Here is a 72,089-nt window from a genome sequence, read left to right as displayed (position 1 = left end):
TGCAACATCTTCTAGAACATTCACTTATGTTACACAATCCATGAGCATCAACAACACACATGATGAAGCATCATGATCCATAATGGTGTATCATGATGCATAGGTGGTGCATCTTGAACACTAGTGGCGCTTTATCCATCATGGTGACACAACAAGATGTATTCCTTAAGCATCTTCAAATTCATGGCATCCCTGTATAATCTTGAGCATCATAGAGGACTTCATAGCATACAGCTCATCAAGGAACACAAGTGACGCATCCTTGGAACAAGATGGCGCATCAACATGAGAATGGCGCTTCTTGTACAAGGATTGACGCTTCTTCTCCAGGGATGGTGTTTCCCCCTTATGTTTGGTGCTTCTAGAATCATAATGGCACTTATTCCACTAGAATTTCACTTCTACCTCCAAACCGGTGCTTCTAGAACCATAATGGTGATTCTTTCTACAAAGTGGCATACCTTGACAATGAGCGGCCCATCCACATTATGGATGGCACTTCTTCATCCATAATGACAAGTATAGAATGGAGATTCAAGCATAGGATAGTGCTTCATTATCATAGATGGCACATCCATGCACCATGATGCTCTATTCAACATCCAGGTGCTTCATACCCCTTTTTCAAAAGATCTTCATATCCCCTTTTTTAAAAGATCCATTCCTTTATCAGGAGATATATTCCTTTCTCAAATGATCTATTCTTTTGTCATATACTCCATGAACCCCAAGTGCTCCATTGAGTTCCAAGTGCTCCGTTGAACTGAAGTGTTCCATTCAAACTCCAAATGCTCGAGTCATATTTAAAAATTATTAAATACCAAGTCAAAGCATCCTTTATACGGTATATATCAGCTCTTTACATACCATTCTAACTGCATACTATATCACAAAGATAGATAAAGTTTCAGCCTAATGAGTCTAAAAAGACTATCGGACCTTCCTTTTGTCTTTCTCGAATTATCTGAATTCTTCATAGTATCTCATATAACTCCAAATTCGATATTGTTGAATTATTTATCACCATCTTCAATAATTCTAAATCCATAAGTCATTACTGCTTTAATCTAGTTGGCAGTAGAATCGCCATTTTTTAATGTACTTTAATTGTATGATACCTTTTCGAAGGTATTATCACTTCACCATACACGCTCTAAAGGTATGATACCACTCTATTGGTATTTATATACTATTTACAAAGTTATCGATGTCAACTATCATAAGTCTTCTTATCTCCTCGAAAAATTATAGGCCAGTTCTAATAGGATAATTAAATGTTTAGAAACCCGAACACATAAAATTTTATCCTTTGAATCAAGGTTGGAATTAGATCGCAAATCCTTTCAATTATTAGCATTCTAGGTTGGAAACCTAAAGCATCCTATAACACATAACATTTAGCACATATTAGCGTATAAGACATTTCTCCTAAAGTATAACTTTATTTGCACATAATATTAACTAAAGTTTATACCCTAAAATACTCTACTACTTGTGTCTTAATTTTTAATTTAGGTATACAACCAAAAACATTCTAGACACATCACTCACCATCATCGCTTAATCTCTAAGTTTAACTCTATAAATCCGCATAATTCCTAGTTCACTTAAACTAATACCCTGATACCAACTGTGACATCCCCTCTTTTTCAGAACCGAAAAAACTTTTTCTTTATGTTTTCAAAACTATAACATCGTTGTTTGCAAAAAATCACTGTATAACATAACATTTTGCGGAACTATTTCGTTTTAAAAATATTTTTGAATAAAGATGTTATTTCAAAATACAAAATTCTAAGGATGTTATAATCAAGACACAACATAGTTACAACGTAAAGAAAATCTATATGCAAAGTGATCCAAATGCAATTTTTGGATCCGAGAGGCGCAATTATTGGGTCATGTGGTTAACCAAGAATGCATAAAGGTTGACCCAGCAATAATTGAAGCAGTAATAAAATGGGAAAGGCCAAAATATCTTAATCAGATTCGTACTTTTCTAGGATTATTTGGATATTACCAAAGATTGATCCAAGGATTTTCTTCAATAGTTCTCCCATTGACATCCTTGACCTACAAAGGGACTACCTGTGAATGGAGTGAGAAACATGAAGAAGCTTATAATAAACTAAAGGAAACGATATGTGAAGCACTGATCCTTGCTTTACCCGATGGGGTTGAAGACTTTATAGTTTACAGTGATGCATCTAGAGTTTGTTTAGAGCGTGTTTTGGCCCAAAGGGATAAAGTAATAGCATATGCATCACGAGAATTCAAAATTCACGAATGCAACTACCCCACTCATGATTTAGAGTTGTCAACGTTAGTTTTCGTGTTGAAGATGCGAAGACATTATCTCTATGGAATGAAGTGTAAAATTTTTAATGATCATAAGATCCTTCGATATGTATTTGATCAAAAAGAGTTGAACATGAGACAAAGGCACTGACTAGAATTACTCAAGGACTATGACTGCAAAATACTTTACCACCCTGGTAAAGCAAATGTCGTAGTACATGGTATGAGTAGTAAAATAAACCTAGAGAGGAAAAGACCAAGAGTGTTAATAATTGAAATCGTATCAATAATTGTGGAAAGTATTAAAAAGGATCAAATCGATGCCTTGCAAGGAGATAACCGGAATGAAGAACGCTTGAGAAAGAAATTAGCATTTGAACGAAAAAACAAGGATTGAATGTATTCTAGAATAAAATTTGGGTACCAAAGATGGGTGGTATAACGGATCTTCTCATGGAAGAGTCTCACGAAACCATATACTCTATCCATCTATACAACACCAAGATGTTCATAGATCTGAAACCATACTACTGGTGGCTGATGATGAAACTTGATGTCGTCATGTATGTGGCCGAGTGTGTGGCATGCACAAGAGTTAAGACTCAACATCAGAAACCGTATGGAAGTTTGAAACGATTACTGGTACCCATCGGTAAATGTGAGGATATTAGCATGAACTTCATAAACAAACTGCCCAGAACAAAGGGAAGTCACGATATTATTTGGGTGATAGTGGACCAATTAACAAAATGTGCATTTTCATAGCAACTAACGAGAGATGGTCTATGGAAAAGCTTGCTAAATTTTATGTGAAAACGATAGTAAAAGCTTATGATTTTCTCAGACCGATACAATCGATTCACTTCTAGATTTTAGAAGGGGTTACACGACGATATGGGTACAAAACTATGTTTGAGTACGGTTTACTATCCATAGAAAGATAGCCAAAGTGAAAACAACGGTTCAAGCACAAGACGATATGTAGCGAGAAAGTACTTTAGAACTTATGGATAACTGGGATCTATATCTACCATTGCTTGAGTTTTCTTACAACAACAATTACCATTTGAGCATTAAGATGGCACCTTATCACACGTTATACTAACATAAATTTTGTACGGAGAAAAACAATTTATGGAGCCTAAAATTTTCCATTGAGCCTTTAAAAAATTGATTATAATTAGAGAAAGAATGATATCAGCCCAGAGCCATCAAAAGAGATATGCAGATAAAAAGCGAAAAGTGATGACTTTTGATGTCGGAGACCTGGTGTTGCTCAAAACCTCTCCATGGAAGGAGCTTATTATGTTTTGGAAATGCGGAAAGTTGAGGCCTTCATTAGACCATTCAAGGTATTTCGAAAAATTGGGAATCAAGCTTACAAGTTGGAGTTGTCAGCTAAACTGGAAGGTATTGATAACACATTTCATGTTTGTTACTTAAGAAAGTTTTTGGGACAAGCAACTGACATAATTCCACTTTCGGAATTTAGATTTGATGGGAAAAAAAAAAGATTAGTTGAAGAACTAGAAGAAATTTTTGACCATAAAACAAAGAAGTTGCGACATAAGATGATCGAATTAGTGATTGTGTGATGAAAACATACAACAAGTTCAAACCTTACTTGGGAAACAGAGAGTGACATGAGGAGTCACTACCCACATCTGCTTGCTAAATCATAATTCCGGGACAGAATCCTCCTAAAGGGGAGATAATTGTAACACCCGTGTTTCTCCCTAGGCATTTATGTTCGTAATAATGTAAACTTCTTGTGAATATATGAGTAAGAATTATTCAAGCATAATATGTATTTATATAAAAGTGATATATATATATATATATATATATATATATATATATATATATATATATATGGAATTTGGACATATATATTATGTAAAAGCTTATTTTAAAACATAACAATTTGGGCTAAATAAACACTTATTATTAACAGTGCATTTAGGATAAATGATCTAAACAAAAGTCGTAGTAATCGTAATTACGAAGCCGTGAGTATAAAGAATACCAAAATCTGGTTTCGTATGAGAAAGTTCTGATTTTTCAAAATTTCGTGCTCAACATGAATCAACAACGCGTGTCATAAAATGTGAAACGGTAATTTTTGTGTTACACCTGTATTTTTTGACTAATAATAACCAGGTATATTTTATGATATTAGTTATCTATTAATCAAATTATGTAGGTCTTAAAATTATATATATATATATATATATATATATATATATATATATATATATATATATATATATATATATATGATACGACTCTATTATAATGGATATGTTGAGTTTATTAGAAAATAGTTAAGGGACCATTAGTATAACTTGAAGAATATATTGTGTTAATAGAAAACAACTGAGAGGCCATAAATTTAATCATAATTGATGGGTGAATTGCAATTGGTCCAACGAACATCCACGTGTAGGAAATTTAAGAAGTTCGTACTTAGTTTTCACTACGTGTTATCAAAATAGGAGGATTTGTACGATTTTGATGTACTGTCAATATTTTAAATGACTAAGCAAATTAGAATCGTACACGCGTGTCGAAATTAATGCTACATGTTAATTTTGACATATTGGTAACACGTTTCGCAATGGGTATAATATTAATGGTTTCTATACATTTTGCAACGTACAATTAAAATAAATATAGAAAGAAAGAATAGAAGATATTTTGGAAGAGGGAAACTTTGGTTAATAAGAGATGGAGAAGTTATTGTTAGAACTATCTACGATCAAAGATGCACACTCGTTTTATCAGGTGAGTGCATAGTTACTTTCATCTTACGCATAGATACAAATTATTTAACTGCTTAAAAATTATACGTCTATTTATTTGTATTTAGAAATAAATGTGTTAGATAAAGTATATTGACTGGATTTATGCTTAATTGAATTATATATTGTTGAAATAATGATCGGTTTTAATTATAATGGGCAGTGGAGGGTTGTAAAAGATGAAATAATGGTGTAAGGTCATGACCATTCTAGTATTATGGTACTACTATGACTGGTCATCTAGAAAAGTATAGATGACGATCACTGACCATTCTAGACAGTCTTGTGGAACACTAACATGCTTATTACATATAGATGTTAATGAACTATGTGTTTTATTTGATGTACTCTACCCCCCCCCCCCCATGGCTGCCTTTATTGACTTATATTGGTAAGGAATCCCCGAAGCAGTATTGTCTGCTCATTGCTTACAATGATCCTTTAGGATAGGTCCCTTGAGACCATCATTTTAGGATAAGAATGTGAGAATAATGGGAATGAGTAATCGGGCTAATTATTTGGTGCGAGATATATCTTTAATAGATTTAATTATATTATATTATTTTGGGTTGAAAACCATTTGTACTCACCTGGCTCCCAAGCCTTTCTCACTCAGTTTGTTTGTATCACAAGTAGTGGTACAAAGGCAGTGGAATAGTGATTATAAATATGTCGAATGATTAAGCAGATTTTCATTGTTAGTATAATAAAAAGTTGTAAGGCCTATAATAGCTAGTTTATGCTTATGTTTATGTATCAGTTTTGACATCCAAGGTTCTTATAATATTAATGAAAAATGTTTCTTCGGAAATGTTTTTGATTTCATTTTACATTAAATATATTTTGGGAAAATTCTGCACTAAGATATTCTTTAAAAGAATACTTTGTTTTCAATTAAGCACGAAGAAAAAGTTTTATTTGGCCGCGAAAATTGGAGATGTCACATTTTCTTATAATCAATCCCTTGAGTTTGAGTATAACCCTTTCATGAGTAGTCTAGCCTTAAATGTGTTCACATTCCTATCGATTCCAATCACCTTCTTAAAGATCCACTTGCAAGATTGGGAATTTATAAAAGGTTTAGTTACTTTATATTTATATTATACTTTTAATGAGAATCATAGTCTTTGTCCTACCCGTTCGGCCAACGACCCTCCACCAGTCAAGGAAGCGGTGGGTGAGAGTGGACACCCATTAAGCTGCCATTTTATAGGCAACAACCTTATACCCCACTTATAGACCGGCTTCGTGAATGAGGCCTACTAACGGTAAGACTGACTTGACCTTATATATATATATATATATATATATATATATATATATATATATATATATATATATATATATATATATTATTAACTTATAATACTATAAAGTATAAGGGTTGAATTTTAAACTTTTAAAATTCTAGGGATTGAAATTAAAGTTTTCTAAAGTGACTTTACAAATTCCAAAACTTGAGGGAAAGTTTTGAAACTATTCAAAACCTTTCATTTCTATAACTTATGAGTTTTAATGATTTTAATGAAAAAAACTCTTGGAATTCCATAACTTGAGGACAAGTTATGGAGTCCATTAAAATACATTTAGATAAAAAAAAAATTAAACTAACAAGCATGTCAAATAATTTATGTGATCTAACAAAACTCATAAGTATGCATAATTCATATCAACAATTTTTCAAGAATCATATGAACTTAATATAAAACTTGAAACTTTGACAATTATATTTCAATTGGACAAGAAAGAACATTACCCTCTTGGAAAACATATTTTTAGGTTCAAAAAATAGTTTATGGTAATGATCCTCATCCAATAGCAAGCAAAAACTCGAAATTCTACACACAGGTGCATCACCACGTCGTGGTAAAGACTTCCACGTCGTGGTGAGCAGTCATATGCAAAAATGATAGAATTTCAACTTTGGAAAAACATGTAGCATCAAGTATAATTGAAAACAAACCTAGGATCTGATACCACTAATGGGTTTTAAGCATTCTAACACTCCTATGGTGTGCATGCAACCCAAGAAACCTTGGATCTATGTTTTCTCTATTATGCATCCAAACTTTCAATTTTCCAAGGTTTCATCTTAACTAGCATATGATTGGGGTATATGTAATATAAAAACTAGTAGAATAACATACCTTTCTTGTAGCTTGGATTCTTTAAGACTTTGTGAGCCTATCACCCCAAATGTTATGCCTCAAATGCTTTCACACAACACCACCAACAAATGGAATAACATGAGACAAGATTATTATGCACTAAAATCGGCTAGCCCTCACTAGTATCTCTTAAGTGTCGATTTTGCTTGGATGAGGCTCCTTTATATAGTGTGCACATTAGGGTTACACCATGTAACTCATGTCTTTCCATATTCTTCATGATCCATGAATTTTAACCTCCATGGAGTATCCATGGGTAACCACATGGGTTTAGCCCAACATGAAGAACTATAGATCATAAGCCCACTATATAAGAATGAATGATTTACCAAATCAATCCCCAATTATTTAATTAGTCACTTTTGATCACAAAAGTAATTCCATACTAATTCTTGATCAATACTAATTAAATAATTCATATTAAAATATTAGAACTTATAATATATTAATGAACCATAAATATCCTCTTCTCACAAAAGTCTATCCAAATTATTCTGATGTCATGCAACCCAAATGGACCATGCCAAATCGGTTCAAGTACATACCAAATATAGTTATGGACTTAGACACCTTATCCAACAGTTATTGGTATGTTTCTATTTATCATTATGTCCGTTATTTTATGTTATGCTTATGTTAATGACTCTACTAGGGACCTTCTTAATGAATTCCTTACCTGCTCTTGTGCTTTTCGACTCAAGTTTGAGTCGGTCCTTTGCATCTCAGTTTTTTAGTAGGGGTTTTGATATGACTCTTGGAGAGTTGGAGTGTCCATTTCGGGTTTCTATCGCCAACAAATATGGGTTTTCTGCATCGAGTGTCTATCAGGTTTGTGTTTTAGAGATTTTTGGGGAGCCTTATCTGATTGATATGATTCATATTCCCATGAGAGATGTGTGCATGATTGTAGGGATGGACTGGCTGAGTAGATTTGGAGTTATGATCGATTGTGTGGGTCAGCGGGTATTAGTTCGAACCCCAAATGGGGGAGAACTAGTTATTTATGGAGAGGGTACCAGAATGGGGTCAGCCTTTTGTTCTGCTGCCAGAGCTCGTCATATATTCAACATGGTTGTATGGGTTATCCAGCTTATGTGGTTGATACTCGAGTCGGAAAGTATAATTCAATCTCAAATATGCCTATGGTGAGAGAGTTTGCAGATGTATTTCCGGAGGAGTTGTCCGGTGTGCCTCCTAAGAGGCAGGTTAAGTTCAGGATCCATTTGGTTCCAGGTGCGGCTCTGATTGCTAAGGTTTCATACCGATTGACACCACCATAGATGTAGGAGTTGTCCTCTCATCTTTAGGAGTTATTAGGCAAGCATTTTATTGGATGGAGCAATCGTCGTGGCGAGCATCGATTTTGTTCGTCAAGAATAAGGATGGTTCACACCGGATGTGCACTAATTATCAGGATTTGAACAAGATGACGGTGAAGAACTGTTACCCACTTCCATGGATTGATGGCCTCTTCGATCAGTTGCAGGGTGCATATTGGTTCTCCAAGATCGATTTGAGGTCGGGGTATCATCAGATGAGGGTTAGAGAGGAGGACGTGGAGAAGACCAGTGTCGGACTCGTTATGGTCATTATGTGTTCGTGGTGATGCCATTTGGGCTCACCAATGTGCCTACAGAATTTATGTATTTGATGAATCCGGTTTCCCAGTTGATGCTCGATTCATTAATCATTGTTTTCATAAATGATATCTTGGTGTATTCCAAGACCATGGAGCAGCATGAGGAACACCTTCGAGAACTTCTGGGAGTTTTGAGGAGAGAACGGTTGTATGCCAAGTTCTCAAAGTGTGAGTTTTGGTTACGAGAGGTCAGGTTCTTGGGACATCATGCTAACTAAAACGGGATTTTGGTCAACCCGGACATGATTGTTGTCGTGATGCACTGGGAGGTCCCAAAGTCTCCTTCGGGGATCAGGAGTTTCTTAGGATTGGTAGGGTGCGTTTGAGACATCAAGACAGAAGTTGTGTGAGGCCCCAGTGTTTACCCTCCCAGAGGGTGTTGAATATTTTGTTGTATTTGGTGATGCATCCATTACTGGCCTAGGAGTCATTTTTATGCAGAGAGGGAGGGTTATTTCTTATGCTTCTTGGAAGTGGAAGACTACTAGTTCTGCCATTGGGGGCCTTTGCATGAGGATTTTGATTGATTCGCCATTGTTAGATGAGTCAAGAAGGAACATTGGAAATAGGAGAGAGTTAGGGGTGAGATTGATAGGTTTGTTACTGATAGTCATGGATTATTAACCCGGTATGCACGAGTTTGGGTGCCAGATTTTGGTGGGATCAGGTAGATTGTGCTGGAGGAGGCGTACAAATCCAGGTTTTCGATACACCCTGGGTCCACTAAGATGTATCGGTATTTGAGACTTAGTTGCTGGTGGTCATGCATAAAGAGGGAGATAGTGTGGTGTGTTGAGAGGTTCTTGACTTGTCGGATGTTCAAGGCTGAGCACAAAAGGCCGCATGGCAAGTTGCATCCATTGGAGGTTCCCATGTGGAAATGGGAACATATTACTATGTATTTCATCACTAATTTGCCTGAAACAACTAAGGGATTCGACATGATATGGGTTATAGTGGATCGTCTGTCCAAGAGCACCCACTTTATGGCCATTCGAGAGAGCTCTTCAGCCGAGAAATTGGTCGATTTATATGTATGCGAGATTATTGATCGGCATGGTATTCTAGTCTCCATTGTATCTAATCGAGATGTTCGGTTTACATCTCATTTTTGGTAGAAGTTCCATGAGGTATTGGGTATGAGGTTGGATCTTAGCACTGCTTATCATCCCCAAACCGATGGTTAGAGTGAGCGGACAATTCAGACACTTGATGATATGTTGCGGGCTTGTGTGATTGATTTTGGTGGGAGTTGGGATTGTTGCCTTCCTTTATTGGAGTTCTCATAATAGCTACCATGCCAGTATCGGTGTGTCGCCATTTGAGCTCCTCTATGGGTGAAAGTGTCACACCCCAATCTATTGGGGAGAGATTGGTTAGAGGGTCATGGAAATGAATGAAGTAGTCCTTCATATGATAAAGCTTATTCAGTAGATCAGGCAGAGATTGCAGAACGCTCAAAGTCAGTAGAAAAGTTTGTTGGAATAGTGTCTAAGGCTGCAACTATATTAGGCAAGTATTTGACCCGGTTGTGCATGGTCCTTTTGGGTTGCCTTCACCATAGCAACTTGATAGGATGATTTATTACGAGAGAGTAAATATTATTAATATATTATGAGAATAATATAATGAATAATATATTTTTTATTTGATTAATATAAGTCATAGAATTAATTAGAATTAATTTGGTGACTTAAAGAGATTAATTAAATAAAGGGGTATAAACTGTCAATTGTTTGATAGTTAAGCTTTAGACTGTAAATCCTTATGGATATGCTAGGGACGGATTCTAGAAGCTAGGATAGCTTCAAAATCATCCAAGGCTTATCTATGGAAAGGATTTGGATAGCCTTAAGAGAAGATTATCCAATTAGGGTTTAGGTTGTAACCCTTAAGGAGTCTACAAGTATAAATAAACCCCATGGCATAAGGAAATCGGCACCTCTCCTAAAGCAAGAGAACCCTGGCCGATTTCCTCCCCTCTCCTCTCTCCTAAATCATCTTCCTTGCTATTGGTGTTTGTAAGCCATTAGAGGAGTGACATTTGTGACTCTAGAAGCTCCAAGACCTCAAGATCAACAAGGAACACAAAGGTATGGTTCTAGATCTATTTCAATGTTGTTATTTAACTTAATTAGTCATTAGAAGTCTTGGATTCAAAGCATGTTTATTAGAAAGCCTAGATCCAAGCATTAGGGTTTTGCATGCACACATAGGAAAGTTCTTATGGCTAAAACCCATCAGTGGTATCAGAGCCTAGCTTGGTTTTCTTTAAATTGTTGCTTGATTAACTGAAACAAACCTGCAAAATTCGATTTTTAGGTTTCTGATTCATGGACTCGGAGAGTTCCAAGGTGGACTCGGCGAGTAGGCCTGACTCGGCGAGTCCCCTTGTGCACTCGGCGAGTCCAGGCGTCAGGAATGGCCAGATTCGGGATTTTTTCATAATTATCTTATGGAAACTTACCTTAATCATAATAGATGAATCTAAATCCGATTTTTTGATATATATGACTATTATCTTGATCTAGTTAAAGGTATTTATCAACTAATAAAATATTTAATTTCCTTATATGATAATTAATTAATTATTTTAATTATTTTGGTAATTATCTTTCAAAGAAATCTTGAATAAAATCAAATATAGATAATTAGGATATTAATTGTTAATTGGAATTATTTGTTATTTGATCTTCCATGTTTTAAATGTTTAAGATTTACCCACAAGTTTTGAAATTTATATTTGTGATTAAAAGTTTTAATTTAGACAACTTAAATTTCAAACCCTAGATTTTAAGAGTTTTAAAATACAACCCTATACTAATATGATATTACTAGAATAATATATATATATATATATATATATATATATATATATATATATATGTATGTATGTATGTATGTACACTCACACCCACCGCTTGCTTGATTGGTGGAGGGTCGTTATCCGAACGGGTAGGATAGGGCAACCTCATCCTCTCATTAAAAGTATAATAAGAAATATAAAGTAACTACACATATTTTAAAATTTCCCAATCTTAGTTACTTTAGGAAAAGTGAATTGATGCAATCCCATGAAATTACACTTTGCACCTTGCTAAGAAGTTAGTGGAGCGTGTGTGGTTTACCGGCACACTAATTGGTTCTAAGCGAAGGTGGCAAAGGGTGATTCATTGTTTATCATAGTTCGATGGAGCGTGTGTGGTTCACCGGCACATCGAATAGGTGATCGTTACAATGAAGGCACCATGTGAATTTGCATGGTAATTCACACCCGCTTTGTGATCCTCGGCATCCCAGTCACAAACAAGAGGGGCATATCGAGATTTAAACATGCCATTGAATAGTTTCAATGAATCTCATCCGAACCTAGGAATTCTCAAAAACACTTAGGACTAATAGTTTAAGTTTTGTGATGGAGAATTAGTGAATCGTCATTCACTTACCTTCAATTTATTTGCATGTTAGATTACGGCATCCCTTTTCTAGTATGTAAATGTTATTGTTGGATCCTAGCCCTAATTTTTCTTATTGGGTGATAATTAGGGATTCTTATTCTAATCTATCTTTGTCCTTTCTAATTGTAGATGTCGAACGCAAACAACGCTGCTGCTAGTTCTTTCACGTTGATGAGCCTTTGCCAAAAGGTCACCTTCGATGGAACGAACTTTAGCGAATGGATAAGATACATTCGCACCATTGCTCGCTATGAGGATAAGGAGTATGTCCTCGATGAGAAGCTCGAGAAAATCAACCCCGAAGTTGCTACTCCCGCCGAAATCACCGCTTTTGAGACTCATGAGCGAGATGCAACGAAGGTACATTGCATCATGATCGCTACCATGAACTCCGAATTCCAAAAGTCCTACGAGGACATGTACCCGTACGAGATGCACCAAGACTTATTGGAGAGATACCACCAAAATGCGAGACAAGAGCGTTATGAGATTTTCACCAACATGATTTCCGCTAAGATGGGTCATAGAGAATCTCTTACCGTGCACCTGCAAAAGATGCAAAGGTATGTCGACCGCCTTCGCAAGTTAAATGTTGACTTCGGTGAAGACTTGGCGATCGATATGGTGCTTCACTCTTTGCCTCCGATGTACAATCAATTTAGGATGACCTACCACATGAACAAAGAAGAGGTCACCCTAAGCAAACTCCAAGGTCTCTTGAGGGTCGCTGAGAGCAACTTCAAGGACAAGTCTGTTGCACCTACTCCCAATCCGTCCGCTGCTCCTATCTTGGCTATTGGTCAAGGAAAGGGAAAGAAGAGGAAAGCTTCATCGAAGAACTATTGCAAGGTGAAAGCCCGAGATGGTGCCTCTTCTAGTGGGACCAAAGTTGATCCCGCTAAGCCCTGCTCTAACCCAAAGGAGGCAGAGTGCCACCACTGCCACAAGATAGGACATTGGAAGAGAAGCTGCCCAGATTACCTGCAAGCAATCAAAGAGGGAAAGATCAAGCCATCTTTCGCAGGTATATACACAATCAAATCTAACGATTCTAATCATGCTATTTCTTGGGTTCTTGATACCGGTTGTGGTTATCACATTTGTTCTAATGTGCAGGGACTAAGAAGAAGTAGGGATGTGGAGCAAGGAAGCATCAATCTAATCATGGGGAACAGAAGATCGTCACCTGTGACCAAGATTGGAGTGTATTCTTTAGTGCTTAGGAATAGTTTGGTTTTAGATTTGAACAATTGTTGCTATTCGCCAGAAATGGCTAGAAACATCATTTCATTTCATGGTTTATATAGACAAGGATTTAGATTTTCTTTTAATAATGAGAATGGTTCTATTTTGGCTTATCTAAATGGTGTCTTTTACTTTGAAGCTATACCATGTAATGGAATATATGAAACCGTTATGATTGTTGATAACTTAGGAAATGATGTTTTAAATATTGATTCTTCCACTAGTATGGATAAAGCATCCTTGTGGCATTGTCGTCTTGGACATGTCAACAACAAAACGCATAGCCCAACTCCAAAAGGATGGAGTGTTGGAGTCATTCGACCTTAGGGAAGATGACACATGCGAGTCTTGTTTGCTTGGAAAGATGACTAAGTCACCCTTCACAAGTACATGTGAAAGGGGCGAGGGTCTATTGGACCTAATACATACCGATGTATGTGGACCGTTTAGATCAACCACGAAGGATGGGAACCGCTTCTATGTGACTTTTACCGATGACTATAGTAGATATGGGTATATCTACTTAATCAAGCAAAAGTCAGACACCTTTGAAAAGTTCAAAGAGTTCAAGAATGAAGTAGAGAATCAATTGGGCAGGAAAATCAAGATGCGTCGATCCGATCGAGGAGGAGAGTACCTAAGTCTTGAATTCCACGATTATCTCAAGGAGTGTGGAATAGTTTCACAATTGACGCTTCCTAGGACACCGCAGTTAAATGGTGTGGCAGAAAGGCGTAATCGAACCTTATTGGATATGGTTCGCTCTATGATGAGTCGTGCTTCACTACCTATCTCTTTTTGGGGGTATGCCTTAGAGACTGCCGCCCATATCCTTAACCGAGTCCCTACTAAGAAGGTTGCCAAAACACCTCACGAGATGTGGACAGGGAAAGCTCCCTCGTTGGCACATATCAAGGTTTGGGGTTGCGAGGCTTTCGTAAGACGAGATACTCACGACAAGCTCGAACCTCGAAGTGAGCGATGTATTTTCATCGGCTACCCGCAGACATCCTTTGGATATCTCTTCTATAGACCGAAGGACAATGTTGTCTTTGTTGCGAGGAGAGGAGTTTTCCGAGAGCGAGAACTCATAAGCCAAGGAGACAGTGGGAGGCAAATCGAACTTGAAGAGATTCAAGAGTCGATAGATGAAGGAACCTCTACCGCTGGCACTCAACCCGAGGAGGACACTCCGGTTGAACCGATTGACAAATCCTTACCTCTTAGACGTTCCGATAGAGTTAGAGTTCATCCCCAGTTTTATGGCTTTCATATTACTACCGAAGGGGACACGTATATTAGTGATGGTACACTAATAAATCTTGATGAACCTAATAGCTATAAGGAAGCCATGGCAGGCCCGGAGTCTGCAAAGTGGAAAGAGGCTATGGATAGCGAGATCCAATCCATGTATGATAACCAAGTTTGGAATTTGGTTGATTATGTGCCCGGACGTAAGACCGTTGGGTGCAAATGGATCTTCAAGAAGAAGACCGACGTGGATGGAAACGTACACACATATAAAGCGCGATTGGTTGCGAAGGGCTTTACTCAAACTCCCGGAGTTGACTATGATGAGACCTTCTCACCAGTTGCGAAAATTAAATCTATTAGAGTGATGCTAGCTATTGCCGCATTTCATGATTATGAGATTTGGCAAATGGATGTCAAGACCGCTTTCCTTAATGGAAAGTTGGGTGAGGATGTTTACATGGCTCAGTCAGAGGGGTTTGTGGATCCGAAGCATCCGAATAGAGTGTGTAAGCTTGAGAAGTCCATTTATGGACTTAAGCAAGCGTCTCGCAGATGGAATCTTTGCTTCGATGAGAAAGTCAAAGAGTTTGGTTTTGTACGAAGCGAAGACAAATCTTGTGTGTATGTCAAAGCCAGTGGGAGTATAGTAAGCTTCCTCGTTCTATATGTCGATGACATATTACTCATAGGAAACGACATCCCGACTCTGCAGGAGGTTAAGTCCTGGCTCGGGAAGTGCTTCGCTATGAAGGACCTCAGAGAGGCTTCTTACATTTTGGGAATAAGGATAGTAAGAGAAAGAAGTAAGAGACTAATTGGACTTAGTCAGAATACTTACTTAGAGAAGGTACTAAAACGTTTTAGTATGGAAAACTCGAAGAAGGGAGAATTACCGATACAAAGTAATGCCAAATTGAGTAAGACTCAAAGTCCGAGTACCGAAGATGAGATAGCAGAAATGAGCCGAGTACCATACGCTTCCGCAGTTGGCTCAATCATGTACGCTATGACTTGTACTCGCCCTGATGTAGCCTTCGCTTTGAGCATGGTTAGCAGATATCAAGGGAATCCTGGCAAAACACATTGGATTGCGGTGAAAAACATCCTTAAGTACCTTCGGAGGACGAAGGAATGGTTCTTAGTCCTCGGAGGGAGTGATGACTTGAAGGTGCGAGGGTATAGTGACGCCAGTTTTCAAACCGACAGGGACAACTACCGTTCGCAGTCGGGCTGGGTCTTTACCCTAAATGGAGGAGCAGTGACATGGAAGAGTTCCAAGCAGGAAACCGTAGCTGATTCAACGTGCGAATCAGAGTACATTGCAGCGAGCGAAGCGTCGAAGGAGGCAATATGGCTAAAGAACTTCATCGGTGATCTTGGAGTTGTACCTGCCATAAAGGAGCCAATGGAGATTTTCTGTGATAACGAAGGCGCGGTTGCCTTGACTAAGGAACCGAGGGATCATGGTAGATCAAGACATATCGACAGAAAGTATCACTTCATTAGACATTGTGTAGAAGAAGGACAACTCGTAGTAAAGAGGATATCATCAGAAGATAACCCAGCAGATCCGCTTACGAAGGGACTGAGTAGGGTTAAGCACTTGCAGCATGCTAGGAGTATTGGGCTAAAGGATGATATTAGCATAGATTAGATAGTATTAGAAACGTGTAATAGATAAATGTAATTGACATTTGATGATTAAATAAAGGAGTTTTATTTATGAGTAATGTTACTATCTTATGTTAAATTGTTTAGCTATTGTTTCATTTTGCATGTTTTGACTTCCAGAATAATTGAGATTATTAAGAATAATAGAAATTGTTCAAATGGTCCACAATCGTTCATATGTTGGGAGTAGATATGAATGAAGATTGTCATGAATTGGTGTGTAGAATATCTAAATGGTGTTAGACATAGCAAAGGATTGCTGCAACGTTCATTAGTGCTTATGAACTAGTTTTGAGCATTCGAATAAACCCGCGCTTGCTGGAATCACCTTATGGAATACGATATAAAAGGTGATCGCAAGACGATAATATCATATGGTCTTAAAACCTAGATATATGGTTTGTTATTTGTTAATTGATTGTACATTGATAATACGAAAACGCATCAGTAACTCGGTGTTATAAAACGTATTGTTGTGTATAGTTGGTTAATGAATAAGTAAATGCATATAAGTCGAAGTTTATCTGTAACTTTTATCTAAGAAGGTAAAAGCGATATCTCGGTCGCTCGATGATTTGATTTGACTTATGTGCTGGGCCCGGTCAGAACTGAATTGATGTGTTCGATTAAGTTCTATGTCAAATAAATCAGAGATCGAGAAACCTAAATGCTTGACTAACCATTCCATAGGATTGTCAGCATGATATCTAACAGAGGACTGTACGTTCCCTTATCTAAAGGACAAGATTGATTAGATCAGAGTTTGACAGCGTCTTTGAGAGCTACGATTGCAAACCAAATTGTACTTGTGAATATAGTTACTAGACTTATCCAAGTGGGAGACTGTTGGAATAGTGTCTAAGGCTGCAACTATATTAGGCAAGTATTTGACCCGGTTGTGCATGGTCCTTTTGGGTTGCCTTCACCATAGCAACTTGATAGGATGATTTATTACAAGAGAGTAAATATTATTAATATATTATGAGAATAATATAATGAATAATATATTTGTTATTTGATTAATATAAGTCATAGAATTAATTAGAATTAATTTGGTGACTTAAAGAGATTAATTAAATAAAGGGGTATAAACTGTCAATTGTTTGATAGTTAAGCTTTAGACTGTAAATCCTTATGGATATGCTAGGGACGGATTCTAGAAGCTAGGATAGCTTCAAAATCGTCCAAGGCTTATCTATGGAAAGGATTTGGATAGCCTTAAGAGAAGATTATCCAATTAGGGTTTAGGTTGTAACCCTTAAGGAGTTTACAAGTATAAATAAACCCCATGGCATAAGGAAATCGGCACCTCTCCTAAAGCAAGAGAACCCTGGCCGATTTCCTCCCCTCTCCTCTCTCCTAAATCATCTTCCTTGCTAATGGTGTTTGTAAGCCATTAGAGGAGTGACATTTGTGACTCTAGAAGCTCCAAGACCTCAAGATCAACAAGGAACACAAAGGTATGGTTCTAGATCTATTTCAATGTTGTTATTTAACTTAATTAGTCATTAGAAGTCTTGGATTCAAAGCATGTTTATTAGAAAGCCTAGATCCAAGCATTAGGGTTTTGCATGCGCACATAGGAAAGTTCTTATGGCTAAAACCCATCAAAGTTATGATGAGACGCACTGATTAGAGTTGGAGTTTCAGGTTGGCAGCATGGTGCTACTGAATGTATCACCCTAGAAGGGTATAACACACTTCATGAAGAGGGGAAAGTTGGGGAACCGGTATTTTGGGCCATTTCGGGTGATTGCCAAGGTTGGAAAGGTATCTTACAAGCTGGATTTACTTGAGGAGCTCAGTCAAATCCACAATACTTTCCACATTTCGCAGCTTCAGAAATTTGTGGTTGATGATTCAGAAGTTGTCCCTTTGGAGGATATTTAGGTGGATGATCACCTAAACTATGTTGAGAAACCAGTGGCAGTTTTAGATAGGAAGACGAAGACCCTATGCCACAAGGAAGTGCCTTTGGGGACTTCGAGTACGAAGTCTAATTCAAGTGGGTAGATTTGTAACACCCATTTCATGTACAAATTTAATTTTCAAATGGCAATATTGTTTTGGGTGGCCACGGCGTGGAAATATCTTTTAGGTTGTGGGTTTTCATGTACCTGTTGGATTAGTGTCTAAGCACATAACTATATTTGATATGTACTTGACCCGGTTGTACATGGTCCTTTTGGGTTGCCTTCACCAAAGCAACAACATAGGATGATTTATGAAGAGAGAGGTTATTATGGTTTATTAATATATTAAAGGAGAAATCATATAGTTTAATTAATATTAGACAAGAATTAATTATGTGGCTAAAAGACATTAATTAAATAACGGGGACTTAAACTGTCAAATGTGTGATAATTGAATATTGGGCTGAGAAGGCTTATGGACTAGGCATGGACGAAATTAGGGATGTGTCCATCCTAATTTCAGCCATAAGGGCCCTATTCCAAAAGCTTCCTTGGATTGCTTAAGGCCTAAGTTGTCCATTAGGGTTTTCATTGAAACCCTAGCAGCACAAGTATAAATAAGACCCCTAGCGCATTAGATTTCGGATACTGGAAACCCTAATAATCTTCATAGCCGAAATTGTGCCTCTCCCCTCTCTCTCAATTAGCATCCTCTTTCTTGTAGTGTTTGTAATCCATTAGAGGAGTGACATTTTTGACTCTAAGCTCCAAGACAAGAAGATTCAAGCCATTGTTGAAGAGGTAATCCTCAAGATATGTTTTCATATGTTAATTTCGAAATATGTATGCTAGATCTAGGGTTTATATGTCTTGAATGAATTGCATGTACAATAGAGAAACCTAGATCCAAGCATTATGGTTTGCATGAGCACATAGGATGTTCTTTTGGCTCAAACCCATCAGTAATATCAAAGCTTTGTGTTGGTTTCTATTGTATTGATGCCTTGTATGTTCATCCTTTTCTAAAAAACGTTTTTCTGCCCTCTGCCCGACCTGACTCGGTGAGTCACTAACTGAACTTGGCGAGTCAACCAAACTCGGCGAGTCCAGTTAGTGACTCGGCGAGTTGGGGTGTCAGATAGAGGGAAAACCGGGATTTCTTGCTGTTTTGCTGAAGGATAATTGCCAAAATTATTTTTTACTAATAAAATCCGAATTTTATTATTAGTTTATGATTATCTTTACTAAAACAAAAGATAATTACCATTTAATAGAATAATAAATTCCATATATGATAAAATTTAATTATTTGATTTATTTGTTGAATTATCTTGTGAACAAAATGGAATAGGTCAAATTTGGATAATCATTAAATTAAATGTTTAATTTTAAAATTATTTGATCCTATGTGTTTTGAAAAGTTCAAAACTAAATTTTAATTAAAAGTTTAATTTGAACTATTTAAATTTCAAACCCTAGAATTCTACAAGTTTAAAATTCAACTTTATACTTTATTTATTATAAGATTATATATATATATATATATATATATATATATATATATATATATATATATATATATATATATATATAACTTAAATGCTAGTCTTACCGTTAGTAGGCCTCATTCACGAAGCCGGACTATAAGGGAGTATAAGGTTATGGCCTATAAAATGGCTGTTTAACGGGTATCCACTCTCACCCACCGCTTCGTTGATCGGTGGAGGGTCGTTAGTCGAATGGGTAGGATAGGGCAACCCTTCCTCGTTAAAAGTATAATGAATTTATAAATGTAACTAAATGTTTTACAAAATTCCCAATCTTAGTTACTTTAGACAAAAGTGAATTGATGCAATTCCATGAAATTACACTTTGTACCCTTGCTAAGACATTAGTGGAGCGTGGGTGGTTAACCGGCACACTAATTGGCCTCTAAGCAAAGGTGGCAAAGGGTGACTCAATGTTTGTCATAGTTCGATGGAGTGTGTGTGGTTAACCGGCACATCGAATAGGTGACTGTAACAATGAGGGCACCATGAACATTTGCATGGTTATTCACACCCGCTTTGTGATCCTCGGCATCCCGATCACAAACTTGAGGGGCATATTGAGATTTAAACATGCCATTGAAAAGTTCAATGAATCTCAAAAGATCTAGGAGTTTTCAATACAATTAAAACTTAATCTCTTTTTCCATTTTTTATGGTGGAAAATAAGTGAATCGTCATTCACTTACCTTCAAATTATTTACTTGTTAGATTACGACATCCATCTTCTAATTTGTAAATAATGTTATTGGATCCTAGCCCTAATTTCTCATTTGGGTGTTTAATTGGGGATTCATTTCTAATCAAACTTTGCCTCTTTTCTATTTCAGATGTCGAACAATGCTTTCGGCTCAAATTCCTCCGGCTCATTCTCACTCATGAATTTGTGTGGGATAATGATCTTTGACGGGTCCAACTTCAATGATTGGATCCGCAACATCTGAATGGTCACTCGTTATGAGGACAAAGAGTATGTCCTCGATGATAAGATGAAGGAAATCAACATCAACACTACCTCTGCTGAAGAGATCACGGCCTTTGAGGCCCATGACCGTGATGCTACGAAAGTCCATCTCATCATGTTGGCGACTATGACTGCAGAACTCCAGAAGTCCTATGAGGACATGTATCCCTATAAGATGCATCAAGATCTGCTGGACTGGTACCACCAGAGTGCTAGGCAAGAAAGGTACGAGATCATCACTTCGATGATCACTGCCAAAATGGGTAATGGAGAGTCCCTTACCGCTCATCTGCAAAAGATGCAGAGATATGTCGATCGCCTGCTAAAGTTGAATGTGAACTTTGATGAAGAGCTAGCAATTGACATCATCCTTCACTCCTTGCCTCCCTGCTACAACCAGTTCCGCATGACCTACCACATGAACAAGGAGGAGGTCACCTTGAGCAAGCTTCAAGGATTGTTGAGGACTACTGAGAGCAACCTCAAAGATAAATTTGTTGCATCATCTCCAACTCCTACTGCTGCCCCAGTCTTGGCAATTGGGCAAGGGAAGGGTAAGAAGAGGAAGGCTCCCTCAAAGAGCCACCATAAGGGAAAGTCCCAAAATGGCTCCTCTTCTAGTGGAACCAAGGCTACTTCTGCTAAACCCAACTCCAACCCCAAGGAGGCAGAGTGCCACCACTGCCATGAAATAGGGCATTGGAAACGAACCTACCTGAAATATCTGCAAGATATTAAGGATGGAAAGATCAAGCCGTCCTACGCAGATATTTACACTATCAAATCTAATGGTTCATCACATGCTATTTCTTGGGTACTTGATATAGGATGTGGTTTTCACATTTGTTCTAATTTGCAGGGCCTAAGAAGAGATAGGGATGTGGAGCATGGGAATATAAACTTGATCATAGGGAACAGAAGATCGTCTCCTGTCACCAAGATCGGAATTTACTCTTTAGTGCTCAGTAGTGGATTCGGATTAGATTTAAATAATTGTTGCTATTCACCAGATATGGCAAGAAACGTCATTTCTTTTCATGGTTTATATAGAAAATGTTTTAGATATTCATTTGATAATGAAAAGGGTTCTATTAATGCTTATCTTAATGGTGTTTTCTATTTTAAAGCATTGCCTTGTAATGGAATATATGAAATTGTGATGGTTGTAGACAATTTAGGAAATGATGTGTTGTGTATTGGTTCTTCCAATGGTTTGGAAAAAGCATGCTTGTGGCATTGTCGTCTTGGACATGTCAACAAGAAACACATAGCCCAACTCCAAAAGGATGGAGTATTGGAGTCATTCGACCTTAGGGACGATGACGTGTGTGAGTCTTGTTTACTTGGGAAGCTAACCAATTCACCCTTCACTGGCACTTGTGCGGGGGGTGAAGGTTTATTGGATCTCATACACAACGATGTGTGTCAGCCCTTTAGATCCACCACAAGGAATGCGGGCCACTTCTATGTGACTTTTACTGATGATTATAGCAAATATCGGTATATCTACTTAATCAAGCACAAGTCAGAAACCTTTGAGAAGTTCAAAGAGTTTAAACAAGAAGTGGAGAATCAGTTGGGCAGGAAAATCAAGATGCTTCGATCCGATCGAGGTGGAGAGTACCTAAGTCTTGAATTCCACGACTACCTCAAGGAATGCGGAATCGTTTCGCAATTGAAGCCACCTAGGACACCATAGTTGAATGGTGTGGCTGAGAGGCGTAATTGAACCTTGCTAGACATGGTTCGTTCCATCATGAGTCATGCTTCACTACCTATCTCGTTGTGGGGGTATGCCTTACAGACTGTCGGCCATATCCTTAACTTAGTCCCTACGAAGAAGGTTGCTAAAACACCTCATGAGATGTGGACAGGGAAAGCTCCCTCGTTGGCACATATTAAGGTTTCGGGTTGCGAGGCTTTTGTAAGACGAGAGACTCACGACAAGCTCAAACCTTATAGTGAGCGGTGTATTTTCATCGGCTACCCGCAGAAGTACTTTGGATATCTCTTCTATAGACCGAGTAACAATGTTGTCTTCGTTGCGAGGAAAGGGTTTTTTCGAGAGCGAGAACACATAAGCCAAGGAGACAATGGGAGGCAAATCGATCTTGAAGAGCTTCAAGAGTTTAGCGATGAAGGAAATTCTAACACTGGCACTCAACCCAAGGAGAAAACTCCGGTTAAACCGATTGACGAATCCTTACCTCTTAGACGTTCCAGTAGAGTTAGTGTTCCGCCTGTGTTATATGGTTTTCATATAACAAGTGAGGGTGATACGTTTACTAGTGATAGTATTAGTTTGGATGAACCAAATAGCTATAAGGAAGCCATGCCAGGCCCGAAGTCTGCGAAATGGAAAGAGGCTATGGACAGTGAGATTCAGTCCACATATGACAACCAAGTTTGGAATTTGGTTGACAATGTACCAGGTCGTAATACGGTCGGGTGCAAGTGGATCTTCAAGAAGAAGACTGACATGGATGGAAATGTACACACCTATAAGACGTGATTGGTTGCGAAGGGTTTCACTCAAACTCCCAGAGTTAACTATGATGAAACCTTCTCACCAGTTGCGAAGATAAAGTCTATTAGGGTGATGCTAGCCATTGTTGCATTTCATGACTATGAGATATGGCAGATGGATGTCAAAACCGATTTCCTTAACGGGAAGTTGGTTGAGGATGTTTACATGGCTCAACCAGAGGGTTTTGTCGATGCAAGGCACCCTAATAGAGTGTGTAAGCTTGAGAAGTCCATTTATGGACAGAAACAAGCATCTCGCAGATGGAATCTTTGTTTCGATAAGAAAGTCAAAGATTTTGGTTTTCTGTGAAGCGAGGATGAATCATGTATATATGTCAAAGCCAGTGGGAGTATAGTTAGCTTCCTCGTATTGTATGTCGATGACATACTACTCATAGGAAACGACATCCCGATGTTGCAGGAAGTCAAGTCCTGGCTTGGGAAGTGTTTTGCTATGATGGACTTCGAAGAGGCTGTCAATATTTTGGGAATAAGGATAGTGAGAAACAGAAGTAAAAGAATAATAGGACTTAGTTAGAATACTTACTTGGACCTGGTACTAAAGCGTTTTAGTATGGAGAATTCCAAGAAGGGGGAGTTACTGATCCAAAGTAATGCCAAATTGAGTAAGACTCAAAGTCCGAGTACCAAAGTCGAGATAGCAAAAATGAGCCAAGTACCATATGCTTCCGCAATAGGCTCGATTATGTATGCTATGACTTGTACTCGCCCTGATGTAGCCTTCGCTTTGAGCATGGTCAGTAGATATCAAGGGAACCCTGGCAAAGCACATTGGACCGCAGTCAAGAATATACTTAAGTACCTTCAGAGGACCAAGGAATGGTTTCTAGTCCTCGGTGAGAGAGATGACTTAAGGGTGCAAGGGTATAGTGACGCCAGTTTTAAGACCGACAGGGACAACTACCAACATGGACAACTACCGTTCGCAGTTGAACAGGGACAACTACCGTTCTCAGTGACTTGGAAAAGTTCCAAGCAAGAGACCGTGGCTGATTCAACGTGCGAATCAGAGTATATAGCAGCGAGCGAAGCGTCAAAGGAGGTGGTATGGTTGAAGAACTTCATTGGAGACCATGGATTTGTGCCAGCCATAAAAGAGCCCATGGAAATTTTCGGTGATAATTAAGGAGCGGTTTCCTTGACCAAGGAACCGAGAGATCATGGCAGATCTCGACATATCGACAGAAAATATCACTTTATTCGACATTGGGTGGAAGAAGGACTCCTCGTAGTGAAGAGGCTATTGTCGGAGGATAACCCAGCAGATTCGCTTACGAAGGGACCGAGTAGGGTTAAACACTTGCAGCACGCTAGGAGCATCAGGCTGAAGGACGATATTAGTTTAGATTATATAGCTTCGAAACGTGTAATAGATAAATGTAATTGACATTTGATGATTAAATAAAACAGTATTATTTATAAGTAAAGTTATTGTCTTATGTTGATTATTTACCTATTGTTTCACTTTGCATGTTTAGACTTCCTGAGTAATAAGATTATTCGAACGTTCCACAGTCGCTCATACTTTGGGAGTAGGTATGAAAGAAGATTGTCATGAATTGGTTTATAGATTGGCTAAAGTGTATTAGACATAGCAAAGGTTTGTTGCTACATTCTTGAGTGCTTATGAATAAGATTTGAGCATTGGATTAAACTCGTGCTTGTTGGCATCACTTCATGGAATTTATCACGAGTGATCACAAGACAATAATATCATATGGTCTTAAAACCTAGATATATGGTTTATTGTTTGCTTGTTGATTGTGCATTGATAATGTGTAAACGCATCAGTAACTTGATGTTATAAAATGCATTGTTGTGTATGATTTGATGAGTGAATGGTAAAGGCATATAAGTCGAAGTTTATCTGTTCCTTTTATCCTAAGAGGGTAAAAGCGATATCTTGGCCCCTTGATGATTTGGTTTGACTTATGTACCGGGCCTGGTCAGGACTGAATTGATGTGTTCAATTAAGTTCTATGTCATATGATTAGAGATCGAGAAACAAAATGTTGGAAAATAAGTATGACTATGTTCTATGTAATTGTCTGCACGATATCTAGAACGAAGGACTATACGATCCCTTACCTAAAGGACAAGTTATTGATAAGATCAGAGTTCAACAGCATCTTTGAGAGCTATAATTTCTAATCGGATTGTACTTACATTTGTAGTTACTAGACTTATCCAAGTGGGAGACTGTTGGATTAGTGTCTAAGCCCGTAACAATATTTGGTGTGTACTTGACCCGGTTGTGCATGGTCCTTTTGGGTTGCCTTCACTAAAGCAACAACATAGGACGATTCATGAAGAGAGAGGTTACTATGGTTTATTAATATATTAAAGGAGAAATCATATAGTTTAATTAATATTAGACAAGAATTAATTATGTGGCTAAAAGACATTAATTAAATAACGGGGACTTAAACTATCAAATGTGTGATGGTTGAATATTGGGCTGAGAAGGCTTATGGACTAGGCATGGACGAAATTAGGGATGTTTCCATCCTAATTTCGGCCATAAGGGCCCTATTCTAGAAGCTTCCTTAGATTGCTTAAGGCCTATGTTGTCCATTAGGGTTTTGACTAAAACCCTAGCAGCACAAGTATAAATAAGACCCCTAGGGCATCATATTTCAAAGACTGGAAACCCTAATAGTCTTCATAGCCAAATTTATGCCTCTTCCCTCTCTCTCAATTAGCATCCTCTTTCTTGTGGTGTTTGTAAGCCATTAGAGGAGTGAAATTTGTGACTTTAAGCTCCAAGACAAGAAGATTCAATCCATTGTTGAAGAGGTAATCATCTAGATATGTTTTCATATGTTAATTTCGAAATATGTATGTTAGATCTAGGGTTTATAAGTCTTGGATGAATTGCATGTACAATAGAGAAACCTAGATCCAAGCATTAGGGTTTGCATGAGCACATAGGATGTTCTTTTGGCTCAAACCCATCAGTACCACCACGGCGTGGTCATGAGGTGCCACGGCGTGGTAGCCAGTTTTGGTGAAACCCTAATCCTTTAGGCTTTGAGCCCTATTTAAAGGACATTATGGCTAGGGTTTCGAGGTCATTTAGCTTCCATCACCCTCTCAAGCACTAAAACCCTAACCCTAGCCTGTACCATTCTTGAAACTTCATTCTTCATACTTTGTTGGCATCTTTGAAGGAGAAGGAATCCCTTGGTGAGGATTATCATCTTGTAAGCAGCATATTCATCTTTTAGATTCTCTTCTAGACTTAGGTAAGTGTTCAACACTGAATCTTTTCTTTGATAGATTATTAGATCTTGGATTTGGCCCCTTTTCTTCATGTTTGGAGGGTCTTAGAAGATGAGATCTCATAAAGCTTGCAACTTTATGAATCTCCAGGCCATTTGAAGCATTTAACTCTTTAGATCTAAAGCATACTTGAGTTTTAAGGCCATGCATGGAATCTTGGCCCCTTTTTCCCTTGTTTTGCCCTAAAAATGGAAAGGAAATAAATTGTACATGCATGTCCCTAAAGCTATGATTTTTATGGTCCAGAAGGTGCTGGAAATCCTTCTGGAAACTTTGGATAAATAACTATAAGGATTAAGTTCTTAAAGAATGAAATGTGCTTTATGCTTCCATTAAGAACTTAGGGATTTGGATCTTTACTTATTGGCGAGGTTTAAAGGATAAAGTTGGAAACTTTATCCATCTAGGTTATGGTTTGGATCTAGTTTGAGCTTGGAAAATCCTGGAATGGGCTGGAAATTAGCTTAAGGAATTAAATCTTGCTGACTGATCCCCACGGTGTGGTGGAGCCTCACCACAACATGGTGATTGGGCTGAGCACGCCTTTTTTTTCGAATTTCAACCACAGCGTGGCCATGGATGGCCATGACGTGGCGGTCAGCTGCAAGTTTACTTTGACCATTGACTTTGACCCAAGTTTGACTTAGGGGCATTTTAGGTATTTTGATTAGAAGTTGAGCTTAAATGATTGTGATTGTATAGATGGTCAATAGAGTCAATATTTGGAGCAATGATCTGTGTGGCTATTTTTTCAGACTGAGAGGTGATTTTTCCTCATTGTACTCGTGGGTCGAAGGCACCAATGTCGGCCCACTAGGTTACATATCCTGGTTATAGGATGGTGTTATGCTAGTATATGACTTATTAGTAGATCTGTATGATTATTAGTACTTGATGGATATGTGTTTATGTTTATTTGTTACATTTGTCAACATATTGTGGTGGGGTTGAGGCGGTCATGCTTTGTGCTGGAGGCCAAGACACCTAGGGCGGTCCGGATAGGCTGTAGGCCCTGCGAGGCGGTCCATTCATGTCGAAGTCCCGTAGAGCGGTCCAGATAGGTTGTAGGCCCTGCGAGGTGGTCCAATCAAGTTGAAGGCTCATATTTGCATGATATTGTTTATTATATTGTGTGATGGTACTTTGGGAGAATCCACTAAGCTTTGGCTTACGATTTTAGTTTATTGTTTCAGGTACTTCAGAGGATCGTGGGAAAACAAATACTTGATCATTCACATCTTCCTATTTTCATGATATTGGATTTTGGGACACTCTGATATGACTACCTTTTAAACAATGGCTTTTCTTGTAATAATTATGGATAATGAAGTGCTTTTAAAAAATTAAAATTTTATGATTTTTGGAGTGTTACATATAAGACCATTCCTGTTCCGGGTTTAAAAAAATGGCTTTATCCGGGTTCCCGGTAATCCGGGTTTGGGTCCATCGGGTCCGGGTAAACCGGGTCTAAGAACCAGAGCCAGAACCAGTGTTAGGAACCGAAACTAGGGGTGAGCAAAACCAAACCCGGAAACCGAAAAACCGATAAAAACCGACAAAACTGAAACCAAAGCATAAACCGACGGTTTGTGTTTAGAATTTTCAAAAACCAAAATTCTCGGTTTGGGTTCGGTTTTTGGGTTTGGTAAAACCGAAAGAAACCGAACCGAACCGAATTTCATATATTATATGTATTCTATGAGTTATATATGTATATATATGTAGTTCTTGGGTTATAAACACAAACTAAAGCATTGCCCCACTGATTAACGCGTTGGGAGATTGTTTGAAACGGCGCAGGTTCGAATCTTTCTAGTGTCGTTTTTCTCGATTTATTTTGGCAATGAGTTAACTTCATCCCACATCGCCCCCATTACTAAACTCAGCCAATATTCTCTTCTATATAAGCTCGCCACCCTCTTTCTTTCTATTATCTCTAACTTTGATTGAGTACACATAGTTGGGATATCTAAATATCACTTGACCTCTCCATTATATAGTTGATGGTTGAGGTAGGATTAAGAAATAAGTTTGAGATATGGTTTGAATTATAAAACCGAAACCGAACCGTGAAACCGAAGTTTAAAACCGAAAACCGATAAACCGAACCCATTGGTTTGGGTTTGAATTTTCAAAAACCGATCATTTTCGGTTTGGGTTCGGTTTTAGGTCAAAACCGACCCGTGCACAGCCCTGACCAAAACCACTTTTAGGGGTCGGAACCAGTTTCTATGAAACATTTAAAACATGCATATCACATTCGTTTCAAATCGGATTGACATACGGTTTTTTCCAACTTGTAGTTTAGAGTTTGTACATGATTTTAGAATAAATTTGTCACTTTTAGTTTTATATTCATTGACTTACAGACACCCAAAGTCGAGCTATCAAAGGTGAATGTCTTTAGTTTTTCAGCTTTTTGTATTTTGTGAAAGTTTTAAAACATGAATATCTAATTCGTTTGAAGTCGGATTGACATGCAGTTTTTTCTAACTTCTAGTTTAGAGTTTGTACATGATTTTAGACTATAATTTTGTCATTTTTGGTTTAATATTCAATGACTTAGAGTTCCCTGTAGTCGGGATATCAAAGCTGAAAATTTTCAACTTTTCAGTTATTCGTTTTTACACTTTGAATTCTGTGAAAATGTTAAGACATGCATATCTCATTCATTTAAAGTCGGATTGACATGCGGTTTTTTCCAGAGTATAGTTTAAAGTTTATACATGATTTTAGACTATAATTTTGTCAATTTTGATTTCATATTCAACGAATTACAGTCTCGCGAAGTCAAGATATCAATATGAAAATTTTTAAAGTTCAACCCACTAACTAGTAAATGATTACCAAAAAATTCCGATTTTTTTGGGTTTTCCGTTTCTATACCCACTTTATCCGGTTCCAACCTACCTACTTTGATGTTTTCAGATTTTCCGGTTCTAGACCCATTTTACCCGGAACCGAACCATAACCGATTCCTATACACCGGTTCGGTTTACTATTCTACAAAATCCCGTTAACCTGTTCTGGTTCCATCCAGTCCGAGTTTGAACCAATTTTCATCCCTAGATGTGAGCATACCTACCTTGCTATGCAATTGAGATTTTCTTCACTTTTCATTTCTGTTTTCATGTTACTATTTATGTGTTTTACTTCTTTAATAACTTTGAATTTTCAATTATTGTAAATATTTGTAAAAAAAAAATTAAAGCTCTTATTAATCTTTCATATAACTTTGGCACTTCAATCATTTCGTAACAAATTTTGTCCAGGCCAATCCAACCCCACCCCAACGGCGCGCGGGGTCTTCATCTGGTTTATTAGTAAAAGCACATGGAGAAAAACAATTTCCCGAATTTAGACTATTAAACGGTAAGCAAATGATTTATATATTAACAATATCTTGTGCCATTTTTCGTAGAGATTAAGGTTTCAACCAATGGCGTTTTTTCTTTGTTGATTTCTTGTGGAATTTTGGGGATTTTTGAGGACTTTTGTGGATCCATTTTACTCATGAGAGTTCGGGTTTAAGTTTTTGATCCTGGGAGTCCTGAGGTTTTTCTTGATTTTTGGGCTATGTTGTTGGGCCCCTATAAAAAAAATTTAGTGCGCTAAATCTCCACTGAATAGAGTCCATAACGAGCCGAGCCCGAGCATGGCCAGGCTCGGCTCGGGCTCGTTTAAGTTATATAAGGCTCGAGCTCGAGCTCGGATCGATTCGAGCTTCCTTATACTGAGCTCGGCTCGAGCTCGTAAAGAATTATACAAGCTCGACTCGGGCTCGGGCTCGACTCGTTTTTTATCTGACGTGTCTAAATAAGCTTAAGCTCAGTTCGAGCTCGTTAAGAAGCTTGTTTACTAATACCCTAAATCCATAATTCCCCTAATATGTTTTTATTTTAATATATATAAATAATATTAAATTATATTATATAAAGGCTCGTTTAGGCTCGCGAACCTAGTCAAGCTTAATGACATAGGCTCGAGCTCGAGCTCGTTTAATAAACGAGCTTAATATTAAGCTCGAGCTCGGCTCGGGCTCGTTTAAAATCGATTTCGAGTCGAGCTTTTAACGATCCGATCTCGAGTAGCTCGCGAGTAGCTTGGCTCGTTTGCACCCCTAGTCCATAGTATCTATCACAATTAAGTATGAATAGTCTTTCTCTTATTCAAAATATTATCAAACCTCTCAAGTTTTTACTCTTCATCAAGTAAATCTCTTCATTTGGGATTGGGTGTCTAGATGATGCGATATTCCCAAACTTCAATTCACAAAGGTAGGGGAAATCGTGGATTATGCAGCACATTGGAGACATTGTCCGAGGCAGAGGAAAACGATTATCAGTATTTGCTATGGAGTTTATGGTGGATTTTGAGAACTCGGAATGACCAACTGTTTAACAAGGTGACCATATCTCTTTCTGATGTGGCTGAAAATACAAGTTATGCTTTTTTACACATGATTGCCACTCAAAATCAGGGATAATTAAGTAATTTCACATTTGTCTGAGTATTAGTTTTCTTACCTGACCAGTTTCTTCAAATAATCAAATATGAATATACTGGCCTTAAATACTAGAAATCGATGTCTTAGGTGATGGTTGCAAGTTTTTGTGTCTATGGCAATAATTTCTTTAAATAAAAATGGTTTAATTTTTTATTGTATAAATTATGTTGGTCGAGTATGGGAGCATTATTAAGTCTCGTGACCCACGGCATGAAATCCATATGGATCGGCCATGCACGCATGAAAGGATGTGACAATCTAATGAAACTTTCATAAAAATGAAAATTAAGCTCTAAATGAAATGAAACCATGGTTTTAGAAAAGAAATTCAAGACCTCTAGCGTGTTTTGAGGACCCCCTTCACGAGCATATATGATAGTGGTTCGTCCAGATAGCATACCGAAACAACCTGAAAAAGAAAAACGTACAAGTGTTGAAATGGATTTAAACCAAAGCAAAAGAAGGAAATATGTTGAAGAGATAGAATTCGTGCTATTGTAACATAGTTTGGATTAGGTAACAGTTATCTAAATTTGTATTTATGTTACTGATTAAAAAGCTAATGAGAAGTATAATATGATCCAAGATTGAATGTCATGAGATTAATTAATTCTAAAGGAATCGTCTATATTAATTATATGTTTATTGCAGTGAATTAAGCAATAGATTCCATTTATAAACAAAAATCAGAATCATATCTTAAATAAAGGATCCATATGTTATAAGACAATCCCGTAACTTTTGTATGCACTAGTTTCTACCCCAACTACGGTTTCCTACATTGTTAGTACTTAGTATAGAAGAAAAGAAAATTTTTATTATTGTTGAATTGAATAAAAATATGTAGAACGAGAAGGATATAAAATACTAAGAATAGCTAGGGAAAAATAAATTTTTATTATTGTTGAATTGAATTAAAATATGTAGAACAAGATGGATATAAATACTAAGAATAGTTAGGGCTGGCTAACATATTTAATTCTAGTTGGGCTCTAATTCCTAATAGATAATGACATTTAAAATAAAACCCGATAAGAACAAAATTAAATAATGTGTAATATGCGAGAATTCTTCGCTCCCCTCACATTAGGTATGAATATCAATCATATTCATCTTGCCTTTCATGTTGTCGAATTTGTTCTTTGGAAGCGCCTTGATCAGAACATTTGTAGTTTGAAGGAACATGTGACATATTCAAAATAATAGCATCATGTTTTTCCTTGATAAAATGACGGTCAATTTCCATGTGTTTCTTCGATCATGATGAATTGGACTTTTAGTAATTTCAATTGTCTCATTATTGTCACAGAAAATAGTCATGTTTATGCTCTTCGAAATCTTAAGCTCTTGAAGCATCCTTCCTAGCCAAATTCCTTGACACATAGCCCAAAGTTCAGCCTTTACACTACTTCTAGCTACGACCGATTGATTCTTACTTCACCAAGGGACAAGATTACCCCACACAAAAGTACAATAATCGGTTATAAATCGACCATCTACACTAGATCCTCCCCAATATGCATCCGTGAAGACTTTGACTTCTCGATTACACATCTTTTTGAAAAACAATCTAGCTCTCGGGTTCCTTTTTATATAATGAAGTACTTAGAATACAACATCCGAGTGTTATATTTTTGGAGAATTTACGAACCTGCTCACCATGCCTACTATAACCTCAATATCAAGTCTTGTATGAGCATGAAATTACGAACAAAAGATGGGGATGTTGAGATTATTATTAGTTGTTATTTAGTTTCCTTATTTTTCTTGTTTTCTTGTTCTTCAAGGACTTGGATCCTTATCTTATTAGGTTATATTAATATAAATACCTTGATGTAATCTTGTTTTAATTAATAAGAAGATCAGAAACTTTTCTTAGTCTAAAATTATTATGGTATCAAAGCAAATATTGGAGAATCAATCCTAGTGCTCGTCCACAATGGTTGACGATAAACCAGATTCGTCCAAAGGAGAAAAATCCATCATCAACATAACTTCACCCTACTTCCTCACCAGTTCTGATCACCCTGGACAATACTTTGTATGAGAAAACCTTCTGCGCGATGGGAATTATGGAGACTGGGAAAATGAGATGATCAACGCCATTTTTGCCAAGAATAGAATAGTGTTCGTCTATGGAACCCTGTCTATGCCGCAAGAAGATTTAGAAGATCTACCCAATTGGAAGATATGCAATGCGATGGTGCGAGGATGGATGGTGAGTTCTATGGAGAAAGAGATAAAGAGAAGTGTGAAATACGCCACCATTGCCAGGGATATATTGTTGGATGTCAATGAAAGATTTGGAAAAGAGAATGCTCCTCAAGCGTATGAACTGTGGCGTGTGATTACCACTATACAACAAAACAATTTGACTGCATCATCATACTACACAAAGCTAAGGAGTGTGTGGGATGAAATTCAGTCCATCAGTCAAATCCCTACATGTTCATGTAATAGATGTCTATGTGAAATCAACAAGGAAATCACTAAACTTCGAGATAAAGAGCAACTATATGGTTTCCTTATGGGGTTAATCGAAGAATTTATTGTTGTAAGGACTCAGATACTCAGCAGTAGCCTGCTACCTACTCTAAACGATGCATACCATCTTGTTAGCCAAGATGAACATCAATGACAGATTGGCATGTCACACGTCCCCAATTCGGAATATTTGGTGTTCCAGACAACAGGAAAATTGTTTCCCATCAAACTAATCAGGTTGGATCGCAATCAAACTTTAAACAAGACAACCGAAAATTCATAAAATCAGAAGAAAATTGGTGCACGCATTGTCAAAAGCCTAGTCATATGGTTGAAGGTTGCTTCAAATTAATTGGGTATCCGGAGTGGTGGAACACGAAAGGCACAAATAGAAAGAATCATACCAGTAAACAAAGAATGCAAGGTAAAGATGCAACAGTCGTAGAAGAAACAAGCCCTCCCATGATCACAAAAGAAGAATATGCAGATCCCGTGTGCATGCTAAGGTCTTCCAAGAAAACCAATAACATCCTAAGGAGAATATGAGTGGTAAGAATATTCCTAAGGTCTATATGACTAGTAAGATTAAAAACCTAATTTCTTGGATTATTGAATCTGGAGCCCGTGAGCATATTACTCCACGTGCATAATGATTGAAAGACCTTACAACTAATCAACATAATAGTTTTGTCACTATACCTAATGCTAAATCTATACTTGTTAAACACATTGGCAACTTACATCTAACTAATGATTTTAGTTTGAAAGATATATTGAATGATCCAAATTTCAATTGCAACTTGCTTTCTGTAAGTCGTCTTTCAAATGATTTAAATTGTTCCATAATATTCCTTCCAAAAACATGTTATATATAGGACTTACGTTCAAGGAACCTGATTGGGACGAGTAAGGAAAGTGGTGGATTATACTACTTGGAGTCGTTCAAAGAGAGTATGGTGGCAATGACAGTTTTGAATAAGGAGATGGTTTGGCATAGAAGATTGGGCCACGCTTCAGAGGGAGTATTGAAGAAATTATAACAAGTAGATGTAGGTAATTGTAATCAGTTTTGTGATTCATGTCTTAGAGCAAAACAAACCAAACTTCCTTTTTCCTATTAGTTTTTCCAAAACAATAAAGATTCCTGAGTTGATACATGTTGACATTTGGGGTCCATATCAAAAAGCTACTATAAATGAAGAACATTTTTCTTATCAATTGTTGATGACTATAGTAGAGGAGTTTGGGTTTATTTAATGAAAACTAAGTCTGAAGTAGGTCATTTTCTTATCACATTTTGCAACATGACTAAAACCCAATTTGATACAAAAGTTAAAAGTATTCAAACAGATAATGGTTCGGAATTTAAGTCTAGATGCTTGATGGAATTCTAAAAAGAACAAGGAATTATTATAGAAACTACATGTCCTTATACGCCACAACAAAATGGTGTAGTTAAAAGAAAATACATACATCTCTTGGAAATGGGTCATGCATTACGTTTTCAGGCATCGTTACCAATAGAGTTTTGGGGAGATTGCATCTTGATTGTAGCCTAAACTATCAACAAACTCCCTACCAAGGTCCTTGAAAACAAAACTCTTCATGAGATGTTACTTGGAAAGATACCAACATACAATCACCTATAGATTTTTGGTTGTTTTGCCTATGTTCATGACAGCATTAGAAAACGTGATAAATTTAGTGAGAAAGGTAAACCATGTGTATTCCTAGGTTACCCGATGGGACAAAAGGGATACAAGTTTTTCACTTAAAGAAAGAGAAGCAATTAGGAAATAAATTGGCGGAGTACAAGAACAAAGAGTAAACCAAGACACTCGAGCGAGTTTTTCATGGATCTGCTACCATCTCTCGAACATTCCACCACCGTTCATGTCGTTGTTCCCAATTCAGATTCCCCCCTCATGGTACATACCATCTCTCCGACATCTCTTATGATAAATTTTCTATGTCTCATCAAGCTTACCTTGCAGCTATCGCTTCTCATGATGAGCCTACAGTTACCAATCCAAATTAGAAAGAAGCAATGCAAAGAAATGCAAGCACTTGAAGACAATGGAACTTGGGTCATTCTTTTACATCAAAATGATATCAATGTTTTGCAAATTTAGTTCCTCAAATTTATATTATTTATTTCTAATTTATTTTAATTGAATAACTATAATTTAAATATAATACTTATTAGTTGTAATATTATGTTATCTATTAGATGATATTAATTGATCATTAAAAATAAAAAATAATTTATATGGTTTTAATTTATTTAAAATTTTAAATATGTTTTAAAATATAAAAGACCGTGACATTTTTTTATAAAAACTTATAATTGACATATATATCTTACAATACACATAGCATATATATAACACATGCATTTCTCGTTTTTAGTATCGGCTTTCTAGAGGTGGTTCATCCTTTGATGAAGATACAGAACGTCTTGCTTTTCATCTTCAAGTGATGCTATATTATTCCGTCTAAGCCAAACCCTCGTTGAAACCTCAAGATTTGAACTTGAGACCCTCCATATGGAAGCCCAAACCTTATCTCATTATCCAATGAGTCATCAATGTGATGGTTATAATAACACATAAAATCAACGTATATCTAATGGAATCATTTTTATATTTTGTAATATTCTACCACCTAGCTAGTTGTTTTTAACATATTGCCGTTCAAAAAAAATCTAATAGAAGACGACCAATAAATATTTATTTTTTTCATATATCTTTTTAATATTTCTATAAATACATGGTGTTATATATATATATATATATATATATATATATATATATATATATATATATATATATATATATATATATATATATATCATAAAAAGTTGATTTAATAAAATTACAATTAATTAAAGCTAATCATATACGGAAAAATATTTTGTTATAATTTTATGGACATACAATTTGTAAAGTTAATATAACAAAAACATACATATTTTTAAAATATTTAATATAGATAATGATTTTAATAATCTGCATGAATTACAAAAGATATACTAGTTATATACTTTTTTTGGTATTATTCGATCCATTTTTTTGACCATTGCAAGTGTGCCGTTATGGTTTGGAGATACTCTAAACATAGCAAAAATTTAACGACACCAACGTCATAAAGAGTAAAATGTCAAACTCCTGCATTGATTTCATCAAACCTAAGTAAATATAAATTGAAGCACCCATCTACCCATTCAAGACATGCAGAAAAAAAATGCCTTCCTTAAGATTTATTCTCGTACTTCTTATATCACTAACTCCATTTTCATCTTCACAACAAATTCAAGAAACCTTCCATCAATGTCTTTCGAACATCCAAACCCCCAACTCTTTCTTCACCAAAAACGACACTAACTTCATCTCAATCCTCAATTCCCGGGCCATAAATCTCAGATTCACAACCCAATCAACCCCAAAACCCGAATCCATTTTCACCCCATCAAACGAATCCCACATCCAATCCGCGGTTATTTGTGCTAAAAAACTCGGGATTCATATTCGGATAAGAAGTGGTGGGCATGATTATGAAGGAGTGTCCTATACATCGGTTACGGGTCCCACGTTTGTTGTCATTGACTTGTCAAAGATGCGAGCAGTCAACGTTGACTTGGCGGATAATTCCGTTTGGGTTGAGGCGGGGGCCACAATCGGTGAGGTTTATTATCGGGTGGCGGAGAAGAGCAAAACGGTTGGGATTCCGGGGAGTATTTGCACGAGTTTGGGGGTGGGCGGACTTGTGTCGGGAGGCGGGTACGGGTCGTTGATGAGAAAATACGGGCTTTTGGGGGATAACGTGATAGACGTGAGAATTGTTAATGCAAATGGGAAGATTTTAGATCGAAAATCGATGGGGGAGGATGTTTTTTGGGCAATACGCGGTGGTGGTGGGGGTAGTTTTGGAATTATTGTTTCGTGGAAACTCAAACTTGTACCTGTACCTGCCACTGTCACTGTTTTCAACGTTCCAAGAACATTGGAACAAGGCGCTACCAAGATTCTTTACAAATGGCAACAAGTGGCACCAAATTTCGATGAGGATCTTTTTGTCAGAGCCTTTATTAGTCGTACAAGTGATAAAACACTAAGTACAACTTATCAAGCGTTGTTTCTCGGTAGGGGAGACAGACTGTTGGAGATTATGAATGCGGGTTTTCCGGAATTGGGAGTAAAAAAGGAGGATTTTATCGAAATGAGTTGGATCGAGTCGGTTATGTTTATCGGGGCGTACCCTTTAAACACCCCGCCATCTGTCCTCCTTGATGGAAAACCGAGGTCTTTGAATTATTTCAAAGCAAAATCGGATTTTGTGAAGGAAGTGATACCGGAATCGGGGTTAGAAGGATTATGGAAAATAATGTTGGAAGAAGGAAGTCCTTTTATCATTTGGAACCCGTACGGCGGAATCATGAGCAAGATTTCGGAATCATCTATTCCGTTTCCGCATAGGAACGGAATTCTTTTTAAGATTCAGTACTATAGCTCGTGGATGGATTCTGGAATGGAGGACAAGTATGTAAGTATGAATCGGAAGGTTTATGAGTATATGACAAAGTATGTTTCAAAGTCCCCAAGAGAAGCTTATGTGAATTATAGAGATCTTGATCTTGGAATAAATGGAGAAAGTAATGTTAATTGGGGAATTAACTACTTTAAAGATAACTTTTCTAAGTTGAGGAAAATTAAGAGCAAGTTTGACCCTTCAAACTTCTTCCGTCATGAACAGAGCATCCCTGTTCTTAAGTGACAAACTTGTGAAACCATATAGTTAGAATAAATAATGGGTTTAATGTCATGAATCTAAATAATGGTCAGTTTGTGAAACTATTATTGGTATTTTATTTAAACCATTTTGACATTCAATGCAGCAAAATTATACATATGGGGTGTGTTATACATGCATTTTTTAGGAGCTTTTAGCTTTTAGATTTTAAGAAAAAATTCAAATTAAAAAAATAAAGTTTGTTCGGTAGTAAGAGCTTCTAGATTTTAGCTAAAATAGAAAGCTCTAAATCCAAAAGTTATTTCAAGTTTAGGCTATGTTTGGCGTGCTAGCTGAAAAACTAGTTGTTAACTGAAAAGCTAGCTAATAGCTGAAAGGCTAAAAATCTAGCTGATAGCTGAAAAACTAACCGATAAAAAATGACGTTTGATAAAACTAGCTAAAAAGCTAGCTGAAAAATATGAAATAACATAAAAGGACATTTAAAAGTATGTGTTTTTATAATTAATAAAAGGTATATTTGGAAATTTTTAAAAATGTTCTTAAAAAACTAGTCTAAATAGCTTTTTAAAAAACTACTTTATAAGCTACTTTTTGGTTTGCCAAACATGACAACTTAAAAAAACTCTGAAAAATAAACTAGTTTTTCAGCTAGCTATGGAACGCCAAACACAACCTTAATAAAAATTGCTTTTAAAATTTTGCAAACCGACTTAATTACCATTTTTTAAATCAATGGCATGTTTTAGATAAACTTTTTTTTGTGTAATTTTACATGTTTTAGAAGTTTCGAACTAGTTTTGGTAAACACGTAAACAAATAAAAGGTATAGCTTTTGCTTACTTTTTGCTTGTCGAACATGCTCATTGTGTGCACATTGCATCCATGTTTTTTTTAAATAATATTATTATTAAAATAATTTTATTATTCCTGGATATTATTATAATGAAGGGAATGGAAGTTTGTTTGTGATGATGCAGAATAGCAAATACACCGCTTCCTCCATATCAAGCCACATGCAAATATACATTCGTCATCTTTACTGGATTTGTGGTCATGAAAGAAGATGAAGGCCTCTTTGCATATGCGCTTAAGGGACATTGTTGTCATCGTATTCACTGCTTCCTCCATCTTCGCATAAAGAAGTCAATTCCATTGGTTATAATAATAATAATAATAATAATAATAATAATAATAATAACATTTAAATCATTATTCAAAATTTTTAAATCTACATGGATATCATGTGGACACATGCACAAATTTTTCCATTTCAAATGTCATCTGGAAATAAATATTCTTTTACTCGGTTAAAATTTACTTTGATGGTTATTGAAAGTATTTTATAATGATAACCATAAATAATGAACTATGGATTATGTCTTTCTTCTTTTTCATTTTTTAAAAATAGTTTGCGGCACCCATTAATCCTACTCATAGATCTAGATATTTTTCAACCATAGGACTTCAACAATCAACCAATTGGTTGGGGGCACCTCTCCAACACGCATGATACAATTATGATATAAGTAGGGTTATTTATTATTTGGATAAAACCGAATCGAATTGTACAATTGTTTAATTTGAACTGGACTATTTGGTTTGAATATTCGATTTTTAAATAAGTTTTCAACGAAGCCAAATTAATATTTTTGATTTTGGATTGGTTTCGATTTATAAAATAAAAACCGAATAACAATTTATTATTTATATATTTGTGCTTTTTGTTTTAATACCCATCTTTTAATTAATTACTAATTTACTAAATTGTATTTTTAAGTAGACCAGAAAGCGTACCCTAACAAAAAACAATCATAATATGTACTTTCAAATGTTTTTATCTATAAAATATTAAATTGTAATTTATTTTTCTTAACAGTTGTTTAGTAAATTTTAGTTCGCACTAAATGATTTATTTTTGTTTAAAGTTGACTAATATTCAAGTTATATAATTTTTTAAATGTTCACCTCTTGAAAACCGAATTATAAAAACCGATTCAAGTGAATTGTAATTTGATTGTTTCGAATCGAATTTAAGTTTAGTTTTGATTATTCGGATCCATGTTTAGAAAACCGACATCAATTTTGATTTACTTAATTAGATCAGATCGAATTTCGAACTGATTCATCCAAACGAACACGCCTAGCCATAAGCTCTTTGGTTTATATACATTATGCATTATATCTATTTATGACACCAATGAGTCATTTATATGTCATTGCATTTCTTATCCCTTGGACGGACGGTTTAAACTTATAACTAATTATGATTATGATGATTTTTTTATTGATAATCAAAATAATCATATTTGGAGAACCCTATAAAATTTTGTAAGAAAAATAAATGTAAAATCACTTGTCTATTCATATATTTAACCAACATGTTTAAAGAGGCATGCAATGAATAAATTTGTTGTTTTTTTCTTTCAGGTTTTTGTGTTTAGGAGGCACACACAGTGGAAGAGGTGCATGAAATTACCCACAAAGTATTTCTGGATGTTGATATTGATAAGCAACAACTAAGGTATGATTTTAATTAGAACATCCACAATGCACATTTTAATGGAAGAGTTAAATGATGTGGCATGCCTAATTGGCATTCAATGGATTATAGTGTATCATTGTGAGATGTCATGTTGGTGTATAATGGATTTGGAGTTCAATGTTCATTGAACTCTTTAATAGCCATTGAATTTCTCTATGGGAAAAATCAAAAATTTTAATTATTAAAAATATATTTTATTGAAGTTCATAGAGTTCAATGTATTGTAATAAAAATCAAGGTAGAGTTGTCTAGAAAGTAAATTGATGATATATCGGTCCATTAAATTCTAATAAGTTCAATGCATCATGGATGTTCTTATGATTAATAGAGAAATGTCAATTGCACCTTAGTTTTTTTTTTTTTTTTTTTTTTGACAAGGTTTATGAATTTAAAATCATGTTGCTTAAAATCATACAAAAAATTATGGGTAAGCCTTCAGTTGTGTTTAGTTACGGAATAACAATTTTCGTTTTTCGTTTTCCATTGTTAGAAAAATGAAATAAGTTTTCTTTTTCATTTTTCATTAGAAAATTTATAAAACACGTTTTGCTAAAACTTATTCATTTTTATTTTCTGTTATAGAAAATTAGAAAAAGTATTTAGATGTATATTTTTTTATTGGTTTTTCAATTTTAGAAAACGGTGGTAGTGATGGGGGTGGCAGCGGTAGAGATGGGGGTGGCAATGGTGGCGATCATGGCGTCTGCAGACACCTTAGGGATGGGTTGGTGGGGGTGGTGGTGATGATGATGGAAGCGGTGGCAGTGGTTTGGTGGTGATGGCAGAGGTGGTGGTAGTGGTGGGTAGTGGTGGTGGTGATGGTGGGTCGGTGATTGTTATAGTGGTGGTGGTGGTGATGGAAGCAGTGGCAGTGGTTTGGTGGCGATGGCAGGGGTGGTGGTAGTGGTGGGTAGTGGTGGTGGTGATGGTGAGTCGGTGATTGTTATAGTGGTGGTGGTGGTGGTGGTTGATGGGTGTGTGTGTGTGTGTGTTTGTAGGGGTGGGATGGGGGTGTTGGGGATTGGGAGTGGGCGGGTAGGGGGGACGGTGGCATGTGGGTGCGTGTTTATATTTTAGAAAAAATTTGAATTAGAAAAATGTGAAAAACAATAATTATCAATTCTCTAAAATTTTCTAAATTCTTTGAAATTTTGGAAAACGGAGCATATTTTGTGAAAATTTTAGAAATTTTTTCTAGAAAATTCTTATTTTTCTTAGAAATTTTTTTCCGGAAAACAACTCATTTTTCCGTAACTGAAGACACCCTTAATATTCTACTTCACATTTTTTTATTGTTAAACGGAGATCAAAACTAAATATTTTGGAAATGCAGACATTAACTAAGAGATTAACTATCAATATTATTACATAAACTTCATCTAATTAACAAATAGTTCATTGATTTTTGTGTTTTTTTTTTTTTTTTTTTTTTTTGAAAATTCCTGCGCTCTGTGCACAGGTAATGGTTCTTATGGACCTTCATGATTTTGTATGTGTTAATAGTAGTAGTAGACACTGTGAAATAGAACAAAACGATGTGATGTTGTGCTCATAATCTAAGTTGATATTGCATGGTTTGTGTGTTTCACTAATCCTATGACCGAAGAATTCCAGTTAATGATTTCAGACTTTGTGCCATTTCAGAACGAAAGAGGTAGCAGTAGATGATCTGATAGAGCTTGTGGAACTAATAGTTGCTTTAAACATTAGGGTATGGATTATCTTTCTTTTTTTCTATTCTTACATGCAGTATATTCGATCATTTCCATTGGAAACCATTTTTCTTAAGTTTCAATGACTTTACCCAAATATAATTTGTTTCTTTTACTCATTTTGCAAAGCAACATAATGATGCTCATGAATGTGAGGTTGTAGACCTCATGATGGAGATATCAACTTCTCTAATATTTTGGCATGCTTGATTATATATTATAAAGATGAATATGAAGCTTAACTCTTTGTGGTGAGTGACTAATAATTCAATTGAACCATAGATATTTTATTCAATTTTCATTTATTTGTGTTAGATAGATGTTCTTTGCTTCTAATTGCAAGTCTGTGCGCTTTGTTTTTTGAGGTTAAATGTATTCCGTCTTTTTCCATGTCTTGTCTTCCGGCTTCATTAATAAAAAATAAATAAATAAAAGTCCCTGTTTCAATTAACTCCTGGGTATGTCATCTCCTCAAGGAAAATACAAATTGTTGAAAACATTATATTTACAAAAACAAAGTTGCTTCATAAAAACAAACACTTAAACATACCAAAACGTGTTTTAAGTGACAAAAAAAACAGCATGACACAACAATAGAAATAGAAACAGAAAAAAAAAAAAACAATTCCATCATTTCCACGTGTACCATAAACATTAACTGATTAAGCACGCCTTTTACTGAGCCTCCATGAATTTGGCTCATGGTATCGATCATAAAGGGGTTCAATTCGTTCTTGACGTTTGCGTTTGCTCATTTTAGTAGGATCAGAAACCTTAAAGAACCTAGGAGCTAACTCAACCAGCCACTTCGGATCAACCACAGTAACTTCACGCATGTACTCTTTTGTTGTCATAACTAACTCATGGTAAATCACCCAATCTGGTTGCCTTTGAAACAGAGCACTACTTGGGTGTATATAAACCGGTTGATTCTCAACTATAGTTCGATAACCTTCTTGTGGATCCTTCCTTGCAGCATGAAAAAAGAACCCAGCTGTTATTGCCTTCCTTATCTTTGTAAAATTCTTCCCAGCAGTCACAACATCCAGCTTGTACCTGAATAACCAAAAATAGCAATTTAGTAAACTTAAAAAAAAGGTAACAACATATATAGCAATCCAGATTAAGTAAGAAAGAGAACATACTTGTCCATTATAGAAAGAAGCTGTTTCCTAACATCTTGTGCCCTTCTCAAGGAACGTGACTGAACAAAGTTCTCAAAACACCAAGGCCCAGAAAAATTCTTAGCTTTCCAAGCTTCATAAACAGCCAACAGAGTAAGATGATCACCTTCAGGTTGAAAAAACTTTGCTCTTTTTTGATCAGCTTGAGCTTGCTTCTCTCTAGGTCTATAAAAAATATTCCCAGTTTGAATCATAGCAATAATAGTCAAAATCTCATCACTACACCCCAAGTCAACGCTCGCAAGAAGCATCTTTGACAAAGGAGGTTCAAGAGGAAACTCTGCCATTTTTCTCCCTAATTTAGTCAAAAGCCCTTCTTCATCTAAAGCTCCAAGACTATACAACTGTTCCATGGCAGAAATCAAAGCTTGTGGAGAAGGCGGATCCATGAAATCGAAAGATAAAAGATCATTAATCCCCATTGCTTTTAAGGTCAAAGTAGTCAACCCGAGATTAATCCGTTGAATTTCCGGAATCGAAGTGGGAGACATTTCGTTATTGAACGCGCTTTCGGTATAAAGCCGGTAACATTTCCCGGGACCCGTACGACCCGCCCGACCCGCCCGCTGCTTCGCGGATGCTTGCGAAATCGGAGTAATCACAAGCGAATCAAGCCCTTGTTTCGGGTTATAAACGTTCTGTTTCGCAAAACCAGGGTCAATAACGTAAAATATCCCGTCAATAGTCAAAGAAGCTTCCGCAATATTCGTTGCTACAACCACCTTCCGTTTCCCCGGTGGGGCCGGGTCGAAAATTCTCGATTGCATTTCACTCGGAAGCGCGCTGTAAACCGGTAAAATAATTAACTCGGGTACGTTTTTACCTAACCCTTTCATTCTCTCGTACAGACACTGACACGCGTGGTCGATTTCTTCTTGACCTGTTAAAAAGACCAAAATGTCCCCCTCGGGTTCTGTCAAGTGGATTTGCATGACTGTGATGAGAGCTGCATCGAGGTAATCGGATTCCGGTTGTTTCGTGTAGAGGATTTCAACGGGAAATGTTCTTCCGGGAATTGTGAAGATATTACACGAGAAGAAATACCCGGAGAATTTTTCAGCATCTAATGTTGCTGAAGTGACAATTAATCTAAGATCAGGTCTTCTTCTGATAAGTTGTTTTAGTAAGCCGAAGAGAACATCTGTATGGATTGTTCTCTCGTGTGCTTCATCGAGCATGATGACTGAATACTGAGATAAGTTTTCATCGATTAAGATTTCTCTTAGAAGCATTCCATCTGTCATGTATTTGATAACTGTTTCTGGACCTGTGCAATCTTCAAAACGGATCGCGTATCCGACTTCTTCACCCAATCGACACCCGAATTCTTCTGCAACTCTTTTAGCAACAGACATGGCTGCAACTCTACGGGGTTGTGTACACCCGATTTTACCCCTGGTGGTGTAACCGGCTTCTGCTAAATACTGAGTCACCTGAGTTGTCTTCCCGGATCCGGTTTCTCCGATCACCACCAACACCTGGTTGTCATGTACAGCTTGAACCAATTCCTTCTTCAATTTGTAAATCGGTAAACTTTGTCTTTGTTCTTGAAGAGAAAGTTTTGACCTTTGACCGAAAGTCAACGCTTTACCAAAAGCATCTTTTTTCCATTCGGGCATGTCGTATGCGGACAATCCTACCCCTCTGAGTTCTTGAGCTAAATGTCGTTCGCCTGTCTCTGGCATTGGGTCTTCCCATGGACGATTGAGATCTTTTGGAATGGAATCAAGCATTGTTCTTTGTTGTTGTTCTCTTACTTCTCTTCTTTCTTTTATAAGAGCAGATTGTAAAGCTGCTGCTCGGCTTAAAGAACCTTCTGGATTTTTAAAGATTTTCACAGGTGACATGTCCATGGAGTATCGGCTTTGACCTTGTAGAAAAGCAGGTTCATCTTCGTTTAACTCAACTTCAAGTTCTTCTTCAGCTCCTTCTTCTTGGTAAAGCATTCCATCTGTTTCTTCATCATACATTGGGTACTCTTTTACACTTAACACCCCTGAAGCTATCAATTGCTTCGCTTCCCATCTTTCTGGAGAACTCATTCTTTTCAAAGGTCTGCGTGAAGGCACACCAACATCTTCTTCTGTGATTCTGATTCCTGAAAGTCCTGTTCTTGTTGTAGGGATGGAAGTGTTCGAGACATTTGACGGATTTGTCCTTGAAGATTCATCATCTCCGGTTTTCTTCAAAGGTAACAGATCTTTACCAGTGTTCTGATCCACATCTCTCATGGAAAGAGAAAGCTTTTGACCTGAAATTGAGATTACTTTGACAAATACTTCTTGATCTCTTTTGACTACATCTTTTGCATTGGGAATTCTCCTTGTAGCCATTTGTGAGACATGAACTAGACCTTCTTTTCCCTTGATTTCATGAAGCTGAACAAAGCAACCACTGTCCATTACCCTAGAGACTCTACCTTTGTAGACATGGTATAATTCTGGTTCATCTGATTGTCTCCCATAACTCTTCCTCTCTCTTCTGTTTTCCTCTTCTTCTTCTTCTTCTTCTTCATCTTCCCTGTGTCTTTCTCTACCTCTGTCATCTTCTCTATGCTTTTCTCTACCCCTGTGACTACCCCTATCATCTTCTTCTCCTCCTCTTCTTCTTCTGTCATATCTGTCATCATTCTCCCTTCCCCTGTGTCTATCTCTCCTATCCTTATCCTTATCCCTATCTCTTCCTCTACCTCTGTCAATGTCTCTATCTCTAGAATCTCTCCCACCATCTTGTTGTGTCCTCTCTCTGGCTTCCATCTCAATCTCTCTTTCCAACTCCTTAACTCTATCCTTAGTATCTCCAATATTCAAAGCTGGAAAACTCGACTTTGGTACATTATCATCTTTCTTGCTATCAGATTTAGACTTCAGTTTTGGAGGCAAAATCGCGTGAATGATCTTCAACAAAGTGTGAACAAAGTAATCAGGCATCTCAGCCCCGTTTTCCTTCAATTTAGCATCGAATTCATCAACAGTTTCGCATTTCCTGCCTATCTCAGTGATGAATTCAGCCAACACTTTGTCTCCAAACCCTAAGTGAGATTCAAGCTCAGTGCACACCTTGGATACCAGTGACAGATATTCGAGTTTTTTCAAACTCGGTTCCTTCTTTGTTTGAGACACCATCTCCAGATGAAACAGATATAATACAACGGGAATTGAAATTCAGATGAATGTGTGGAGATAGGGGTTGTTTGGTGTGATCTGAATTATTCATACATATGAATGGCAAAGAGGCTATGGAAAATCTGCATCCGAATAAAAACATGGTGTTTGGTTAGACATTTGAATAGTTAAGCTGAATAATAAAAATGAACATTTTAACCTTTTGAACTATTTTCTTCAGATGCATATAATACAATCTTTTTAGTAAGCATGTGAAGTGGATATAATGTATAATTTGCAGAAAATTAGAATGTAAAAGTAAAATCGTTACAATTTTGGATAGACATTGATGAAATAATGTATACAATTAGATCTGTTCTTGAACATGTGAATGAAAAAATGTTGCTGCTTTAAAGGAAAAAACACACATTCAGTATGAATGCACATAATATACATGAATCCTGATCATTGCTAGTATGATATTTAGCTATCTTGCAAATAAATGAGGAGATTTTTGCTTTGAAATACATATATACAAATCAGTAACTGTGAAACTCTAATTTCATGCTAAATGCTATCAAACCTATATAGGTATGTTACTTGAAAAGGAACCGATAGAGAGTAAAGATATCCAGCATTCAATAGTATATTCAATAGCATACTCAATCCAGCCAGGGAATCATACGATTCGAACTTCATAAACTTTTCAGCAAAATCAACAAATAATTTCATCATATGTGGAGGATAATTTCAGAACTTTTGCATCAGAACATAATTCGACTCAGCAAAAACAAGAACTAAAGAACATACCTCGACTCAGCAAAATTTTGCATCAGAACATAATTTCATAAATTTTATATCAGACATAATTCCATCAAATAATTTCAGCAAAAATCAGCAAACAATAGCCAGATTTCAGCCAGAAATCGGCGATTTCAGTGTATTTGAGGAGAGAAAAAAGGAAAACAGAAGAACGGCACATACCTGAAGAGAAATCTGCTGTGCGACGGTGGCGCGGGAGGTGTGGGAGGGTGGCGCCGGAGATGCGAAGGTGGAGAACCGATATGGAAGAGTGGAGCGTCGGAGGTTTGAGAGAGAAGAGGCGTCGATTAGGTTAGGGCAATTTTGGAAGCGTGTTTGTTTTTTTTGTTTTTTTTTTTTTGGTTCAGATACATTTTACATCTCATTCAGTCTGATCGTTTTTTCTTATTAAGATGGTGTACTAACATGGCCTAGTTTTTTTTTATAATAAAATTTTAATTAACATAACATAGCCTTTATTTTTAATTAATAAAAAAATAAAACACATCAAATTTTATAACTTGTTTTTTTGCTTTATTTGACTATTATCGATTAAAATATTTTTTATTTTTTATAATCATAAATAAAAAATAACAATAATTATAGAAAATATTTTTGTTCACTGTTTATATTAAAAGTGTTTATATTTTTTTATTATCTTAAAATAATAAAAACTCATTATTTATAATAATATTTTATAATAAAAAATTAGTATAAATTGTATTGTTAGTGGATGTAAAAATTAGATTTAATCGGATAATATGGTTGAAAGCTAGAAAAAACTAGTTTTTTTGATATATAATTTGATTGAATTTGATTATCGATAAAAAAAATTATAAAAATAAAAACAAAACAATCAAGGATCTTAATTGGACGGGGAAAAATTAGATGATGAAAATATATGTCATTTGCATGTTGTTTATGTTTATGTTATTAGCTATTATCATTGGCAATTTAATTTTTAAGAAAATCCGGTGTGGTTAATCCTAATAATGCACGTAACTCAGGGGATCATATCCCGAATAAAGAAAGAGCAAGAGTAACAAAAAAATGAGGAAACCGAGTAAACTACAAAATTGATCATGTTTTTTTTTTGGAGTCTAAAAGGTTTTCAACTTGTAAATATAGAGTGTTTTATAGAGTTTGGTTGTGGTTTAGATTGTTAGAGTTAAATCATGTGTGTTATAATCTATTAAGCTTGGTAAAATGCTCATTTTCTCCTCAAATTTATACTTTTATTAATTACGGATATCATTAATTTTAATTTTAATTAATTAATAAACCAAACCTTATCCTCTTCTTCTCAATAAACAATCACAATACCTCACTTTCACCTTCTTCGGAAAAAAAAAACCCATTCACCCTCTACACACATAACTACGGATATCATTAATTGTAGTTTTTGATGCTCTTGGTTTCTTCTTTGCTACTAGATCTTTTAGTCGGTGTTCATATTCTTATATTGCTTACTCATGTGATAATCCTTCCTTGATAGGATAGAAACATATTAATTACTGTCTTGTTGCTTCATTGATAAGATAGAAATTGATTAAAAACATATTACTAAACCTTCTTATGTTGCTTTTCCATATGGAATTCAAACTGCTAACTCAAATGAAATTCGCAAAAAATAATGGCATAAAGCGTATTTAGTTATCCGGATTAAACGAAAATCAGTTTTTGAGAAATAAGTTTGGCTGGTTCGACCAGGTTAGGACCACGTAGCCTATACCACTTACTAATTTAAATTACGAAAACTTGAAAAAAAAAGTTGAAAATTAAATTAAACTAGATGCAACCTGTTTATGCATGTTTATATTTTTTATCCCAAAATATGTCACGAACCGAACTGATTTTGAGGAAAATCATTTTTCACTTTATCCTAAATTCGAATCGGTTAAAAATTGATCCAGAGTATTTCAAAACTGATTTTGTGTCCCTCCACTAAAATATATCAACATGTTAGCAATTCTCGACGCGGCAAGAACCCAACACAAAAAATGGGTTTGGGTTGAGATTTCTGACCCGTCAACCCGCCAAATAAACGGTTCGTGTTCAAGTTAGTTAGTTAGTCTGTGGGTCAACCCCCACCAACCAATTTAATTTTTTTATTTTATTTATTTTTAAAGGATATTACCGTTTTAAAGTATGCTCCCTCGGAGGTGGTTCGCCATTTGGTAACGACAAGAATACATTTTACCTTACATTTGCAAACGTTGTTGCATAACCTCCTTTTGGCCACCTTGAAATTTGAGAAGATTTGAACCTAAGACCTCCATATGGGAAGATTCACTGTATGATATATTAGATTTATATTATGTGACTATGTTTACCAGCTTCTGCATGTTGTGTGTTCTGAATCAAATTAATCTTCAATATTATGCAAATAATATTTGTGTTCACGAGTCAACCCACCAACACGAATTAGACCCACAAACCTACGAACTTTTATATATAAACATGTTAGACGAGTCGTGTCCTTTATGTATACAACCCGCCAACCAATAACCCCCACCAACCATTTTAATTTTTTTATTTTATTTATTTTTAAAGGATATTACCGTTTTAAAGCATGCTCCCTCAAAGGTGGTTCACCATTTGGTGAAGACACGAATACATTTTGCCTTACATTTGCAAACGTTGTTGCATAACCTCCTTTTGACCACATGAAATTTGAGAAGATTTGAACCTAAGACCTCTATATGGGAAGATTCACTGTATGATATATTAGATTTATGTTATGTGACTAGAGTTGATTAGTTTCTGCATGTTGTGTGCTCTGAATCAAATTAATCTTCAATATTATGCAAATAATATTTGTGTTCATGGGCGGATCCAATATAGAGTCCGGGGTAGCCCGGGATACCCCTCAAAAAAATTTCGGTAGTGTAATTTTTTTTAGCAAAATTTTGTTTTATATAGTGTATATATATGTTTCCCTTCACTTACAAAATGAAACAAACATGTAGTTTGTTGGAATAAGGCGTTAGCATATTGAAGTAGAGGTCTAAGGATCAAATCTCCCTCCTTACATGTTCTTTGTTTACCTTTTATTTTTATTTTCTCAGCTATTCTATCCCACATCGTCAAACACATGTAAATTTAGCCAATTTATTTGTTTACCTTTTATTTTTATTTTCCCAGCTATTCTATCCCACCTCGCCAAATACATGTAAATTTAGCCAATTTGTCTATTATATTAACTTGTTATCTTCATGCTTCATTTGATATCTACTTTGATTCCCACATCTATTCAAGTATCAAAAGATACTTGAACTTCATGTTTATATAACATGACTTTAGGTTATCTAAGGATTCAATTAAGGTTTAGGTTTAAAACCGTAACCGAAGTACCTCGAAAAAAAATTAGGCCATCCGAATTTTTTTTGGGATACCTCTTTACTTTGACCCTGACACCGCCACTGTTTGTGTTCACGAGTCAACCCACCAACACGAATTAGACCCACAAACCTGTGAACTTTTATATATAAACAGGTTAAACGAGTCGTGTCCTTTATGTATACAACCCGCCAACCAATAACCTGGCAACCCATGACAAGAATAATTATGTGGGTCATGCATATGTTTGACGTATAATATTGCCACCCCTAGGCCTTAGTATTTTTAGACTAATAGCTTGGTCCTGGCTGCTAAAAAAGTTTGGTACTTCTCAAGAAAATAAAATAATAAAAATTTATTAAATATAATAATAATCTATAATAAAAAGTTGGTTTATATTGGATTGTTAATAGGTAGGGTTGTAAACGAACCGAACGAACACGAACGAGGGTTTGTTCATGTTCATTCGTTTAAGTTAGCCGAACAAACATGAAGAAATAAACGAACGAGTTTTTTTGTTTAACAAATTACCTTGTTCATGTTTGTTTGTTTATATTCGTAAACATGTTAAACGAATATAAACAAACGAACGTAAACGAAAAAAGATAAACAAATACAATTAAACATATATGAACATAAACGAACATAAAATATAGTAATATAATAAAATACAATTGAATATATATGAATATAAATAAATATAATAGGTGAAAGAAATTAGGTTTAAATGGATTGTGAGGGTTTAATATAGAAAAACTAACTTTTTTTAATATATATATATATATATATATATATATATATATATATATATATATATATATATATATATATATATATATATATTAGGATTAAATTGAGTTGTAGATAAAGCTTATACAAAAATAGGGACAGACAATCAAACACCCTAATTGGACTGTAAAAAAATTAAATGATGAAAATATATATTTTATTTGCATGTTTGTATGTTTAAGTTATTAGCGTTACCGACCCGAATTTTAAGAACTTCAACCCGACTTAGCCCAATATTGCACGTAATCTAGGGGAAGAGAACTAGTAAACTGCAAAATTGGTCTTGTTGTTTGAGTGTTTTTGGTGGAGTCCAAAAAAATCTCAACTTGTAAATATGATGCTTTTAAAAGAGTTTGGTTGTGGTTTAGGTTGATAGAATTAATTTATGTGTGTTATGGTTCGTTAAGTTGGTAAAACGATCATTTTGCCCTCAACTATTTATCTATTTATTAATTATTGATATTGATATTGATGGGTTTTATGCATAAGAAACAATACTATGTGCTCATACAAACCCTAATGCTCGAATCTAGGTTTCTCTATTGTACATGCTTTGAATCCAAGACTAATAAACTTAGATCTAACATATTATAAACTGAATTAGGGTTTAGAGAATTACCTTTGATTGTTATATTGCAATAACAATCAAATCCTTGCTTCGATTGGCTTTAGAAAACTTAGTGCCTCAAGTGATGCACCTCTAATGGAGTCGCAAACACCTTATGCAACTTGGATGAAGAGGAGAAGAAAGGAGGCTGCCCAAAACGACTAGAAACCCTAGAGAATAAGTTGTTTACGTTTTTGGGGCCTAAGGGGTCCTTTATATACTTGTGTGGGTTGCTAGGGTTTCAGTCAAAACCCTAATGGACAGCTTAAACTCTAAGCAGCCCATGGAACCTTTTGGATAAGGCCATGGACGAAAATATGATGGGCTCCCATCATAATTTCGTTCACCCCTTGTTCCTTTAGCATTCCTTAGCCCAATAACTCAATTATCCAATAATTGCAGTCCAGTCCCCTAAATTTAATTAATCTCTTTTAGCCACAAAATTAATTCTTGACCAATATTAATTAAACAATATGATTTCTCATTTAATATATTATTCTCATAATATATTAATAAATCATATTTAAACCTTTCTCTCCTTAATTCATCCAACGTATTGCTATGGTGAAGGCAACCCAAAAGGACCATGCTCATAATCGGGTCAAGTACATACCAAAATAGTTATTGACTTAGACACTAATCCAACAGTCTCCCACTTGGATAAGTCTAATAACTATTTTCCGTATAACTTCAGAACCTGATCAGCAATCGTAGCTTTCAAAAGCCGCTGTCAACTCTGATCTTATCAGATAGCGTGTCCTTCAGATAAGGGATTATATATTCCTCCATTCTCAAGATATCGTATAGACATAAGACATGAATTTTAATCATTCTCTCTATACTGTTTCCCGACTTCCGATTTATGACAACTGACAACGAACTACAATTGAACACATCAACTTAGTCCCGGCTTGGCCAAGCACTTAGGTGTCATCACTAAATCATCGAGAGGCCCATATATATCGCTTTTATCCCACTTCGGGTAAAAGAAATGGATAAACTTTGACTCATATGCTTGCTTGCATTCACTGATCGAATCGCACACAACAATAAGTTTTATAACACCAAGTTACCGGTGTGTTTACTTATCATCAATGTGCAACCGCCCAACAAATAACAACTCACACGTCTCGGTTTCAAGAATATACAATATTATCGTCTCACTAATCACTCATGATAAAACCATGAAGTGATCCAAGTGAGCGTGGGTTTAATCCAATACTCTAATCTTATCAAAGCACTCATGAACTCTGCAGCAAACTTGTGCTATGTCTAAACCTTTCAGACAATCTACAGACTCTTCATGACAGTCTTCCTTCATACTTACTTCCAACGTATGACCGACTGTGGATGTTTGAATAACCTAGTTATTCTGGAATTCAAAACATGCAAACTGAAACATAACAATAATACTTAATCCTATATGGCCCCAAACTTGTGAGAGTAAATAAAACACTTCTATTTATCCACCACATTGATTACTCATTATTTATCATTTAATGTTTCGGATAATCAACTCATTGCTTGAATTACAACAACAATTGTCCCATGCTCCAAGCATGCACACTTTGTTTCCTATGGCCCATCCTTTCCAATGATGCTCATTTCACAATTCCCAATCCTTATCATTAGTGTAAGAACACAAGGTTCTTTGCTACTATTAGAATATGCTAGATTCTAACATTTTATGCAATGATCCTTTCGTAAAGTCGTAGCACAAAAGTCACTAAGACTTGACCAATGAAATTACAAAGTACTCTATCAGAAATTGTTACAAGACAATTCCATAGATGCGAAGTCTCACATTCAAAGTACATTCCTTTGAACATCCTTCTTGCATAAAAGTTTCTAATCTAGACATAGATTCTCAATATCCAACTCCCAATATGGAAACATTTCCACATTTGCCATATGACAACTCATTCTTAATAGAATCTTATCTATTCATAATAATGTCAATATGGTCCATCCAATACCATACTTCCAACTACTCACAAGCGACAAATCCTCAGCGAACTTTGGATCGTCCTTTGATAGTTGTTTAATTATTATTTTTTTCAAAACCAATTCTAGTCCTTTTTCCCTCTTAATGCGCTAGACATTTGGAAAATTTTAGAATGGTCAAATATTATAGCATTTCCAGTCGATCCTATACCTGAAGCGTATGGGACACGATGCATAATGTATTACATAAAGATATAATGCTTTATCAATCTTCTGCCATAATATTTTATGTGTCACGTTCTCACAATTCGAACTATGATGTAACATCCGGGATTTCAGGTATATTAATTATTCTTTTTATTTTGAGTTTTGTGGAAGAACTCGGCGAGTTGGTGCGTAGGCTCGCCGAGTTGAGATGCGATTTCTCACCCGGATTGATGCCCTGATTCGGCGAGTCGCCTTGGTAGACAAGGCGAGTCTGTGTTGTTTAATGAAACCCTAATTTCTCGGGTTTGAGGCATATTTAAAGGGCCTTATGGTCGTCATTTGAACTCATCAGTCCCCAGAGTGAAACCCTAGAGCATTTGAGCGATTCAAGTGAGGGAAGGAGCCATTGCTGATCTTGGAGTTATTGTCTAGCAAGGAAAGAGGAGATCTAGCCAAGAGGAAGCAAGAGAGGGGGTGGATTCCTAAAGACCTGAGGTCCAGGACATCACAACTGAGGTACAATTCCAAATCATTCTCTGTTATTGTGATGTTCATGTAGATTTAGGGCTTTTGAACCCATTTGTGGCTAGATCTAGTGTTCTCATGGTCCCTTAGCGAGTTAAGGTTCTGGATCTGGACCCATAGAGGTCCAGAGCACCTCTTTACCAAAGCTTTATATGCATCCATGGAGGTTTTGGCTTGGGATCAATGTATTTGAGGCTAAAACACCATTTATGAGCTATTCGATGCTTAATGAGCACCAAGACTTGGACTTTACGTGGTCAATAAGCTTAAGGAGACTGGATATATGAGTTAGTGAAGCGGATCTGACCTTAGAAGGTCGTTTGGGGTTGTGCATGAAATGCACTCGCCGAGTCCATTCCCAGACTCGGCGAGTTGATGCGGGTTGTTCAGTGATTACAAACCAGGGGTTGAGTAACCGAGTCGGGTGAGTGACTCGGTGAGTCGGAAGAGATTCAGAGGGATCGGGTTCCCGTAGGGACTCGGGAGTCCACGCCAGACTCGGCGAGTCGGGTCGACCGTTGACTGTTGACTGGTTTGACTTCGTGGTATTAGTCAGCCAGAGTCAAGGTAGTATTAAGTAGAAATATGCTTGTGTTGTAGGAGGACGATAGCTCGGGAGATCGAGCTCTAGTGGTTACGAGATTTACGAGTTACCGAGATACACAAGGTGAGTCTTCTCACTATACATTACCTTGAGTTGTGTTTCGAGTTGACCAGAGGGTCTTATGTGCTATGTATGAGATTATGTGTTGTCTTAGAGATTTCGTGCTATGTGTTATTTGTATGCTGTATGATTATATAGACCGGTCCGAAGGGCCCAACGATTCTGACCGGGACAGAGGGCCCAATGAGCTATGACTGGACCGGAGGGTCCGACGAGCTGCGGGACTGGAGGGTCCCACTGAGACATCTAGACTGGAGGGTCGGATTTAGCCTTGAGTGGCATATTTGTGGTATGTGGTATTTTGGGAACTCACTAAGCATTTATGCTTATAGTTGTTGTGTTTGATGTCTCAGGTACCAGCGAGGACCGTGGGAAGGTGACGGCTTGACACGTACACACACCGATGGAGTTTATTATGTGTAGAGATCTTGGGATTTGTTTTGAAAACAATATTAATTATGGATTTGAAATTGTGATGTGATACATTATGTGATTTTGAAAACGAAAAATTATTTTGAAAATTTACGGTGTTACAAGTTGGTATCAGAGCCTTGGTTTGAGGGATTCGGATGCACCTTCGGGCGTATTTGAACTCAAACCGAGGATTTGAGAAATTTTCAAATAAAACTAAAATTTTCTAAAAAGAAAAAGAGGTTTTGGAAACAAGCAGAGTAGAAGGTGTGTACGGTCAGCCAGCGCCCGAACGGTGAATCCCCAAAATACCCTTACATTATATGTTATGAGTTATGAGATATTATGTTGTGCATGTTAGAGAGGCTAGGTATTCCTATTAGGACTAGAGTGGGCCTGATTTGTGATGCCTTAGCTTAGGAGATTTCTGCTTCTATGAGATACTTTGAGAATGAATAGGTAGCAATGAGGAGCTCATGAGAGGGCTATTGAGGGTAGCCAGTGCATAGCGAGAGTAGAGTATTTGCGATTTGGAATCCTAGGAGGAGGACTTGGGTTGTATATCGATTCGGTGTGGACGATAGTATTGGGCCTGTACTATTGAAGACATCAGATTGGTGCGCAGTCCAAGTAAGAATCCTTGGGGTACCAGAAGTTGAGGATGATTGAGTTATCGAGTGTGAGTATACTCGAGAGTTTCCCTAATATTCCTTATGTTGTATTTCAGAGGTTGATCATGGTCGGGACACGCCATACCACCGGGAGCAGTGGGGTGAGTGATGAGGAGATCCGTCGGATCATCCATGAGGAGGTGGCTGCTGCCATCAGAGCCGAGATTCCGGAGATGTTTGGGTCTATTAAGACCACACTGATCGAGACGTTTGACGAGCATTACGCTGCTTTGACTGATGTTGCTGTTGCTGCAGCCACAGCGGCTGTTGCTGCTGTGAGACCCCAGGGTGGTGATTCGTTGCTGTACCGAGAGTTCAACAACACGAAACCGCCAGAGTTCGATGGTACACAGGATCCGATCGCCGCTATGAGGTGGATCTCAGACATAGAGGGGTGTTTCTATACGTGCTCGTGTCTGAAGCACTTGAGGGTGCGGTTTGCACTCAACCAGTTTCGCTTGGGGGCGAAGGACTGGTGGAAGTTTGTAACCGCTAGTTATTCGACAGTTGAGTTGACTGCAGTGACCTAGGAGAGGTTTACTGCGATGTTTTGTGACGAGTATGTTCCCCAGGTGGAGAGGGGACGTTTAGCCTAGGAGTTTCTGACCCTCAAGAAGGGGACTGAGTCGGTGACAGTGATTACGAGGATGTTTCATGAGCGGGCGTTGTTTTGCCCGGAACAGGTGTCCACTGAGCAGGCTCGCATGAGCCGTTATCTGAGTATACTGAGGAGGGACATCCGTGAGTTCGTGGCGAACTCGACTTACCGGACATTTGCCGAGCTCCAGGAAAATGCCCGGAAGAGGGAGATTGAGCTTGAGACACAGGCGAGGGAGGAAGCCGAGTCTCATAGGGGTGATCGACGACCGGCGCAGTCGCAGCCGGCCGCCAAGCGGGCAAAGCCCGCTGATTCGAGGACGAGTAGTTCGAGGGGCCGTACTTGTGGGAAGTGCGACAAGATCCATGATGGGTCATGCAAGATTGGGGTATGCTACAAGTGTGGGAAGGAAGGACATTTCGCGAGGGATTGTCCTAAGGGGTTCTTGGTTTGCTTTCATTGCAACCAGACCGGCCATCAGAAGGCCGAGTGCCCCCAGCTTCAGAGGTCAACGCATGGATCTGCACCTGCGATTCGAGCTACTGAGATCCGGCCAGCAAAGGCCGAAACACCGAAGGCTAGGGGGAGAGCCTTTCATTTGACTGCGGAGGAGGTCCGCGCAGCGCCTAACATCGTGGCAGGTACATATTCCTTATCTATTTATGTTGAGTTTATGCTATTGTGATTGCTATATGTTATGCGTAGGTACTTTTCTTGTGAGTTCTGTACCTGCAGTAGTGTTGTTCGACTCGGGTGCGAGTCGGTCGTTCATATCTGTGACTTTTAGTCGGCACATTAGTATTCCGAGGGAGGCGTTGAGTCGACCTCTGCAGGTTTCCATAGCCGATGAGCGTGAGGTGTGTGCTACCGAGGTGATACGTGGATGCGTACTGGAGATCTTCGGGGTGGAGTTTCCGATTGATTTGGTACCGATTGCCATGAGGGATGTTTGTGTTATAGTGGACATGGATTGGTTGAGCCGTTTCGGGGCTGTCATAGATTGGGAGCGTCAATTGGTGACGAGCCGAGATCCTAGTGGGGGAGTGCTGACAGTTTATGGCGAGGGGACTCGTGTTGGTTCAGTATTCTGTTCGGCTGCCAGAGCGAGGCGGAGTTTGTAGCAGGGCTGCAAGGGGTTCGTAGCCTATGTGACGGATATGTGAGAGGCCGTTAGGAGGCCAAGTTTAGTGGATGATGTGCCGATAGTGCGTGAGTTCCCGGACGTGTTCCCCGAGGAGTTGTCGGGTGTGCCTCCCGAGAGGCAGGTGGAGTTTCGTATCGATTTGATTCCGGGGGCTGCGCCTATCGCTAAGGCGTCATATCGCCTAGCGCCGCCAGAGATGCAGGAGTTATCCTCACAGCTGCAAGAGCTATTGGGGAAAGGGTTCATCCGTCCCAGTAGCTCTCCCTGGGGAGCGCCGATCCTTTTTGTCAAGAAAAAGGATGGTTCACACCGGATGTGCATTGATTACCGGGAGTTGAACAAGTTGACGGTCAAGAACCGTTATCCATTACCGAGGATCGACGATCTATTCGATTAGTTGCGGGAGGCGTCTTGGTTCTCCAAGATAGACCTGAGGTCGGGGTATCATCAGATGAGAGTTCGAGATGAGGATATCCCGAAGACGGCGTTTAGGACTCGTTACGGGCATTACGAGTTCATGGTGATGCCATTCGGGCTCATCAATGCACCAGCGGCATTCATGGATCTCATGAACAGGGTGTGTAGGCCGATGTTGGATCGTTCGGTAATTGTATTCATTGATAACATCCTGGTGTATTCGAGGACCAGAGAGCAGCATGAGGAACATTTGAGGGAGCTCCTCGGAGTTCTGAGAGCGGAGAGGCTTTTCGTTAAATTCTCCAAGTGTGATTTTTAGTTACGGGAGGTCCAGTTCTTAGGGCATCTTGTTAACCAGAATGGGATTTTGGTTGGCCCGGCCAAGATCGAGGTTGTGATGAGTTGGGAGGTGCCGAGGTCACCTACGGAGATCAGGAGCTTCTTAGGGATGGCAGGCTACTATCGGAGATTTATCAGAGATTTCTCCAAGATCGCCGTGCCACTTACCAAGTTGACCCGGAAGGGTGTTACTTTCTCATGGGGTCCAGAGTAGCAGACCTCGTTTGAGACCCTTCGCCAGAGATTGTGCGAAGCTCCTGTGCTCGCACTACCGGAAGGGATGGAGGATTTCGTGGTGTACTGTGATGCATCGATATCGGGGTTGGGAGCGGTGTTGATGCAGAGAGGGCATGTGATCGCGTATGCATCGAGGCAGTTAAAGCCTCATGAGACGAGATATCCCACTCACGATCTGGAGTTGGGGGTTGTGGTGTTCGCCCTCAAGATCTGGCGTCACTATCTGTATGGGGTTCGGTGTACGATATACACGGACCACAAGAGCTTGAAGTACTTGATGGATCAGCCCAACCTGAACATGCGGCAGAGGAGATGGCTGGATGTGGTAAAGGATTATGATTGCAAGATCATGTACCACCCAGGCAAGGCTAATATGGTAGCCGACGCCCTGAGTCGTAGGGCAGAGGGTGCCCCGATGCGAGATATTTGTATGAGGTTGACGGTGATGACTCCGGTATTGGATATCATCAGAGGGGCCCAGGCCAAGGCAGTGAGACCGGAGAACCGTAAGAGAGAGCGAGTTATCGGGCAGGTGTCAGGGTTTTTTACCGATAGTCGCGGGCTTATGACCTTCCAGGGTCGGATTTGGGTGCCGTTTGTGGGCGGGACGCGTACTATCTTGATGGAAGAGACGCACAAATCGAAGTTTTCGATCCATCCTGGGGCCACTAAGATGTATATGGATCTGAAGAGGGAGTATTGGTGGCCCTGTATGAAGAGGGATGTGGCGTGGTTCGTTGAGAGATGCCTAACCTGTCGTAGGGTTAAGGCCGAGCACCAGAAACCGCATGGTAAGTTGCAACCACTTGAGATTCCGGAGTGGAAGTGGGAGCAGATATCCATGGATTTCATCACCAAATTGCCGAGAACGGCAAGGGGTGTCGATGCGATTTGGGTGATAGTGGACCGATTGACGAAGAGCGCCCACTTTCTCGCTATTACTGAGAGTTCTTCTACGGAGAGGTTGGCAGAGCTATACGTGACGGAGGTGGTATCGCGGCATGGAGTACCCATCTCGATCGTGTCAGACCAAGATGTGCGTTTCACTTCCAGATTTTGGAAGAAAATTCACGAGGAGTTGGGTACGAGGTTGCATTTTAGTACCGCATACCACCCACGGATTGACGGACAGAGTGAGCGGACGATTCAGACGCTCGAGGACATGCTCCGAGCATGTGTGTTGGATTTCGGCGGGAGTTGGGACGCGTATTTGCCCTTGGCGGAGTTTTCCTACAACAACAGCCATCATTCGAGCATCGGTATGCCACCCTTTGAGCTGTTGTATGGGAGGAGGTGTCGTACCCCTATTTGCTGGGGTGAGGTGGGGCAACGTGTGATGGGTAGTACGGAGATAGTGCTTCAGACGACAGAGCAGATCCAGCAGGTCAGTCAGAGGTTGTTGACCGCTCAGAGTCGCCAGAAGAGTTATGCAGATAGACGTCGAACCGAGCTCAAGTTCCAGGTCAGTGATTATGTTCTCTTGAAGGTATCTCCTTGGAAAGGAGTGATCTGATTCAGGAAGAGGGCCAAGCTAGGGCCCCGGTATATTGGGTCGTTTAGAGTGATCGTGAGGGTGGGCAGGGTAGCATATCGCTTGGAGCTACCCGCGGAATTGGAGCGGATTCATAATACCTTCCATGTGTCTAAGTTGAGGAAGTGTATAGCAGACGAGTCGGCAGTAGTGTCGTTAGAGGACATTCAGGTGGATGCGAGCCTGAACTACACGGAGAGACCAGTTGCGATTGTGGATCGAAAGATCAAGGTTCTGAGGAACAAGGAGGTGCCTCTAGTACAGGTTCGGTGGCAACATCGGAAGGGATCCGAGTTGACCTGGGAGCCAAAGCGGGAGATGCGGGAGCAACATCCAGAGCTATTTCAAGAGTGAGACTTCGAGGGCAAAGTCGGATTCAAGTGGGGGAGAATTGTAACATCCGGGATTTCAGGTATATTAATTATTCTTTTTATTTTGAGTTTTGTGGAAGAACTCGGCGAGTTGGTGCGTAGACTCGCCGAGTTGAGACGTGATTTCTCACCCGGATTAATGCCCGGACTCGGCGAGTCGCCTTGGTAGGCTCGGCGAGTCTGTGCTGTTTAATGAAACCCTAATTTCTCGGGTTTGAGGCATATTTAAAGGGCCTTATGGCCGTCATTTGCGCTCATCAGTCCCCAGAGTGAAACCCTAGAGCATTTGAGCGATTCAAGTGAGGGAAGGAGCCATTGCTGATCTTGGAGTTATTGTCTAGCAAGGAAAGAGGAGATCTAGCCAAGAGGAAGCAAGAGAGGGGGTGGATTCCTAAAGACCTGAGGTCCAGGACATCACAACTGAGGTACAATTCCAAATCATTCTCTGTTATTGTGATGTTCATGTAGATTTAGGGCTTTTGAACCCATTTGTGGCTAGATCTAGTGTTCTCATGGTCCCTTAGCGAGTTAAGGTTCTGGATCTGGACCCATAGAGGTCCAGAGCACCTCTTTACCAAAGCTTTATATGCATCCATGGAGGTTTTGGCTTGGGATCAATGTATTTGAGGCTAAAACACCATTTATGAGCTATTCGATGCTTAATGAGCACCAAGACTTGGACTTTACGTGGTCAATAAGCTTAAGGAGACTGGATCTATGAGTTAGTGAAGCGGATCTGACCATAGAAGGTCGTTTGGGGTTGTGCATGAAATGCACTCGCCGAGTCCATTCCCAGACTCGGCGAGTTGATGCGAGTTGTTCAGTGATTACAAACCAGGGGTTGAGTAACCGAGTCGGGTGAGTGAATCGGTGAGTCGGAAGAGATTTAGAGGGATCGGGTTCCCGTAGGGACTCGGTGAGTCCACGCCAGACTCGGCGAGTCGGGTCGACCGTTGACTGTTGACTGGTTTGACTTCGTGGTATTAGTCAGCCAGAGTCAAGGTAGTATTAAGTAGAAATATGCTTGTGTTGTAGGAGGATGATAGCTCGGGAGATCGAGCTCTAGTGGTTACGAGATTTACGAGTTACCGAGATACGCGAGGTGAGTCTTCTCACTATACATTACCTTGAGTTGTGTTTCGAGTTGACCAGAGGGTCTTATGTGCTATGTATGAGATTATGTGTTGTCTTAGAGATTTCGTGCTATGTGTTATTTGTATGCTGTATGATTATATAGACCGGTCCGAAGGGCCCAACGATTCTGACCGGGCCAGAGGGCCCAATGAGCTATGACTGGACCGGAGGGTTCGACGAGCTGCGGGACTGGAGGGTCCCGCTGAGACTTTTAGACCGGAGGGTCGGATTTAGCCTTGAGTGGCGTATTTGTGGTATGTGGTATTTTGGGAACTCACTAAGCATTTTTGCTTACAGTTGTTGTGTTTGATGTCTCAGGTACCAGCGACGACCGTGGGAAGGCGACGGCTTGACACGTACACACATCGATGGAGTTTATTATGTGTAGAGATCTTGGGATTTGTTTTGAAAACAATATTGATTATGGATTTGAAATTGTTATGAAATACATTATGTGATTTTGAAAACGAAAAATTATTTTGAAAATTTACGGTGTTACATATGAAGAGGGATGCCGTAATCATAATCGAAATTTGAGAACACACTATGTATCCTTTAACTAAATTTATTAAAATTTCTCAATCTACGCTTTAGATTTTGAAACGAAGTATAATATTATATCCCTTAATTATAGCAAAACAATTTTTCAACCCATGCAACTTTGCAAATTGAATCTTTGTTTTTCTATAATTAATATTGCTACCTTGTAATACTCGCCATAATAATCATACAAGCATAACAATTATGCTCCCACTATCATGATTATCGTATAAACATAACACTTATGCTCCCACTAGCTTTGACATGTATTCAGAAAACAAATGAACTTCCAGAAAACAATGCCTATTGAATTTCTGAAATTCATATTTCTAATACCAGATGCTTCGAGAAGCCTTTATCTAAGCTTCTTAAACTTATACACCTTTGCCTTAGATAGCTCATATGTGTGTTTGAACAATTTAGAACTTATGTTACTAAGTTCCAAATGTTCAAACTAATTGCCAAATCTCAGAATTCGAACTATGGAAAGGGATGACGTAACCATAATCGAATTTGATAATACAATTTTCACAATTGTTATCTTCTTAAGATCTCTCTTAGTGAAAGCATTTCCTCACAGTCATTTTCATGAAGGGGGGAATCTTATGACACTTAGATTTTATGGTGTATGAGTTCCTATCCATGTGAATTTTCTAAAACCAAGGTTTGCGACAAATCCAAACTCATATGGACTGAACTTTCTTAATCTTGATTTCTTGCCTTATGGTAACACGAGTGCCCACCATGTCTTCCAAGTAGTTTAGTAACTTGTCCTTACATATCAATATACTTTCCATCGAATAAGGCGCTAGTATGCATTCAAATGAGAACTCATAGAACTCATATACACAACTAACTTAATTGGAATGGCACAGAAACAAAATAATGTCAACACGATAGGTTGTAAACCTCAAGTCGTGTGCTAGTGATGATCGATAAGGTTTATTCTTGATTTGTTCTTGAAACCTTTCAAGACCATTAAGACTCCCACTGACTCCTTGACATATAAGATTCTCTTGTCAAGAAACATTTCCTGATAAAGCAAATATTCAAGAGTTAGTGTAGTTCTTATCAAGACAAAACACTTCACATAATTGGTCCTAGTTGGTCTTTGTCTTATCCAAGACAACACAACTTACCAATTTCAAATGTGCAAGAATGAGAAACCTTTTCCAAATTCCACATTTGATGAATGTTATAAACCTACTTAATACTTTTCACTCAATGTCACAATCTTGGAGTATGACTCTAAGACTTGATATTGGAACGAAGTATGATTGACTTCTTGATTTAATCATTTCTACAATTCTCGATTCCTCTTCTTAGACATGCAATTGCACTAATGTGACATCCCCAAAATCTCGGCCAGAAAAGACCGATTTTCATTTATGCTTTTAAAATAATTTCAGAGTAAATCTTTTTGATTTGAAAGAGTTGCGGAATGTGTTCCCAAAAACAAAACATGATAAAACAATGTTTACCAAAGCATTTCATACAAGAAATGTATTTTTCATTATATAATCAAAACTTGGGGTGTCATGTTCCGATACAGACCAATAAGCATAAACGATAACATTACAAGTCATTCAACAAATATATACATATACAGACTTGTAAACAAAACAACTTGATGGTTCATCCATCTTATGCCCTCGCGCCACTTCCTGTAATACAAATTAAAACTGAGTGGGTCAGGCTTGGGAGCCTGGTGAGCATATAGGGTTTTCAACCCACAATAAATAATCATATTTAATTTCCACCAACCAACAATAACCCAATTACCCATTCCCGTTATTTTCACTTTATGTCCCTAAAACAACTAACATAAGGGACCTAGTCTAAGAATATTTCATCGGGGCGACAACACATGCTTCGGGGGTTCCTCAGCAATATAAGTCAAATAAGGCAACCATGAGGGGGATGGAGTACAACGAATGAACACCCAAGTTCATTAACACCTACAGGTGGCGAACCTGCTAATGTTTCCACAAGACTATCTAGAAAAGTCCGTGGTCGTCATCTAAACTCCGCCAGATGACTAAATCAAACAACAACGAGGCCTTTCATCTGTTTATTACACACCAACTATCTACCCATGTTCTACCCAACATATTAGTAGATAAAATATACATTTTTATACATAGTTTTGAAAACCTGTATAGCATGCTTTAATCAATACATATTTCACATAACAGATGAGGCACACACACACATAACACATATTTCATAAAGAATAAATCATATCTATGAGATAGAAGAGAGTGAATATACATTCACACATATAACACAAAATATACACATAACACGTACTTCGTATAAAATACTTTATAATTATGCGTTTGAAGAAAGTGACCACACACTCACACCTATAAACAACAATATACTTAATACACTCGAACCAAACTTGTATTATTATCGTGTTTATGAAAGGTAGTATACACTCACTTGATCAGAAGATGATCGGACAACACTACGAATTGCAGAAGTAGTAATCCTCAGCAGATCTGGAAGATCTTCACAAAAAATCGAACTTCTCGCGGACAGAGCTTCGGCTCGGGAATCGCACTTCTCGGGATCTTCGGGATCTCGGGACTTGCTTCAGGGCTCGAGAATAATACCGGGGCTTCGGGGTATTTCTGGCACACAAATCGATGCAAAACGGGAGAGAGAAGAGAGAAAAGAGCAAAAGAACTCGGCTGCCCTCACATCCTATTTATAGGAGGTTGGAGCCTCGGAGTACGCGAGGCGTATTGCAGTACGCGGGGTGTACTGCTCCGAAATCGTCACTGCTTACGTATCCGAAGTGCTCGAGTGCGAGTGTCGACATCCCTCGGTGTACGCGGGTCATACACGAGTACGCAGGGCGTACTTCGGATCAGATCGGTGACTCCTTCGGATAATCATCCGAATTAAAGATTAAATTTAAATACAAATTATTTAATAAACTTCGGAAATTCATAACTTCTTCATACGAACTCCGTTTTCGACGTTCTTTATATCCACGCGAAGGTGAGACTACGCTCTACAACTTTCGTTTAGACTCCGTCGGCTAATTTTAACTTTATTTTTATTATTTATTTTTAATAGGCCGGGACAGAAAAACTTCGTTATAAATTCATAACTTCTTCGTTTGACGTCCGTTCTCGCCTAACTTTTCATCGCTTCGATACCAACAACGAGACCTTCGATCCTTGTTTAGATTGCTTCGGCTAAAAACCGCTCGATCTCAAATCGAGTATTTCGGGCTGCACACCGCTAAGCCGAAACTTCGATAAATCATAACTTCTTCATACGAAGTCAGATTTGGGCGTTCTATATATATTCGGAAACCTCGTTTCAACTACTACAACATTATCCAAAGATATCAAGTTTATTTTACACTTAAATTTTGACGCTTATTTTTATTCTTAATTAATCAAACCACATAATCAAGCAATTAAGCACAAAACACACAATACTCAAATAATACAATCTTATTATTTCAAAACGGGTTACAAAGGTTAACCTAGACTATTACATTGCTAAAAATGGCAAGCCCGGAAACACAGGCGTTACAATTCTCTCCACCTTAGAATGATTCCGTCCTCGGAATCACACATCAACAAACAAATGCGGATAGCGACTCAACATGTCACTCTCCGTCTCCCAGGTGAGATTCGGTCCATTCGTGTGTTTCCATCTGACAAGCACTAACCCAACCATTTTGCGTCGCAACTTCTTAGTCTTTCGGTCAACAATTGCCTCTGGTTCTTCAATCAACCTTTTGTTCTCATCAATTCTCAATTCAGAAAATTGGAATTATGTCAGGAACTTCTCCCGTGAACTTCCTCAAATAACACACATGAAAAGTGTTGTGAATTCCATTCAGTTCTTCGGGTAATTCGAGCTTGTAAGCTTGGTTCCCAACCCTCTAAAGAACTTTAAATGGTCCAATAAACCTTGGACTTAACTTTCCCCTTTTATCAAATCTTATAAGTCCCTTCCACGGCGAGACTTTAAGCAAAACCGAATCTCCAATTTCAAAAGTCATCGGTCTTCGCTTCTTGTCAGCATAGCTCTTTTGACGATCCTGAGCTGCTAACATTCTTTCCCTAATTATTTTCAACTTTTCAGCAGTTTGATGGACCATCTCAGGACCCATAAACTGCTTTTCTCCAGCCTCAAGCCAACAAGACGGCGTACGACACTTCTGTCCGTACAAAGCTTGATAAGGTGCCATCTTTATGCTCGAGTGGAAACTATTATTGTAGGAAAATTCTACCAAAGGTAAATGTTCATCCCAGTTGCCCAGGAATTCCAGGGTACATGCTCTCAGCATATCTTCAAGTGTTTGTATTGTTCTTTCACTCTGACCATCAGTCTGGGGATGGTAAGTTGTACTTAAACATAACTTGGTACCCATTTCCTCTTGTAGACTTTTCCAAAACCTCGAGGTGAAACGGCTATCACGATCCGACACAATCGTTAACGGAACACCGTGAAGCCTCACAATTTCCTTCACATAAGAATTCGCAAGCTTCTCCATAGACCATTTCTCCTTGGCTGCTATGAAATGCGCACTCTTAGTGAATCGATCAACGACCACCCAAATCATGTCGTGACCATTCTTTGTTCTGGGCAGTTTAGTGACAAAATCCATAACAATGTCTTCCCACTTACCCATAGGCATAAGCAATGGTTCTAAACTCCCATACGGTTTCTGATGTTTTGTCTTGACTCTCGCATAAGTCACACACTCGGCCACATACTTTGCAACATCAAGCTTCATCGTCGGCCACCGGTAGTAGGGTTTCAGGTCCCTATACATTTTAGTGCTACCGGGATGAATCGAGTACATGGTCTTGTGAGCTTCTTCCATCAGAAGATCTCTGACTCCTCCTGTCTTAGGTATCCAAATCCGATCTTGGAACACCTTCAGTCCATGACTGTTTACACCGATCACCAACGTTTTGCCCAAACGTTCCTCATTTCGGTCATTCTTTTCAGAAGCTTCGCTTTGAGCTTTCTTTATACTTTCCACAATGGTCGAGACAACTTCAATTCTCAACGCTCTTGGCCTTTTCCTTTCAAGATTGACTTTCCGACTGAGAGCATCAGCAACAACATTAGCTTTATCGGGATGGTAAAGTATCTCACAGTCGTAGTCCTTGAGTAACTCTAGCCAGCGTCGTTGCCTCATATTCAATTCTTTATGATTAAAGAGATATTGGAGACTCTTATGATCAGTGAAAAGTTTACACTTCGTGCCATAGAGGTAATGCTTCCATATTTTCAGAGCGAAAACTACCGTTGCCAACTCCAAATCATGAGTCGGGTAATTCTTTTCATGCTCCTTCAACTGTCGAGACGCATATGCTATCACCTTTTCTCTTTGGGTCAAAACACAACCCAATCCAACCCCAGACGCATCGCTATAAACAACAAAGTCTTCAACTCCATCGGGTAAAGAAAGTATCGGTGCCTCGCATAGCTTCTTCTTTAGCTTCTCGAATGCTTCTTTATGCTTATCACTCCAAGCATAAGTAGCTCCTTTGTGGGTCAAAGCTGTTAATGGACTAGAGATCGAAGAAAAGCCTTGGATAAACCTTCGGTAATATCCGGCTAATCCTAAAAAGCTTCGGATCTCCGTGGGACTTTTCGGTTGTACCCACTTCATTACAGCTTCAATCTTTGCTGGATCAACCATTATCCCTTCTTGGTTGACCACGTGACCCAAGAATTGGACTTCACGAATCCAAAAATCACACTTAGAGAACTTTGCAAACAGCTTCTCCTTCTTCAAGACTTCTAACACTTCTCGCAAGTGTCTGCCATGCTCCTTTTGGCTTTTCGAGTAAATCAGAATGTCGTCTATGAACACTATCACAGATTTATCAAGGAACGGATTACAAACCCTATTCATCAAATCCATGAATGCTGTCGGAGCATTGGTTAGTCCAAACGACATAACCAAGAACTCATAGTGTCCATATCTAGTTCTGAATGCGGTCTTCTCGATATCTTGCTCTCTTACTTTTAGCTGATGATATCCTGACCTTAGATCGATCTTCGAGAAATAGCTCGAACCTTGCAATTGATCAAATAGGTCATCAATCCTCGGCAACGGATATCTATTCTTTATTGTTGCCTTGTTCAGCTCTCTATAATCGATGCACATTCTCATACTTCCATCTTTCTTCTTCACGAATAACACCGGAGCTCCCCAGGGTGATGAACTAGGTCTAATGAAACCTTTGTCCAATAATTCCTGAAGTTGCATCATCAGCTCCTTCATCTCCTTCGGTGCTAATCGGTAAGGTGCTTTTGCTATTGGCGTGGTTCCTGGTAACAAGTCTATTCTGAACTCCACTTGTCTATCAGGTGGTAGTCCAGGAAGATCTTCGGGAAATACTTCCGAATAATCACACACCACTGGAATACTCTGCATCACCTTCTTTTCCTTCTTAGCATCGATCACGAATGCTAAATATGATGTACATCCCTTGGTCAAACACTTCCTGGCTTTCATTAGGGAAATGATTCCAGAATTTACTCGCCGTTTGTCCCCGTACACCATAAATGAATCTTTCCCAGGCGGGTTTACTTTAACTATCTTCTTCTTGCATAAAATTTCGGCATCATTGGCGCTAAGCCAATCCATTCCCAACACGATGTCGAAACCATTAAGTTCGATAGGCAATAATTCCTCGTGAAACTTATTCCCATTAAGGTCGATTAAGATGTTTTTCATACGATGGCTAACAGGTACAAACTTTCCACTAGCAACTTCGACTAATAAAGCATTATCTAGTCTATCAACAGGCAAAGCTAGTTTTCTACCAAACTCATGCGAAATAAAGGAGTAGTTGGCTCCAGAATCAAACAAAATTTGAGCAGGTAATTCGTTTACGAGAAAGGTACCTGAAGCGACATCAGCTTCATCTTTCGCAGCCTCAAGTGTCATCTGGAAGGCTCTCGCCTTCGGCTTTGGTGGAATGTTGGGCCTAGCTGCCTCCTTCTTCTTCGGACAGTCTTTCAAAATGTGTCCCTCTTCATTGCAACCAAAACACATCCTTTTGTTGTTCGGACACTCATTGGCAAAATGTCCAACCTTTCCACACTTGTAGCAGGTTACATCCTCGCTACATTTCCCAAAGTGCTTTTTCTTACACTTATCACACCACTTCGCTTCGCCTCCCTTTCCTCCCAACTTTTTCGAATCAGATTTCGAAAATTTGCCTTTCTTACCGGAACCAGAAGTTCCCTCAAACTTTCTCTTCTCACCAACCTCAACCTTGTCGGTGGTTCTCCCCTTAATCATGTTCTCAACAGACTTGGCAGCCCAGATAGCTGCCTCTAGAGTATGTGCCTGACGTACTGGCACCTCGTACTCCCATGGGAGTCCCTTCGCATACCGGTCCACCTTTGTCAGCTCATCTGGAACGATGCACAAAGAAAACTCCATCTTATCGGTGAAGTTATTGGTGTATTCATCAACTGACATGCTGCCTTTCGTCAATGTTAGAAACTTGTTCTCCAATTCCAATAAATTTTGAGCCGAACAGAACTTGCGCTTGAACTGGACCAAGAATTCTGCCCATGTCAATTGCAGTGGCTCATTAGGGCTTAACGTCTTCCCTAGAGTGTTCCACCAACGAACGGCTCCACCTCGGAACTGATGCACTGCATAGATAGTCTGCAACTTGCCTCTGCAGCCACAAGTCATGAAGGCTAACTCCATTTCGGAGATCCGATCCATAACTCCAATCGGATCCTCCTTTCCATTGAAGGTCGATGGTTTGATAGTTAGAAAGTCCTTGTACTTGCATCCCATTCCATCATTCCTTCCATCATGGTTGTCTTGCCTAACTATCGGTGGGTTGGCTTGACCAACAGACCCACTGAAGTTTCCACCTTCCGAGTGCCCTTCATTTAATTCAGGCTCTTCCACACGAATTGACAGTTCTTCACGATTCTGTTGAAGCAACCGTCTAGTTTCATCCATCTGACGATCCAACATCGTCTGAATCATCATTTGCACACCAGCCATGGTTATTGGCTCAGGTGCTGCTGCTACGACAAGTATTTGTTCAATCACTGGTGGTTGATTCCTGTTTTTGTCAGCATTTCCAACTCCACTTCTTGTTCTCACCATTTTTATCTACACACCGAATAAGGTGAAATTAGATCCTCAATCACGATAGATATTCAAATCATCCTTATCACTCCGAAACGTTTACATGCTAGTTCTAATATCGTAGACGTACGCTTAGAATCCTACACACATAAGGTTTCTAGATCCGGTCGGCAACAGACCATAGATCCGAATAAATAATATCATATATGGCAACATATAACATTTAGCACATAAAAGCATTTTAGGCAACTTTCCTAAAATAAACCAGTGCTCGTGTCTAAAACATAACAGACACACATCTCAAAACTTCACTTAGCATTCTAAGTTTAAGTCTAGAAATCCTACAAATTCCTAGTTCGCTTAAACTAATGCTCTGATACCAACTGTGACATCCCCAAAATCTCGGCCAGAAAAGACCGATTTTCATTTATGCTTTTAAAATAATTTCAGAGTAAATCCTTTTGATTTGAAAGAGTTGCGGAATTTGTTCCCAAAAACAAAACATGATAAAACAATGTTTACCAAAGCATTTCATACAAGAAATGTATTTTTCATTATATAATCAAAACTTGGGGTGTCATGTTCCGATACAGACCAATAAGCATAAACGATAACATTACAAGTCATTCAAC

General features: G+C 38.1%; 2 protein-coding genes and 1 pseudogene across 2 annotated transcripts; 2 read left to right on the top strand and 1 right to left on the bottom strand.

The window, feature by feature from the left end:
* Positions 1–33,386: 33,386 nt before the first annotated feature.
* Positions 33,387–33,932, top strand: LOC145063968 (uncharacterized). Its single transcript, XM_079011514.1, has one exon. The coding sequence runs from the start codon at positions 33,387–33,389 to the stop codon at positions 33,930–33,932; it is 546 nt and encodes a 181-aa protein (XP_078867640.1).
* Positions 33,933–36,966: 3,034 nt separating this feature from the next.
* On the top strand, positions 36,967–38,667 carry LOC145063624 (monolignol oxidoreductase AtBBE-like 15 pseudogene; annotated as a pseudogene).
* A 4,542-nt stretch (positions 38,668–43,209) lies between these two features.
* Positions 43,210–48,258, bottom strand: LOC145063087 (ATP-dependent RNA helicase). The gene is made up of 3 exons (XM_079010678.1): positions 48,057–48,258; positions 43,930–47,215; positions 43,210–43,840 (listed from the first exon to the last, which is right to left on the bottom strand). The coding sequence occupies exons 2-3, from the start codon at positions 47,091–47,093 to the stop codon at positions 43,447–43,449; spliced, it is 3,558 nt and encodes a 1,185-aa protein (XP_078866804.1). The 5' UTR covers positions 47,094–47,215; positions 48,057–48,258; the 3' UTR covers positions 43,210–43,446.
* Between the last annotated feature and the right edge of the window lie 23,831 nt (positions 48,259–72,089).

This window comes from Lactuca serriola, chromosome 7, assembly GCF_051521515.1.
Source record: "Lactuca serriola cultivar US96UC23 chromosome 7, Lser_US96UC23_V15, whole genome shotgun sequence".
NCBI classification, from domain to species: Eukaryota; Viridiplantae; Streptophyta; class Magnoliopsida; order Asterales; family Asteraceae; genus Lactuca; species Lactuca serriola.
This window is presented reverse-complemented; position numbering and strand designations above follow the sequence as displayed.

Coding starts and splice junctions, on each gene's coding strand:
- LOC145063968 (XM_079011514.1), top strand. CDS start 33,387: ATGATCAACGCCATTTTTGCCAAGAATAGAATAGTGTTCGTCTATGGA.
- LOC145063087 (XM_079010678.1), bottom strand. CDS start 47,093: ATGGTGTCTCAAACAAAGAAGGAACCGAGTTTGAAAAAACTCGAATAT. Junction 43,841..43,929: donor CTTCTTTCTATAATGGACAA/GTATGTTCTCTT, acceptor TTGGTTATTCAG/GTACAAGCTGGATGTTGTGA.